The sequence below is a fragment of the Pyrus communis genome, chromosome 11 (genome assembly GCF_963583255.1).
Source record: "Pyrus communis chromosome 11, drPyrComm1.1, whole genome shotgun sequence".
NCBI lineage: Eukaryota > Viridiplantae > Streptophyta > Magnoliopsida > Rosales > Rosaceae > Pyrus > Pyrus communis.
Genome location: NC_084813.1, coordinates 3251628 through 3323716, shown reverse-complemented (window position 1 = coordinate 3323716; position 72089 = coordinate 3251628). Strand labels below are relative to the sequence as shown.

The window sequence follows — 72089 nt, the reverse complement described above, 5'->3', positions numbered from 1 at the left end:
TCTCTTCCTTTATATTTAGAATTTTGTGTGGGAGTCTATTGGAGTGGTGTGAAAATTTCAAATTTCAAAATGTTTGAAATTTTGCAAAAGTTTAGTGACCTGCCTTTTTAAAAATTTTTAACTTAAGTATATATGAATTTGGTAGATAACAAAACAACACCGGGTTTTAAAATATTTAAAAATATTATTAGTGTCGACTACAACCGACACCGGGTTTCAAAATATTTAAAAAAACTAAAATCGATGTCACTCAGAACCGACGCATGCTTTAAAATATTTAAAAACAATAATTAATGTCGGCTAGAAGTGACACCCATACGTTATGTCGCTTAAAAGCGACACTGTTTTATTTAAAGCGACACCAGTATTTAAAAATTATTAAAATGTGTGTTGGTTATAACGACATTAAATGTTTACGTCGGTTAAAAACGACATAGACAGTTTATGACGCTTACATGCGACAGTAAATCCAACGTCATGTTCAGTAGGTGTTGCAAATGTTTTATCCGCCACTATATAATATTAAGCAGACATCACGCACTGACACTATAAGGCCCTTTTGTAGTAGTGATGTCATTAATCCATGTGGCATTGTATTACTGGTTAAGTAGTTATGGTTGTTAAAAGGATTGAGTTAGTTAGAGTAATGTTGTTAGAAAGGATAATTGTGTCATTTGCATTAAAGATTAGTTACTACAAAAGGTTGATGTAAGATTCATTCACTGCATATTGTAATATTTACTTATCGAAATACACTGAGCTCTCTCCATCTTTCTTGCTGTTCAACCTTTCTGCTTCCATTGTTTTTTCTATTCCTTCATAACTTCATAGGTTAATAGTTTGCAAATTTAGTTTAAAAATTTTGGTAGCCTTCTATCTTTAAAGCCGCATAGTTTCTATAGTTTCTATACGAACAATAAAATTAATTAGTTGTTTAACCAAGGAAGCCACTTATACAAATACAACCACATTTTATTTAATGGTCACAAATAACAAACTTATAAGGGTGTATATATGTTAGTCAACAATGGAAAAGTATAATTTGACTCTCTTAAGGTCTTTAGCAATAAAAGTGATTCAATATTGTAGTGAAAGTTTAATCTTCATGAGAGTTATTTTTTTGTTAATTGGATGTCGTGGATAAAAAATTGTATCGTATTCTTATTGAATTTGTAAATGTAAAGTTGTGGTTTTTTTGCTTATGTGAGTCGTGTGACCACTTCATTACATTTAGCAATGCCCGCCGTATGTACATTCTTGATCATTGTTAATAAAGTTTCATTTTATCTGAAAGAAACACTAAAACTAGCTATTTTATTTTATCAGATGTATAATGACAATAATAACACATCCTTTTCTGAGGATTATTTTATTTTAGTACCCGGTTCTAGAACTAGCATATCACATAAACCTTAACGATCTGAAAGAATTGACCCAAAAGTATTGATTGAGTTCACACAGAAAGATAAAGTAACTAATTAAACAGTAATAGTCGTTAAACCATCTTGCTATTCATGACCAGAGATAATGGTTGACATCCTGGTACTGATCATCTTTGGCTTGAGAAGCACGCAATTGAACCGGATGAGATGAAATACTTGCTGGCATTACTGGATACTGCATGTAGGGCACAGCGGGCTGCATTAGTCGAGCATAGTACTGCTGGCTCATGTATGACGATCTTGGAGGATTAAGATTATTATTCACCATCAACATATTCATATTCGTATTCTCCACTGTAGAATGAATTATCATTGGATCACTGAAATTGCCTTGATTCCCGGCCACTGGAAATTGAGAATTACTGCCGCTGGCACCTGCGCTGAATTGAAGACTATAGTTGCTCTCCCTCAACATCCACATTGCCGTTGGACCCGGATTTGGAGCCAAAAGATTGCTCAAGTATTCATTTGAATTATCAAATTGAAGCATTTGATCACAAGGCTGATGTGGAAACTGCTGCAGCATATGATCTACCATGTTGTTACTGAAAGAGCTGATATGGTTTTGGTCCTCCTCATAGTTACAAGGATGCTTTCGGCTTGATGATTCACCAACATCAGGTTTTCCACCCATCAATACTGTTGGTGCTTCTTTCTTCATGACAAGTATTTGATGCCCGGCAGCTTCTTTCTTTCTATTGAGTAATATTCTCTTGCCAGACTCGAGCTTCGCATCCAACGCATTAAGAAGTGCCTCCAGTTGACTTTCTGAAAAAGTGTTGATGCGTTCATCCCATGCTGGGTACTTGGTCTCATACATCTCCTTACGCTTTCTGTATATATCAGCATATACCTTGTTCTTTCTGTCCATCAATAGATCAGACAAATCGAAGGTTTTCTTGGCCGGTTTGCACATTGTGCTTGCCTTGTATTTGTTGATTATCCGACTTACCTCTTCCGGATTTTTGGGCCAAGTCTGGAGCTCTGGAGACCGATCAGTCAGTTTTGGTCCGTAGATGATCATGCACACATCTACTTCGCAAAGAGTTGAAAACTCATAAGCCTTCTTCATTATTCCCTTCCTTCTCTTTTGAAATGTTGTTTTCCGAGACCTCTCGTTTGCAATTAGTTCCATGTTTAGCCTTCCGCGGCCCATATTCATCTGCTGTAAGAATAAAAAAAGAAATAACTGTGTTTAATCTTTGGGAGAATATGGGATCAGTTCAAAGAGTTGTATATGATCATAAACAGTAATTTTTGTTTTGGTTGTTTACTTTTGTGCTGTGCAATAAGAATAACTAGATTCTCCACCTTCAAAACTAAACCCTAAAAGAGAAGAACAAATGATTTCACGTGTATGAACATATATATATATGACATGTGCAAAACGAAACCGAAAAAATAATAAATAAATAAACTTAAAGGTAAATACAGCATCTAGGAGACACTTCAAATGATTTTACCAGTACTGCCATGAATATCAAAAGCTTTTGAGGGGATTTAAGTTAAATGCGCAACCATAAAGCCATAGGCAGTGAAACAGCTAGGGAAACTGCTATGAATGCGTACAATTACGTAAAGAGAAGAGCATAGATAATTAGAAAAGTAATCAACAACGTACCTTCTCCAAGAAAATGTTCCGTTTAGAAAATGGCTGGCTTCTTAAAACCCTCCTTTTGAGTTGGCTTGACCTAATAATAATATAGCACAGGAAATCGCTTGCCGTTTACTCAAGAATCTAATCATTAATTATAAACTCAATCATAATTTCTGATTTTTTTGGTCAAGGTAAATAAAATATAAATATTACAAGCCATAAATAGATCTTGATCCCATCAAATCAATTAGCTCTTATTCAAATTTCATTTGTCTTCCTTAATTCTTTCGTGGTTCAATTCTAATTTTACGTATTGTTAAAAAAAAAAATCGAATTTTACGTACAATGATTATTTAGCCAGCACCATTAGACTTTTGTCTTTGAGTCCGTGGAGATTTTCTTACGTGTTTATTGGATGCGTGTTTTATTATAATAATTTTATTTTTTTTGAGGCAATTTATAATAATTTTATGGAAAATACTTAAAAAAGCTTCAATCAACATATTTTGACATTTGGTTTGTAGAAGTGATTATTTTTCAGTAATGATTAATCATATATTGATGACATAATAATCTCTACTAATTAATGAAACCCTCCTTGTCAGCCAAAATAGGGTGAAAGATAAATTAGTCTTCTATCACACAAAAAAAATGATGGGCAATAATGTAATTTCACAGGTCTAAATTTTACTGTTTTTTATTGAAGCTTCACCTACATGTGATACTAAAATACCTCCAATATTAAAATAAAAAAATAAAAAAAAAACCTTCCACTCCCCCACGTTCTCTCTCCCTTTCTCCTTCTTATTTTCTAAAAAAATATATTCATTCATAAAAAATATGTAGGCAAATGCTAGTAATTATAATGATAACGTAATAAACATTCATTAGTTCTCAAAATATGTTTATTGTAGTTAATCAATCTAGTTTTATTAGTAAACCGTGCTGAGTGAGAAGTCTACATTGGCAGTTTTCGTTGTTTCACTTTTGACGAAATTGTAAGCTACTTTTTGGACAGTACGACTATATTTTATTTTCTAAATTTTGTTTTGCTCGAGTATAACGATATTTTTATATTAAGAGTTAAGAAATAAGTTGGTATCAAACTTGTTATCCACGATACTTTTCATTCAAGGTCCACCTTTTGAAGTCCTGTGAGGGACAAATATTATTACTGTCAAATTAATCTAGCGGTTGAAGCTTCTAATAATTTATTTGAATAAATTCACTTCACCCGATTAAGAACAATAACCCGATGAGTTCTATTTCACGGCAAAACTCTAGCCAAACTCCTCATCTTTTTAATGTAAAATCCACCCTGCTAACATATTTTAGATATATAGATCATCTTCGGCAGAAGAAAACAAAATTATAATTTTAGTGGTTTCTTCCTTCGAGGGATCGAGATGATTAAGCCATGAAGCCCTAAAACTAGGGTTTAAAAACCCATATTCTGAAACTCTGATTTGAATAGTTCAATCACTCCAAGATGGCTCCAATGAATCCAATCTGATTTTGGACGGATATTGATCAAATAAATAAAGCCGTGGTTTCATTTCTCAGTAGTCCACGATTTGTGCTCAACATTCAACACCCATTTACTTTATCTAGCTATTTCCGTCATGAAGCTTTAAGATATGGTTATGGCTGCTCATCAACACCCCGCCACCCTCACCTCCACCAAATCTTCTGTCTCGTCTGACCAATGAAATAAGATGGGAGTCATCGGATTACTTTGTTTGTTTTATGTGGGCGAATTGTTTGTTTGTTTTCAATCGGATGTAACGCATTAAAATGAGTTATTAAGAGTTTCAACCGTTGGATTAATTTGGCGGTTGCAATAAGTTTGTCCCTCACATGACCTAAAAAAGCGGACCTTAGGCAAGCATCAATGCCCCTTTCATGATATTCGAACCCAATACTTCTTATTTACAAGGGTAGAGAAATACAACTAGATCGTAATAATAAGTGGTTTTTGTTATAAAGTTTAATGTCTCTAGTTTAGTCCATATGTGTTTGCTCACTCCTCTAAATCCTGAAGATGCATCATCTTGCGGTCCAGATACACATGGAAAAATTTATCTTGGTATGGCGCTACCCTCTTTTAGAACCGTGCCATGTGTCTAAAGTTTTTTTTTTTTTTGGACAAACGATAGTGTTATGGGGAGGGAATCATTGAGAATCAAACTCACACCATGGTGCATAGGCACGATTGCTATCCATCATTGCAGTAAAGTGTCATCTGCCATGTGTCTAAAAGTTTAACCATAGTTAGTTTATGCATTTAAATAATCTTTTTTGAAAAAAAAAATAGTTAAATTAATAAAATAAGTAACTTACCATTTACTCTTTATTTGATATGCCCTCATTGAGTAATTGATTGTAATCTTTAATACTTCATTCTCCTCCTACGTAAACTTTATAATCTCCCTTGGCTGTTTTTTATATGGCGGTGTTGTAACCATTCCTTGGCTGTGCGGATCAACCTCCTTAAACTCCGAATGCAAGTGGACAGTAATTGTGTTATGTGTGGAGCAGCAGAGGAGACGGAGCATCACTTGTTTTTCCAATGTGCGTTTAGTCATGTGCTATGGTACTGTTGCTCTTTGTAGCGGGACATGGCATCTATGGCCGGTAGGGATTTCCGTGAGTATTGGCAGGGACTATGTGGTTGTTTACGCGACAATGAAAGATGAGGAGTTGATGCAGGAGTGTGTGTTTGTTACGTGGAGAATATGGAAGAGCCGGAATGAAATGGTCTTTAAAGGAGTGCTGGTTAATCCCGTGGAGATGGTGAATTTAGTGCAGCGACACCTCCTGGAGTTTCGTGTTGGGCAATGCAGGAAGAGGAGAGATGGTGGCTGCGTGAGGAGGGGATTGAAGCAAGCTTCGCGGGTCAACGGCTTCGATGGAAGAGGCCACCTTTTGGTGTGATGACGATTAATTGTGACGGGGCTTGGTGTGGGAAGACTTGCAAAGGCGGTTATGGGTGGGTTTTAAGGGATTTTGCTGGTTTGTTGCAAGCGGCTGGTGGGGAAGGAGGTGGGGTTTTCAACTCGGTAGCAATGGCTGAAGCTGCTGCGATCCGAGCAGCTTTGAAGGTTTGTATCGAGTTGGGTTGTGCGGAAGTGGAGCTTGAATCGGATTCTCAGGTGCTTATTTGAATGCTTATGGGAGAATATGTGATTGATGCTACTTTGGAATGCTTTATTCATGATATTGGTCTTTTGGTATCTCAATTAGGAAGGGTGAGGTTTGGGTTTGTTAAGCGGAGTGGAAATGCCATTGATCATGTTGTCGCCTCATATGTGTTATAGCTAATCAAATGTCAAGTGTATATTATATAACAATTTGCACAGTTTTATTTCAAATGGAAAAAACTCAACGACAAATACAATATATTAAAACATAAACACTTAATGAGATTATATATAAAATCACAAATCACTGACTTGTTTCTTGAAGATAGAGGCTTGCAGAAGTAATCTCCTAAGACATAAATTCGTCTCTACACCAGTGCAGCAGTTCAATGGACGTCTATCTTGCAGGATACAACTATCTAATCCAAGTTCTTGCACTCGAACTCGGATTCTTGGCGAATTGGTTGTGGTGTTTCTCTGTGAACTGTGAAGGATTTGATGGAAGATTGTTCTTCTTGTTTCTGATCCGACAGCCATATATAATGGCATAAATGAGCAGTTGAAACCGTTCATATTTATCTTTAAGAACGGTTACAACAGTTCATGTGATCGGTTTTATCATTTCAGAAAGAAAAAAAACTGAATGAAAAAATAAAAAACGTAAAAATGATACTTGGGTTTTTTGTCCATCCAAACCCCAAGGCCCAAGGCCCATCTTTGACATTTAATATATGCACCCAAACCCTCCAAGTCTAAGGCCCAAGATCCATGGCTTTGACTCAATTCATTTCAAACTATAAGTGAGTGAACTCACTTATAAATAAGAAGTTATAAAGTGGTTTGGGCGATGTGGGACTTGGAGTCCCACATAAAACTCAAGTTCCAACAATATGTAACCTCGCATGGAGGTATTTTCCATTGGGATGCGATTAGTCCAGAGTTTTTATTTAATATTCTTGCTCAAGATGTAAACGTTTCAATTAGAATCTAATAAAGTTTACCTTTGACCAACAAAAAAAAAAAAAAAAAAAAAAAAAAAACTCTTTAATCTCCCTCATTAATCAGACCTCCTGCGCAATAGGTCCACAGAACAACAAAAACAGGAAGTGCACTTTAGCAACTAAAGAATTGAATTGCACAATTTGATTAAACCTCCTGCAGAATCTGATTTAATATGGTATCCCTAATTGTACAAAAAAAAATTGTCCATGAGGAGAGATTAAAAGGTTTACTGTCAACTACTAATATATTTATATTTACTAAAGATCTTAAGTTCGACTTACATTAGTTGCGAAAGCGTATTATATTTTTGTTTAGTCTAATACCTAATTAGTAGATAGCCCATTGTATTGGGTGGCATAGTCAAATCTTCCCCTTCCTTAAAGTTAAATATTGTTGTATATTAAAAAAAACAAAAGTTACTATGGTGTGGGAGATGCTCCTTCGAATCTGCCATCAACTTTTTATTTTTTTATTTATTTTTTCTATGGTGCAGAGGTGCGCTGCAGTTGCTAGGGTGGGTGTAGTTCATTTTTTTTGTTTGCCAAAGAGCAGCAGAATGGGGTGTTAATCGCTGTAATCCATTACTTAGTGAAAGGATATTAAAGTATAATTAATGGTAAAGTTTATTATTTTACTAATTAAATTTTGTTGTAGTCTATTTTATCTGACAAAAGATAGAGAGCTGGCGGCAAGGGAAGAGAGAGAGGAGAGATGTGTTTGTAAAAAAGGAGAAGAAATCCTTCATCCCCTACATAGTGCCTTTATTTATAGTAGTAAAAAAAGTATACGAAATCCTTCATCCCCCTACGTAGCGCCTTTATTTATAGTAGTAAAAAAAGGATACGAAATCCATCATCCCCAAGAAATACAAGTCCATATAAAAAAGAATAATTAGAATCAAATTCAATCTAGGATTTACACAATCATACTTAAACTAGCTAGGAAAGTTCATAGCACTCCCCCTTGAGTGTGTAAATACTCAAGGTAGATTCAACATCATGCAGAAGTTAAGGAAGTCAACTTGTCTACACTGATTCAAAGGAACAACGCTTATTCTCAATAAGGTAAGAACTTGCATAAAGTAGTAAGTCTCATTAAAAAACCCCTAAGGGTATGGCAAAAACCCGAATAGGGACAAAATCCAAAGTCTAAGGAAAAATGCGTGAAAAATGCAAAGTCAAAAGAAATGTCTACGGGGCGTCATCAGAGATATGACCAGCCCAAGGTGGGTGCCTAGTTAAAACCTACTTAGGTAGCAAAAATCCAATGGAAAAAATGCTCCAAATCATAAGGAAAAAGAGTACATTAAGATCAAGCAAGTATTCCTCACGATACTCCCTCTGAATTTGACACAATTCCAAAGAGAACTAACAATGTTATAACTCAAAAAGTTTACGCATACCAATTCCTTGAACAAGCTTTCGAAACGTCGTCTTCGGCAGTGATTTGGTGAAGAGGTCGGCCAGATTGTCTAGTGAACAAATTTGCGTGACTTCAATCTTCTGATACTCTTGTTGTTGATGTGAGAAAAAGAACTTCGGCGCAATGTGCTTGGTGTTGTCTCCTTTGATGTAACCTTTCTTGAGTTGTTCGATACATGTTGTGTTGTCTTCATCGATCATCGTCGGGACATCAATGGCGGGGTAAAGATCACATGAGCTTCGAATATGGCCCACAACTGCTCTCAACCAAAAGCATTCCCGAGTTGCTTCATGTAAGGCGAGAATTTCAGCATGGTTAGACGAGGTGGCAACTAAGGTTTATTTAGTTGACCTCCAAGAGATTGTGGTGCCTCCAATAGTAAAGATATAACCCGTTTGAGAACGCGCCTTGTGTGGATCATATAAGTATCCTGCGTCGGCATAACCAACAAAACAAGAATCGACTTGAGAAGCAGGGGGTGCGGTATCACTCGAGGATCCGTAAGGATAGAAGAAGCCCAAATCAGTAGTACCATTAAGGTAACGGAAGATGTCTTTAACACCAGTCCAGTGTCTGCGTGTTGGTGCATTACTCTATCTTGCCAAAGGATTAACAGTGAAGGAGATGTGGGGTTTAGTGCATTGAGCTAAGTACAATAAAGCGCCTATTGCACTTAGATAAGGAACTTTAAGCTCCAAAATCTTTTCATCATCCTCCTTCGGACGAAAAGGATCTCATTTTGCATTTAGTGATTGAATGACCATAGTAGTACTCGAAGGCTTCACTTTATCCTCATTAAAGTGGCGCAACACCTTCCGGGTGTAATTTGTTTGATGTACTAAGATTCCATTTTAACGGTGCTCTATCTCGAGACCGAGACAGTATCGAGTTTTACCTAGATCTTTCATCTTAAATTCTGACTTTAGGTGTGCAGCAGTTCTCGCGAGCTCTTCAAGAGTTTCGATGAGGTTCATGTCATCGACGTATACTGCAACTATTGCAAAACCGGAATGTGACTTCTTAATGAACACACAAAGGCATAGTTCATTGTTCACATATCTCTAACTAGTCAAATACTTACTCATGTGGTTATACCATATTCTTCTGGAGTGCTTCAAACCCTAGAGTGAACACCTCAGTCGAATTGATAGCGTGTTCTGGGGTTTGGAAATATTTGATCCAGTCAATGTAAGTCCTTTGGGAACTTTCATATAAATTTCCATATCAAGATCGCCATAGAGATACACAGTTACTACGTCTATCAGCTGCATACTCAGTTTTTCAGAAACTACCAACCTGATAAGGTAGCAAAAAGTAATCACATCTATAACGGGTGAATAAGTTTTGCCATAGTCAATCCCAGGATTTTGTGAGAAACCTTGCGCAACAAGACGAGCTTTGTAAGGCACAATTTCGTTCTTCTCATTACGATTCCGAATGAAAACCCACTTGTAGCCAATGGGCTTCACATGTGGAGAAGTAGAAGCTACGGGTCCAAACACCTTACGTTTTGTAAGCAAATCGAGTTCGACTTGGATTTCTTGTTTCCAGTTTGACCAATCGGTTCGACATCGACATTCATCAATGGAACGAGGTTCAATGTCATCCCTCAACATGATCTCAGTAGCTACTGTATATGCAAATGCATCATCGACGATCTTCTTATTTCTACGCCACACATCATCTAAGCTAGCATAATAAACCGAAATCTCACGATTCTCGGGAGGAGGATTCATCTTTTCTAGGATGTTTCCATAATCTAGAATTTCCTCATGAGTTGGATAGAATGAGTAAGCAACAATCGGATTCACGGTAGGCTCTTCAGAAGCCTGTGTCGTGGGTTTCCTTTTCCGGGGTGTGAATCATTTGAACCAAGATGTCTGTCACACTTTTGTGTAGGGGCAGATGAATCCTCCTTAGCAAGGTATTTAGTTTGCAGAGTGTCACGAATATATCTTCGGATAAAGATCATAGTAGTGGCTTTCTTAGCTTCGCACAAGGTTATCCGTCTCATCATCAATGACGGGACGTAAATTCTATGCAGTGAGGTGGAGCTTTACATCTTGGACCCACTTGAGGTAGTTCCTTCCAGAGACCTCCAAAATGGTGAAGTCAAGTTTGTTCAAATTCGACATGTTCTTATCACAAAGTAGATGGACAAGATGTGATTAGTGTAATGGAGAAAAATCAATCCATTCATATAGGAGTAGAACATTTAGGTTCTAATAGACATGAATTGGTTAAATTTACATGAAAAAGCTTCGAGTTTTCATAGTTGATGTTTTTAAGTGAAAAACTTCAGGTTTTCAAACAAGGCATGTTTTTAGAAACTTTAGGTTTCAAAATAATTAGGAATTTCATGTTCATATGTTCTCACAAGCAAACGCAAATATATACACAAAAAAATATGCAACAAGGAAATATGCAAATAGAACTGCAGGTCTATAATTATAATTGAATTAATTATTTGGACTTCAAGCCAATTAAAAGTATGGGCGAAAAAATATAAAACTCATTGGGCCAAAAAATATTTAGGCAATTGAACTTGGGGCCCAAAATGAGGCATAAGCCCACGAGTGGGCTTAATAAAAGCGTGTTGTGCATCTCAGGCCCAAAACTGGGCAGGTTTGGTTGATTAGGTCGAGGGTGCTTAAGGCCCAATATATCAAAGGCCCAAGATGGGCGTGGATTAGGTGGGACTCATGCAATGTATTGGTTCTCCAGTTGCAAGCTGGGATCTTATGCGGCATCGTGCACGGGAAGACACCGAAGCCATGTGGTTTGGTGTCATGAGCGGGCTAAAGGGGAATTGCGATAGGCTGCAGCATGCAAGCCTAAAACCAATGCTGGGTTTTAGGTTAGGTTGAGACGAACCAAAGCCCAAAAGGCTATGTCGTTGAACCAATAAAACAGCCCATTTGTGTGTTAGGTGTGCTTTGCTAGGGAAGAACACGATACCTGTTACTTCTAGCGGCGGTCTGGGATTATGGTTCACCGTAGAACCTCTTCCCAGGTGACGAAAAGTGAAATCTCGACGTCGTTGAACCTAGAAACCCTCAGGCTCGAGTTAGGGTTTCCAAACTTCGACAAGATTACGAAAATCTCAGCCACGATTTTGACGGGACGACTTCAGGTTGTTGGAAAAAGCAGCCGTTGTGGCTGGACATGGTTGCAGGCCATTCATTCGTCGAGAAATTAGTGGTAACGCCAGTGGTGGCGTCAAGTTCTGGTGTTGGAAACAAGTGGGGCTCCATGGTCTCGGCTGGCTTGCCAGTGTGGGTTCGAAGAATCCAAATGGCCTTTTTTTCTTTATTCAATTCAATTAATTCAATGCATATTGAATTCAAATATTTTAATGCATCTACATATATTTGATGCAATTCATGGAAAATATCAAATTCACATAATTCAACAATTATGAATATAATAATGCATACACAATTTATGTAGAATCTAAAATTCGAAAAACGTAAAGTTGGGTCATGCATTATGGTGAATGTTCATGCTGTCAGGGCTGCAAAAATATCAAGATAAAAACCGTTGTTTTGGAAGAAACTGATTGCGTGAGTGATGATATGGATGAACTGGTTTGATGCATAAAATCTCCTCCTCAAATTCCGAAGCACAGCGGTAGGAACGTGCTGATAACGTGTTGTAGCCTATTTTATCTGACAAAGGAGAGAAGGCCAGCGGCAAGGGAAGAGATAGAGGAGAGATAGGTATGTAGAATTGTAAGGGAACTGTGCGTTAAGGATATGTTATCCCCCCCCCCCGTACGTAGTGCCTTTATTTATAGCAATAAAATGGGAGAAGAAATCATTCATCCCCAAGGAATACAAGTCCATATAGAAAAGAATAACTATAATCAAATCTAATCTAAGATTTACACAATCACTCTTAGACTAGGAAAGTTCATAACAAATTCATATATTTTTTTATGAGAATTAGGTAAATGGATACTAATTAACTATGATTAGTCTTTTTTATTTTATAAAAAAGTATGACATTTCATATTTCATTCATTGAATAATGGGCAAAGCAACAAGTAGACTTCAATCATTTTTGTTGAAAACTGAGTTCATTGGGAATCGCAAGATTACAAAGATCAATATCATAAAATCTTGTGTTACACGTAGATCAATGGTGGGATTAAATGGAGTCATTGGTTACCCATGATCCCAACAACTTCAAAATCACTATGAATGTTTGATTGTGCATTTGTATTTGACCCCTATAAACAGCTATAACAAACTAAATCGTAACTTCCTCTGTCTTCTAATTTTGTTTTCTTTTATCATTTCTTATTTTTCTTTTGTCTCTTCTTGTGTGCAACTTGATTGTGTAAAGTTCGCAATGAAATACCTCAGTTGACAAGCCTTGACAATTTTAACAATATTACTCGACAATTTCTTATAGCTGCCCTTGACAAGCCTTCACTGATCATAGTAGTTGTTGACATACGTTGGCATAAGCTTTTGGCAATTGTCGGCAGGAATCAGCAAGTGCCCACTAGGTGCTTGATGAAATGGTCCATTGAAGGATTTTTTAGTCGAAGTTAGGACCCAGTTATTTGAAAACCCTAGCTCCACCATTGATGGAGATCACGTGAGAACAAAAACTCTAAATTGTATTGGGAGTATGAGATAGGGATTACGATGCCCATAGGTCTAATTGTATCACTTAATCACTACCATGACTCCATGATACCAAGTAAAGTAGATCCAATAAATCAAAATAAGTCCACCTCTTTCACTATTTCAAATATAGATCAGAATTAAAAATTAAAAAGAAACACATCTCTTAACAACAGAAATCAACACCAACAAACTCCTAGTGAGAATTTGGGAATTATTGAACATAATCAAAATTAAAAGGACAATATAGTGTCACTCCAAATCTTGTCAATTTTCTGAAGAGAATCATAGTACCTTACTGACTAGACCCATAGTGTCGTATTAGCTAAATCTTAACCTGCGCAACCGTGTGGCTCCAAACTCATATTGAAGGGGCAAATTGGAGTCAAAACATCTGTTGGCTTTGTTCATGGGCTAAATGATGATAACTATCTTGTGACTGCAACGTTTCACCATGACAATTTGACACAAAATACAAAAGTAAGTGGAAGAGATGAAAAAGAAGAGACCTAAAAGGATTTTTTAGAAGGTTTGACTGTGGATCGAAAGCCAAAGACTAAGGCCAAAGACAAAAGATGATTTCCTTTTCTTTTTGCCTTTGGACGGCCTCAGCCTTTGGCCTTAGAGTTGGCGGGCAAACCTTCTATGATTAGTATTTTAGACACGTCATAATTATAGATAGAGAGTAACGCTCAGTGTGAGCAAAAATGGACTTTTCTTTTGAAATTTGTTTCACACACTTTGAAAAATTCCTAGAACGTGCATTTAAGAGATGACGTATACAGGTACCGGAACTTGGACAGACAAAACAGATTTTATTTTATTAAAAGGGAGTTGGAAATATATGTACTTGACCAATTTTTTATTTTATTTCTATTAGAGTGATATTCGGCACTAATTATACTCATGTGGTAGAAAAAGCGCAACATATAATGAGTTGAAAAAGAATACCTTAATTACCACAACAATTCACCTCTTATTGGTAATACATTAACTTTCCTAGCTAAAAGCTTTAGTAAATTTATCTTTCCACAAAACTCAAATTGATACATGATTGCAAACTTATCCACATAAATGATGGTTCTTGTATTTTCTAAAGTACGAATAAATTGAAAGCTAAAACTTGAACCAAAAAGACAAAATCTAAGGGTCTATTTGATATTTACCATTTCGGCTTTTGTCTTTGGTTTTCACTGTCTGTCTTAGTGATAAAGGAAATTTCACCCTCTTCATTATTTTCTTCTCCTCTCCTATCTCCCTTCTTTATCTCTCATTTCTCCTGTATAGTTTTCTCGTATTTCAAACGTAAAAGATAAAAACTAAAATCTAAAAACGAGAAGGTTCCAAATAGAGTGGACATAAATAAAAGGGATAGTTTAGTTGCGGTCCTTGGTTCCTAACTGTTATAAACTCAAACCTTATACATTTTAAGTTTTTAATTAAAGTCCCTCCCCTACCACATAAATGAAATAATAATAAAAAAGATGCAATAATACCAATAAAAACTCAACCTTTTTTTTTGCTTTCATTTACACTACCAATTCAATTATTCAAAATTGCTTATGGGTGTCATAAAACAATAATACTTGCTTATGGGTGCATTCTAGGTATAAAAAAATGGGATTTTATTTTATTTTTATAAAATATGGGTACATTTATATAGGCTACACTTTACAATTAAAAAACTGGTACATTGGGTACATATTACATACAAAAAATTGATACATTTTATACAAAAAAAGGGGCACGTTTTATATAACAAAAAGTGGGTACATTTTATGTAAAAAACAATGGTACATTCTAGACTAAAAAAATAAATAGATTTTACATTAAAAAATAGGTACATTTTACATAAAAATGTTACTTACAAAAAAAAGAAGATACATTTTGCAATAATAAAGTGGTACATTTGTAATGAAAAATGGGTACATTATAAATAAATTATGAGTACAAATAAAAGGTTAAAAAAATTATGAATACAAATAAAAGTTTAAAAAATAAGGGACAAAAAGAAATTAATATATGGGTGCAAATTAAAATTTAAAAGAAAATTGGTACAATTTATAAAAAGGGTTGCAAATTAAAAATGGGTACAAACTACAAATAGAAATATATGATAAAAAGTTTAGCCATAAATATAAACATACTAAATGTAACGTTTCTAACACTAAATAAATGACGTTAATTAAAATCCAAAGACCTTGATAAAAAATTAAAAATAAATAAGATTTTATTCAATGGAATATAAAAAATAAGGATTAGAGCTTAATTTCTCCTAAATAAAATAAGAATATCTTTGCGAGAGTGAGAACAGGTTGGTTGTTTGGTTACACATGAAGCTAAATGGACACATTGAATATTTGATTGAGATGGTGCCAATTACCAAAAGGAGGGGCCATATAAGAGAGTTTGTTAAAGTTGTGATATACAAGCAAACCATCCAGATACAATTATTATGAAACCTTACTTAGAATATAGAACTTCTTCTAACAACGCCCGTCTTAATCCAACCAACCTAATTAAGCTATTAATCTCTCTTCTCTCTCTCTCTCTCTCTCTCTCTCTCTCTCTCTCTCTCTCTCTCATTAAGCTGTTAGCTTCTATCTTCACCTCACACACAACATACTTCAACACCAAGCCAAACATTACCTTGCATTGCACCGCCTCCACCAACAGCAACAGCAACAGCAAACCCCTCTCTCTCTCTCTCTCTCTCTCCCTCTCTCTCTCTCTCTCTCTCTCTCTCTCTCTAACTGCACAGCAACAAATAACATATAAATTCAGTTATGGCCTCTAACTGTTTTGATGCTTCCCCTCCACTCTCAACTCTCCTCATTCTCTTTCCCTTAATCCACATCTAATATAATATATTATATGCATGGAGCCCAACACCAACACCGCCTTCCCCAACTCACCCGATTCTTCCCGAGGTTTCTGCTCCGATTTCTCCTCAAATTTCCAGCCTATATACACACTTCCGAGCTCCCTCTCTCTGACTCCGTCCACCCGCTCCTCCTTCTCCGATACCGACTCCGACGAGCACCACCACAGTACGACGTCCCTCAACCAGGCTCAGCTGGTCCTCGAGTACGAGGAGCTCCGCGACCACTATGATCTATGCAATTCTCACCTCCGCAACCTCACTAACGAGCTCAACTCGATCCGCCGCGAGAACGCTCAACTCCGGTCGGTGAACACCGACCTCGTCAAGCTCCTTTCTTCGCAGGCCGCCTTCCAGAGCTTCCTCCCCTCGTCTTCGTCATCGTCCGCGTATCAGAGTCCGACGGCGACGTCGTTTCTCGATGACTTTCGGCGACTAGGATTTGGATCTCTCGGTCTCGGTCCTCAGGACGGCGTCGTTTCCGAGGAATCCTCCGATATCAGTCCGACGAGCGTCATGGAGCGAAACAGATTCATCGACGCGGACCGGATCTCGCTCCCCAAGAGCATTTCCGTTCGCTCCTCGAATCGACCACGTGTCCCGAGCGTTTCTAGACCGATGACTGTGAGTTAAATTAAATTTACAAACTTTTAATCACTTAAACCGAATTAAATGAATTTTGATTAAATAATTAATTGTAATTAAGATTATAAAGTGGGTGATGGTAGTGTGTGGGAAAGTGCAGCAAAGCCAGATGAAGGTGTTCAATCAGGGCATGCTGAAGACGGAGCTTTGCAACAAGTGGGAGGAGACGGGGACGTGTCCGTACCGGGATAATTGCCAGTTTGCTCACGGCGTTAGGGAGCTCCGTCCCGTGATGAGGCACCCGCGCTACAAGACTCAGCTCTGCCGGATGGTGTTAGCTGGTGGCGCGTGTCCTTACGGTCACCGGTGCCACTTCCGTCACTCGCTTACTGAGCAGGAGAAGCTGCAGTTGGCCGTCTCAGACTCGTTTTGAAACAAAAAAAAAATAATAATACAATTACATTTTTCTTTAATGTAAATATATTGTTTGTACAGAAAAAAAAAAAAAAAAAAACCCGCAATCATAAAAATTGAGACAGTAATAATGAAGGAATTAAGTAAATTACTTTAGTGGCATGCATGCTCCATGCATTGCAGGGAGGGAAATGTGGATTTTGATATGTTACTTTAGGATCCCAAACTTAAATGTAGAAATTCGGGTTCCATTGTTTTACTCGTATTGATTTTTTTTAATTAATTAATTAATATACATTTGAAATGTCCATGGTTGTACGCAACGTTCAATTCAAGTAAAGCTTCATTACTATTCATTCAGCCAACTTTATACATATGGCTCTCACAAGTCACCAAATATGCAGATGTACAACATTGAATTGAAGGTGAACGAAAGACTGAAGAGAAAGCTAGCAAGCAATGGAAGAAAAAAAGAAAGAAAATTACTACGATTAAGGAAAGTAAAGATTAACAGTATTTTCACGAATTCGAAATTGAAAATCCCAAATATCCGAAATTCAGAACAAGTTTGCGATAGACACCAAGAAGTCAAGAAGTTGATCATTCCGAATAGCCCTGTATATGTCACAATGCTGAAGCGTACGCCTCTTGCTTTCTTCGGTGTGCAACCATGAACGAAGTGTGAGCTCCATGATGAAAAGCTCACATGCTTTGGAGAACAAGATGGGAGTCTCCGAGCTAATCAACTGAAATTAGGATATTCAATCTAATTAGTATTTTAGAAAGTTTAGTAAATTACAAAGGAGTTTGCTTATATACTAATCAAAACCTTAAATTTGTTCAAACCTTAACTTTTCCATCTGATTTCATTATTCGTTTTACCCTTGCAATAGGAAATTCGTGATGGGTTTTCCTCACTGTGGATTATACATTATAAGAAGCCAACAGGTGGCCGTTAGAAACTTAAATCAATAAAAATGAAAGATGTTGGCGAAAGTCAGGCATGCGAGCGTAGAAGATACTAGTCGTGATCATTATTGCAAGACAATGGTTCATTTACCACGAACAATCTACCACGGATGGCTTGTCAATTGTGTATCATGATGTCCGTGGTGGAAATGGATTTTTTTTACCATTAGCTCTTCATAACCGTAGTAATGACATGTGGTAAATGACATGTTTTCTTCTAGTTATAGACAACAACAAAATAAGAACCTGGTGTATTTTGAATCTCGAACAACTGTTGATTCCAAAATAGATCTATATTTTCCTTCTGCAGTTGAGTAAAACTAGAGCGTTTCGCCTCATCATCTTCCTCCTGCATAATCAAACGATTTCAAGAAAATTAAATAATTAAAAGAATAAAGAAAAACACATGATCATGTCTAGCATAAGAAACTAGTAGAAGGAAATTAGCTAGGTTCACCTCTTTGGTAGAAAGATGAGGGTCGCAATCGGGTAGCATGAAAGAATCCAATGGAATGAAATCATCGAACGGGGAAGAAGTGCTCGAAGAAGATGAGAAATTGATAGAATGGTTCAAATCCATAAGTACGCTAAAGTATTTCAAGGGCTTCTAGCTAGTTAATTTCTAGCAACTTAATTTTAGATGAGGTGCATATTGAGTCGTTTAAATAGAGAGATGTGGGTGGAAAAGTAGAGTTTTTTTTTAGGAAAACTAATGAAAAAAATTTGATTTTTAATGATAAGGACAAAATAAAAGGTAAAGTGAATAATACAAGGATTGACTTTTTAGTGTAAAATGTGGTTTTTTGTTAAAGTGAACAGTAACGTGGGCTTTTCGTTAAAATTCCTTTTTTTTTTTTTTTTTTTTTTTTTTTTGCTTTCAATCATCTTCTTAATTGTCTTTAAGTTAGAAGAATCCAAGAGCAATAAGTTTGAAGTCATGACCATTGAATATGAGGTAATCTGAAACTGGATATTACTAATTAATGATCAGGATATGATGTGTAATTAAGAGAGAATCTAGTGCTATATATGAGTGTTTTTTTGTTTTAAATTTTGGAGGCCTTTACATACGTGAATATGAAAGATGTAAAAGAAGTGTGCTCCTACTCAATGACTACAGTTGAAAGCATATGTTTTTCACACAACCATATATATTTGAGTTTCACATGCTACAATGTAAAAATCCCACATAAATCTGCGACAATACGGATTTTATGCTCCGATGGATGTAATGATGGATTCTGTTTTGGGCAAGCCAATTTTTTTCATACACAAAATGCATCAATTTGTTGTATGTGTACGTAATAAAGCATAATGTAATGTTATAGGTTCATGATCCAGGATGATCCACGACAGTAAATATTAATAAATATTGAGAGATAAGTGAACTACATAGAATAACAAACTTATTATACACAAGTTCCTCTGAATTTGTATTCTCAACAATGTTAACGCCTTGTATTGTTTATATTTTTGTAAGTTGGATAAAAAAGAGCTTTTTGGCAAATTAATCCATGCACAATGAGATGCATTGGATATTTTTGGTTTAATATTGTTATTGGTATAAAAAGTCCAAGGCAATGATATGGATTGGTTGGAGACATTCTTCATAACCTCCAAGCTTAATGAAAAAGTGCAAGTTGCTGTTGTTTGAAGGAAAAAATAAAAAAAAATAAAAAAACTCACGGTTGTCGTGTAAATTAGGATTTATATATTCACCCTACTACAGCAATAGGATTTAATTTGTTTTCATTTTCCTATTCGGTTTTCTTTATTTCTATATGCATGTTTTAGGAGGATTTCCCTTTCTAATTATATTCCAACAAGGAATAGGACTTCATCGATGACTATATATATATATATATATATATATATAAAGCCTTGGTTCCCTCTTCCCTGCTGTACATATTAAGTCACAGATCGTGTTCTTGGTGTGTTTCAAGCTTTAGATGCCGCTTTCCCTGAGTTTTCCGCTGCTAAGCTAGAGATAAGGTTGAAGGATGTATGTGGCTGTGTGTGGAAGAAAGTGGTCCATCTTCGAAGACCAATCGCCGGCCCTCAGAAAGAGGCTTCGCTGTTCTTCTTCTGCCTACTCATCCATAAAACTCTTCTATGCTCCATCCCTTCTCGATCAGCTTCAGTCTCTTTGAATAAAGTTGAGGCTCCACCATAAAACCAATTGACAATATAAGGAGCAGTCCAACTTACTTATAAGCTTATGTAAGGTCCCTCCTCCCTATTGAGAATGAATCCCACATTGATGAGAGAAGGGACCTTGAATGTGCTTCTAAGAAGTTGGGCTACTCCCCTATATTGCCAATTCGTTTTATGGTGGAACCTCAACTTTCTTCATAATATTAGAGCAGGTTGTCCCACGTGTTAAGCCCAAGGCCACATGTGCTCCACGTCATCCAAGTTGTGTTGTCCACGTGTCAGATTTGAAATCCCAATGGCCACATGTGCTCCATGTCACCCAAGTTATGTTGTCCATGTCTTCGACTTGAAAATTTGCCACACATGAGGGGGCATGTGAGAATGAATCCCATATTACATTAACGGGAGTGAAGATAGCACATCACCCCAAGTTGTGTTGTCCACGTGGTAGACTTGAAAATGAAACTGCCACATGTGCTCCACGTCACCCAAGTTGTATTGTTCACGTCTAAGACTTGAAAATTTGCCACACGTGAGAGGGTATGTTGAGAGTGAATCCAACATTGATGAGAGAAGGGACCTAAAGTGGAACCTTAACTTTCTTCACTCCCATTAATGTAGCTTTGAAACAATGCTGCAACACTCTCGCAAATCCCTCGCACGCTCACGAATCCATCTCTTAGCCATCATCTGGTCATCGTTTCATTCATTGTTTGGTGATCGTCTCAGCCACTACTGAGAATCCATCAGTTGGAATAAGCAACCTGCGTATAGATGATGTGGAATGGGTTGAATTGTTTGTAAGGGAAATGAGGAGTGCCATTAGTGTGGATGATGCTAAAGCTCGTGTTGCGAAAGTTCTAGAACTTTTAGAAAATCTATCACTTATTGACCAAATTATAGTGGTACAGGATGAACTTCATATTGAATTGGTGGCCAAATTGTAGTGGGCACTTGTTGACCGAATAGCCCATTAAGTGGGCCTTTTATTTAGCCCTTTTTTGAAGAGCCACAGGGTGGCTAGGGTTCTTTACGAGGCAACTGATGCTTCCTTTGTTTGTAGCTAGGCCTGACAATTCTTGACACGACCCGATAACCTAACACGACACGATACGAAATTAACAGGTGCTCGAGTAGACACGACAACAAATCAGGTAACCCGATAAGTACCTGTTAAGATAACGAGTTGGTTCGGGTATACACGTGGGTAACCCAATACACGATAAGCAAAATATTAAGGTAATAATTTTATAACCCTAAAAAAATACTATAATAACTATATATATATATTAATTTAACAATTTTACACCCCTAAAAACTATAATAATTATATATATATATATATAATTAAATTGAAAAAATTGGTAACCATTGGATTGGCTGAGAATTAATCTTAGCCGTCCATTGTGCATTAGGTTGGAGGCTAATGTATTTTTATATGGTATAGTACTATTGTTTTATTTCTTTTCATAATTATTTTGGTAAACTTCTCATTATTTGAATGCTTTTTAATGTTTGGTTTTTCTATACTTAGTTTATGCGGAAGAGAGTTTTGACGTGAAAAACTTTATTGAAAACATCATCAGCATAACTCTTGAAGGCAATAAATCAAACCAAAGTTCCAGTACAATTTCCTCATGATGATCGATGAAAATTGAGGATTTTGTAAAAGGAATAACATGCAAGCTTTAAGTTCCATTGACAAGGTTTAAACTTTTGAGAAAGGCTTTTACACACCTCGACCCGGAATGTCCACAAGGACTTCGAATCGAGCTGTGTTGGCCGACACCTAGAAGGTGATGAAGCCATAAAGTGTGATTGTGTATAAAATGTGAATAAATTAAAACCTAAAAGTGCTTAAGTGCACGAGTGCGCGATGAGCGGGTTTGGACCCATTTCATGCTTGATACAGAGCATAGGTATAGTACAGTAAGGTAAGATAATGATTATACCATCATAAAAAGACATGTATATTGAAAAGTGCCACAAATCTTTGTCGATACAGAACTTTGCTACTAAAACCTGGAGGGGTGCAAAAATAGAAAATGTGCGTGAGCGAAACAAAATTTTTCAAATGAATTTCAATTACCAAAGGCAGTAACCCCTCGCCGTAACACCTGTATAATTTCCCAGAAAATAACAGGCATGACTATAACTCAAAACCATAACCAAAATAACAGTCTCATAGCTATGCCGTGTCAAATATCTCAACAAGAATAAGTAACCCAGGTGAAATAAATCAATATGAAATGGTATGTCAGCCGTATCCACATATTATGGCCTATACAACTAAACCAATAGCTCATGAACATGCTAGCCAATAGCTCATCAACATGTTAGCTGGAGTCACCTCACGTGGCATGTACGACTGAATCAATAGCTCATCAACATGCTAGCTAATATCTCATCAACATGCTAGCCAATAGCTCATCAACATGCTAGTCAATAGTTCATCAACATGCTAGCAAATATCTCAATAACATGTTAGCCAATAGCTCAATAACATGCTAGCTAATAGCTCATCAATATGCTAGCCAATAGCTCATCAACATGTTAGTCAATAGCTCATCAACATGCTAGCCAATAGTTCATCAACATGCTAGCCAATAGCTCAATAACATGCTAGCCAATAGCTTAATAAGTATACCTGCACACGAGTCAGAACCACCTAAAGTGGTTTGTAAGACATGACTGAGTGTAAATAAATACGCTCAAGTGCTACGATCATGTGAAGACTGCGAATAATCATGGGTCACCTACGAATCGGAACCACCTATTGTGGTTTATACGATAAGACTGTGCACCTACCTTAGATCCAAGGTGAGCGTAAGGTGCAGAGGTGAACATCACGTGAAAGACTATGCCCTGGCCACGAGCGGGAGCACTAACACCAGGGTGCAGGTTTATGAACCAGGATCCTCGCCGGATCCATTCCCTAAGGATCCTAGGGATCACGCAATCGTGTCCGTTTATCGTATATCATGCGGCCAGTTTTCGTTAGGTACTATTTATATTTGAATTTTAAATTTTAAATTTTAAATGATTTATGACCACACGATATACGGTGAATGGACACGATTGTGTGATCCCTAGGGAATGGATCCGGCGAGGATCCTAGTTCCAGGTTTATGAGTCTAACTGCATCTAATATAACATGTACGACTCATGGGCAACCTGTATGACAAGGTCGGAGTTGCCTATTATTGCAACCTGTACGGCAATGTCGGAGTTGCCTAAAACATATGTGTAGTCATGCCATAACTCCATCATTTAAACTAGTACCATAAACTCACCTGAACTTACCTGTGTGTCCTGCATTCACCTTTGCACTTCAAGGCATTCACAATAATTATGTGCAGATAATATACATATGGATATGCCATAATGCAATCTAATAGTCAAGCATAACATAGTGTTTCCAAATATATATACAACATGGCGTGAAATGCATAATCTATAACGCCCTACTTCCAAACTATTTATTTTAGTGAATAATTATCGGTGCTAAGCCCAACTAGACACTAGTTTAATTAACTATCATTACTTATGTTTCCTTACTTTAATTTCTTGATTCTTCACACATTGATTTATGACCAACATTTAACCACCAAATCATAAGGTTAAATCTCACATTTTCCACTAATGTCCCTCACATTGCTCACATCTTGGATTTCCGATCCGAAACTTCTAAAGATCCACATTAAGCTTCTAGAATATAATACTAAAGTTTCATTATGATTCAACGGTTGGTTTTCCGCCAATTGCCAATTCAAGTGGTGGTTAACGTTTTATTTTACGAACTTACAAATCCAATTTCGGAATATCAGTACGTCAGATTTCTAATCCATAAGTTTCTAATATCATTAAATATTACATACCATAATTTATTAAAATTTGGTGACGATCCAACGGTCGGATCGTCAATTCATGCAAGGACCTCTTAATGGCCAACTAGGTGGTCAACTATGAAACTATATTAAACATCATAATTTCACTAAACCGATGTCAAATGTGGACTTGGGGCTTCAAAATTAGCCTAGGAAGTTCAAGTGGAGTCTCGGCCCACGCATCGCCACACACGCCGCCGTGCGTGGTGGCTGGCCGTCACAGTTCGCCAGAAAATTCCACTATTTCTAAAAATTCTCAAATTTCACAGAAATGAAGATCTTAAAGAGGAACAACTTTCATACCTGCCACAAAGTGCAAAAGTGGACGGAAGATGGTCAATTTTGCCCATGAAGCCGGTGAGTGCCTAAAGCTCCCCATTTCTTTGAAATTTGCAAAGAGGAAGGGATTGTGAGACATTTCAATGTTAGGGGAACTTCACAACAAAATGGAGTTGCAGAAATATTGAATCAAACCTTGCTTGAGAAGGTTAGATGTATGTTGTCTTAGTTGAGTTTGAGTAAGTCATTTTGAGTAAAGGCAGTTACTTATGCATGTCACATTATCAACCGTTTACCCTTAATTGTTGTTCAAGGTAAGACACCAATGAAAGTATGGACTGGAAAACCTTCTTCTGATTCATATTTGTTTTTTTTTTTTTTTTTTTTTTTTTGTTTAACTGCTTATTTTCATGTAACTGAAAATAAACTTGATTCTAGAGCCAAAAAGGCTATCTTTGTTGGTTTTAGTAGTGGTGTCAAAAGTTACAGGTTGTGGTGCCTGGAGATGAAGAAACTTGTAAGCAGTAGAGATGTGACATTTAGTGAAGAAAGTATGTTCAGAGAATGTGAAAGATGTCCAAAAGGTGGAGCTTGAGAAAGTTGCCTCTAGTACTTCAAATCTTATTTTCGCTGATGTCGAAGCCACTACAAGTGAAGAAGTGGGAGACCATGAGGATGTTGAAGAAGTTGAAGATGAAGACACTTTTCAAGATGAAGAGCAAGTTTCACCTCAAGAGTCTTTTGCCAAGAAAAGAGGAAAGAGACATATTACCAAGCCAACTCGGTATAGTTATTATGTTCCTTTTGCTCTTCCAATTATCACTTATGAGACTCCATCCAATTTTGAGGAAGCCATTGAGAGTGAAGAAAAGGATAAGTGTGCAATGTCATGGGTGACGAGATGAATTCACTCTTGAAGAATAAGAATTGGGAGTTAGCTAAATTGCCTAAAGGTAAGAAAGCTATTGATTGCAAATGGGAGTATGCCAAGAAGGAAGGTGTTGATGAGAAAAGCAATGTCAAATTTAAAGCAAGACTAGTTGCTAAAGGGTATGCACAAAAGTGGGCATTGACTACAATGAAATCTTTTCTCTAGTTGTGAAGCATTCCTTACTTCGTATTATGTTAGCTCTTGTTGCACAATATGATCTTGAGCTTGTGCAACTTGATGTGAAGACGGCTTTCCTACATGGTAATTTGAATGAAAAAATCTATATGTGTCAACCGGATGGGTAGAAAGTGAAAGGGAATTAGAATTTGTTTTTGCAAGTTGAAGAAATCACTTTATAGCTTGAAGCAATCTCCATGACAATGGCATTTGAGGTTTGATAAATTTATAAGAGGCCAAAATTATTCTGGAAGCCATTATGATCATTATGTGTACTTCAAGAAGTTGCTAGATGGGTCTTTCATTTTTTTTTTTTATATATGTTGATGATATGTTAATTGCCTCAAAGAATGTCAAAGAGATTGAGAAATTGAAGAAGTAAAAGAAGAATGAGTTCGAGATGAAGGATCTTGGTGAAGCGAAAAAGATCCTTGGCATGGATACCACTCAAGATAGACAGAAGGGTTTGGTATGCTTGAATCAAAGGCAATACATTGAGAAGTTGATTCGAAGGTTTGGAGTTCATGATTCAACCAAACCGGTTAGTACCTCTTTGGCTCCTCATTTTAAATTAAGTTCTCTACAATGTCCTAAAATTGATAAAGAGAAGTTGTAAATGAAAAATATTCCAAATGCAAATTTGATTGGTAGTTTGATGTAGGCAATGGTATGCTCTAGATCAGATATTGCTCATGCAATTGGTATGATGAGTTGTTATATGCACAATCATGGTAATGAACATTGGTATGTAGCTGAGTGGATATTGAGGTATCTCCATGGTATTCGAGATGTTGGTTTATGCTTTGAGAGGCATGACTCTGGTATTGGCAACTTTGCAGTTGGTTATGTTGATTCAGATTATGCAGGTGATTTAGATAAAAAGAAGTTTACTACGGGCTATGTGTTTACTATGGCTAAAGGACTAGTTTGTTGGAGGTCCATTTTGCACTTGTCTGTGCCTTGTCTACTACAAAGGCCGAATATATGGCAGTTGCTCAAGTTATAAAGGAGGCTATTTAGATACATGGACTTATTAGTGATTTGGGGGTTGATCAAAAGCAGGTGGAGGTGCATTGTGATAGTCAGAGGGCCATTTATTTGGCTAAGTATCAGGTTTATCATGCGAGGACCAAGCACATAGATGTGTGTTATCACTTTGTGCATGAAGTTGTTGGTGAAAGAGAGATCATTCTCTAGAAGATTCCGACAAGACAAACTCGCTAATATGTTAGCTAAGGTTATTAGTGTAGCCAAGTTTGTTCATTGCTTGACTTGGCTCAAATTTTGCCTATATAAAGGCGTTGAGCAGTAGGAGTTTAAGAGCATTTGGCTTGGCATGAGTGGTTGTCTTGCTAGTATTTGAGAGTGGTTTTTTTTGTGTGTTGATTGTTGATTATGTTAGTTTGGCTCGTCATGGCACTTTCGGAATTTGGCCGAGGTGGAGATTGTTGAATTGGTGGCCAAATTGTAGTGGGCCACTTATTGAACCAACAGCCCATTAAGTGGGCCTTTTATTTAGCCCAATTTTGAAAAGCCACGAGGTCACTAGGGTTCTTTATAAGGCAGCCGATGCCGCCTTTGTTTGAAGCACAGCAGAGAGAAAAAAGAGGTTACTACCGCAGGCCCATTTGTGAGAAGGAGGAAGAGTTGTTGCTCCTCATTTGTTAGTAATCACTCAATCAAACTTGTAATTATTGTATTAGCTTTGTTTTGTATAGAGAAGAAATTATTCACTATATTTTTTTCTCTATTTGTTTAATGTGTGTGAGAGCTATTGGGTGTATTGAGGTTTTGGGTTGTGAGATTGCCAAAAACTTTGTAAACACTCCCATTTGGTTGATAGTGGATTATTGGGTGAGCTCCTACTGCTCCGAGAATGTACTTCAGTTACACTGATTGTTAAGGAACCTCGTTAAAATCTTGATGTCTATTTATGTTTATGTTCTTACATTTCATTTAATATATTTCTTGTGAGTTAGCTTGAGTTGGTTCCATTTGGTTTGGTGCTATCCAAGCACAACTCTTGTAATTAGTAACGTACCAAAACTTCTGGCTCGCTTTTAGGAGTGTGTATATACTCACTAAAATTTAGTCGGTGCTCTAATTTTATATCAAAGAGGAAGCAGCTGTACAAATCTAGGTGTGCCATTGCATTTGACGATGCCACTGTCTCATATGAAGTACATTATCTTGCTCAATTTTCTTTCCACATTTATAATATTGTTTCTTAAATTTCAAGTACAACTATGTCAGGTAATGATAAGAAGCAAGCATTACGGTGAAGCTGGAGTTAAGAGCGCTGTAGGGGGAATTCAAGTGCCTATATGGTGGTGGAGGACATCACTAATTCTTTTGCTAGTTTCCTCTCATAAATAAATAGATGAGATAGTTGGCAGTCAGTTGATATATCCAGTTGTTGGACATTTCTCGTCACCCCTTCCATCCTCTCATATTTAAACAGTTATAATTATGCTACGTCTACATCTTGTATTGAATTTCTTATATAGAGAAAAAGAGAAAAATAAGAGCGTGGGAAGAGGAGATGGAAGATGACGATAATAGAAGGGAAGAGAATCTTACTCCGGTGCAATGTGGTTCCCGTCTTTCACCTTATTGAATCTCAAATTTTAAGCATCACACTAAACAACAACAGACACGCGCGCGTACACACATATTCTGGTCACCAGTACTTTAATTGCAGCTGAAGTATCATAAGGTACTTGTAGTATCCGAGTTTCATTCCTCTTTTGCTTCTAATCGATTTGGGATAATGGCTCGTTCTAAGATAACTCCATACAAGTGTTTTTGAACACTGACCATTTAAGACTTGGGGGGTGATACTACTTAACCCATTTGGGAATGCTAACTTCACATGCGAGCCATTTGCAAGAGCAATGACCATTTTAAGGATGATGCTATCCACTTCTATTTTTACCTCTCACAACCCTCTCAATTTTCGCATATTCACATGATGCATACATTTTCTCTAATACATCCATTTTCTCTAAACTTCTTGAAAAGTTATATTTCGCTCAGCAAACCATATCTCCTCATTGGATTTTACATTATTTATATATTACCATCCGCGCCTTCATAAACACACCACAAACTAGGTGATTTACATTCTGTATGTTATTTCTTAGATAAGGGTTACATATTAAAATTTCAGAGGATACTAGTCGGAATCACTATTCGCTCCACCTATTAGACTCTTGCACGAAATTTCGAGACTCTAATTGGAGTCACTCTCTAGAGCAAATATGTATATGGATAGAGTGCTTCCTTAAAATTGCTCAAAGTTTATTTCTCAGTAAAAATGGGTAGCATGGGAGAAAGCGGAGTGTTGAAAATCGTCGTATTATTTTACTCGTTATTTGCTTTAACATCAGTTTATGAAGATAAAATTAATTTGGGTTAAGACTTGAATCATAGTTTCATTTCATTTTCACTATAAAATCAAAGCGGCCAATTAAATTTATTTTTCCATCCGTTTTTCGTGCAGAGCATAAACTACTGGTGTTATATATGTGTCATTCGGCAGCATTGTGTATGAGAAATTTTTTCTTTTGTTAGTAGAAAATTTGCATATGAATTTGATTATTTAATAGAAAAATTACATAATGTTGCAATTCTATTAAATTAAGAATGAGATTATGTAAATCCTATCATATCTGGGTTATCCTTTTGGGAGTGTACTTTGTATCTTAGACTAGACATTATCCTATTAAAATTGTAATCCTATTGGAGTAAGGAATTCACCTTCCCTACTACTATAAATAAAGACACAATGAGTGAGATAACACACATCTCACAATTACGCATCTCGTTGTTCTCTCTATTGCCGCAGCACCCCCTCTCTGTCCTTTATAATGATTCAGTAAATTAGGCTTACAACAAGTTATCAGCACGCTCGTGATGCTGCGTTAAAAAAAGTTTGATTTTCAATCAAAGGAGTATTATGTTTTAATCATTCTTTTTATGATTAATTTATTATTTTATTGAATTGATCTACAGGCTATTGATTCAATTTAATTTTTCTTTGTTGAATGTGATGCAACTCATTGGAGATGCAATTCCAAGAAGGATCTTCTACAAATTCAAAGACTTTAGTTGTTTTCTGCCAATCAAGTACGCTTAAAATAAATTAAGATATTTGAAACGATCATGAAGCATAAAAACATTTCCCATGATGTATGAACCCCTTACATTTACATTTACTTTCCAATATATATGTTTCATATATTTGAAAAAAAAAAATATATTTTTATATAAATATATATATATGTTTCATGCATTAGGCAATTTTTGTTATATGAAATTTGTGAGTCAAAGAATAGAAAGAAATTAGAAACAATAAGGATTTTTCAAACCCTAGAGTCGAAAAAAATTAAAATTAAAACTTGGGATTTTTTTGCGGCATGAGCTGCGACTCACAGTCGCGCCGCCGCTGGTGCCACTGAGCCTAGTTGGCTGGCCTGCAGTAACGCCACCACCTTGGATGACGTCGTCTAGACGCTTTTGACCACATGCAGCATCCCCATGGGATTGCTGCGCGCCACGGACAAATAGGCCCTAGGCTTAGTTTAGGGTTTTCACGGGCCTGCAGCCCACAACCCACTCCAGCAGGCCTGCTACTTATGCTGAACCTATCCCCTGTGCCTCGGGCCCAAAACTAGCAAGCTCGATACTTGCTGGGCTTGTCTATTCATCTTGGCCTACTTGCAACAAGCCCGAAGCTTGCTGGGCTTCACCACATGCCTCAGCCTGTTTCCATTAGCCCCTGTGTTATTAGGCTCGCCTTGGCCCGACCCAAAATCAAAGCCAGCCGCCGTACACCCACCCAGGCCAGTGAAGTGCTGGACCTGCTCCCTGCTTCTGTTTCGGCCTAATTCCAACAACTCTTGCTGCTGGGCTCACCCCAGACCCACGGCTCAGAGGCTTGCAGCCTCCCCGTGACCCAAAAGGCCTGTAGCCGTGCACTACAACCAACCCAATCAAGCTGGTCTGCATTATTTTTTCAACCCAATGCCAATTTTTGGCATTCCTGCTTTATAACCAGACCCATTTAATATTTGAGATATTTTAATTAACGCTAATTAAGTTATAATACACTTGTCACTTGGCCCATCACCAACCGAATCTAATATGCCCGTCTGTCATTATTTGCTTCCACGATCAATTTCGTATGGTCCCGATCTATTGAATTAATTAAAAGTGACTAGCAGTCTATTAATCTAACAAGAAATCTCAAATTATTGGCCTGCATATCACTTTTATACATTAACGATTCGATAATATATTGTTCTTCTTTGAACCGATGACATCCTTTTGTAGTCCCAAAACGCTTAACTTGAGTTCCCAAAGCAACCCAAATCCACTGCACTTAAATCAATATCTTGTATACTGTGTTCTTGCAGGAACCTCCTTTTTATGGACCAGAAGTACATAACTAAACTCGAACATGTAGTTTCGAATTTAGTGCCTTTGAAACCCGAAATTTTCATAAAACAATACACCGTGGAATCCCGAAGTTTTTCATGTATGCCATGCCTTAGAACCTGAATGTTCTAACATTGATGCTTATGGATAATTTATTTCCCATAGCACAAATCACAATCTTATTCCCCCCATTCAATGGATTGTCAAACTGTTACAAGTTCAATTTCACTAATTTAGACGTTTCTAATAGAAACCACTTTATGTGAGCACAAGACATGAACCCCACTTGACTATCTAGAAGCTGAAAAATCATTGAAACCAACAATGGACCTTATCTAAAGACATCTTCATTTCAAACAAGCAAAAAAGGTCCAGTTTAATTGAAGTATACAAAACTATAATACAGTTAAAATCAGGTCTCCCTAGACCCCCACAGTTCCAAGTGATGCACTTCATCTGTCAATCTCTTGTGACTCCCTTCTGCTTCAGCGACCTCCTCTCGGATACGCTTCCTCAGACTTTAGACTCCCCACTTTAGGCCTAGGTAAACTCATCACAGCTTCCGCCGCCATAATGGATGCGACAGCATCCTCATCAGCAGAGCCACATTCCTTAACACTCTTACTTCCTTTCATACCTACTACATCCTCATGCTCTCTGTTAACACTCATTCCAGTCTTCCTCCAATTTTCGTCTCGAGTTTTAAACATATTTTAATATTTTTTTGAACATACGATTGCATAAAAGTTATATGAAACTTTGTTTATCCAAGTTTAACTATGTAGTTGTTTGCCCAAGTTTAATTTGACGTCTCCTCCTTTTGGCTAAAGCCAACTAAAACCATTTCTTTGCGTGTGGCCTTTTGTCAGCTAAAGTTGGTAAGAAAAAAAAAAAAAAAAAAAATTCTTGCCTTAACTTACCACTAAGTTGGGTACAGTGGGGCCTATTGGTTGCCCTTCAATTTTTGGACCAGTGAAGCAATGTTTTTGAGTTTTAGGCTAATTGTGCCCTTGTCTTCCACTTTTGGAAGTTCAAAAATTGCGGGTGCATGGGAGGCTGCGTTGGGGTGTTTGTGGATGATGTGTTCATGTTTGACGGTATTTTGGAAGAAATGTAATGAACTTAGAAAAGGTTTAATTTTTTAATTTTAACGGCACTTAGATAGAAATTGGGGTAAACTTATTTGCGAAATGGTGTTTAAATAGAAGTCTTGGTTGTAATAAGGATATAGTTATGTGATTATATTTCTAATGAAAAAATTAGCTTAATTAATTAAAATTTGTGTGAATACATGAATTTTTCTTTCTTAGTTAATTAAAATCGTGTGATGTTATATGCTGGCTATACGGATATCATGCTCATCATCTTATCAATTTAATGTAAAACTAAAAGACAAAATTCGAATGGTTATTTTTAATCAATAAAAAAAAAATTGACAATAGTAAAATTTGAATTTATGATCCTCCAAAAAACTCGAAAGTGACTGGGTCACCCATGTTTTCTATAGCTAAATATGTTGTGGTTGTGGAACTCCAAGTTTATTTAGTACTGTTGAATTTTGGCGTCTTATGTGGTAATATGTTTAATAATTGGACCTCGATCTACCAGGCCTTAACGACCTAGAGTTTTATTTAGCTTGTCTGTCAATCTGGTGGTGTTCTTTTCCTATGTATATATACATGTGAAGATTTCTTGTGGAACCAAACTGCCAAAATGTCTCAGGTGCATGAAAGTGAAACTCCTGAAGATAAGGTGGTCGAAATTTTGTCCAGGTTGCCATCCAAGTCTCTGATGCGATTCAAATGCATACGCAAGTCTTGGTGCACTCTCATCAATGGTCCAAGTTTTGTGGCCAAACACCTCAACAATTCCGTGGACAACAAACGCTCGTCCAACACTTGTATCCTTCTCAACCGTTCTCAGATGCCCGTTTTCCCAGACAACAGTTGGAAATATGAAGTTTTTTGGTCCATGATTAGTCTTTCCATTGATAGTGATGAGCACAACCTTCATTATGATGTTGAGGACCTAAATATACCGTTTCCAATGGAAGACCATCATCCTGTAGTGATTCACGGTCATTGCAATGGGATTGTCTGTGTAATAACAGGGAAAAATGTTGTTTTATGCAATCCTGCAATTGGGGAATTCAGGCAACTTCCCGATTGCCTCCTTCTACCCCTTCCCAACATAAAATTCCAATTGGAGACGAGCTTTGGAGGATTGGGATTCGGCTATGATTGCAAAGCTAAAGAATACAAGGTTGTGCGAATTACAGAGAATTGTGAGTATTCAGATGCTGAACGAACATATTACCATCGTATTGATCTTCCTCATACGGCTCAGATATACACCACGGCTGCTAACTCTTGGAAAGAGATCAAGATTGATATATCAAGTAAAAGCTATCTTGATTCTTGTCCAGTGTACTTGAAGGGATTTTGTTATTGGATTGCAAATGATGGCGAGGAATTCATACTTTCATTTGATTTAAGTGATGAGATATTTCATAGAATACAAATGCCTCTTGGGAGAGAATCCAGTTTGCAGTTTTGTAATCTTTTTCTGTATAATGAATCCCTCGCTTGTTTTTGCTCTCTTTACGGTCCAAGTGGCAATTCTAGATTATTTGAAATATTTGAAATATGGGTAATGGACGACTATCACGGAGTTAAGAGTTCATGGACAAAACTTCTAGCCATTGGACCCTTTAAGCACAACGAGAATCCATTGACATTTTGGAAAAGTGACGAGTTTCTTATGGTTACCTCAGATAGAAGAGCCACCTCTTATAATTCAAGTACCGGAAATCTCAAGTATCTTCTTATTCCTCCTATTATGAATGAGGTTATAGAATTACAAGCTCTTATTTATGTGGAAAGTATTGTTCCAGTCAACTGAGTTGAGGGCAAAGTTCCATTTTCTCCTATTTAATTTTTCTTTGGGGCCTTTTGTATTATGTTTGCTTATCATGGGCTGCCAATTCCCTTATGTTTTTGTGTTTTTTTTTTTATTCGGAAGTTCCACTCTTAGAAATTACATAATAACTTTGTGGATAAATTACATAAAATTACTTTAATTGTACATCAAATCACAATCTTATACCTTATATTTTAAAAATTACAATGTCATACCTCATCTTACGAATTTGTTGCAATGTCAGACCTTCGTCAATTTTTCTGTTAAGTGCTAACATGGCTTGATAAGGAAGTTGCTGGTGATTTAAGCTTGTATTTACTTTTGGTTGGCAAATTTGGAATGATCGTAATAACATGGTACATGTTTAAGAATATTCTGCCTATTCCAACAAGTCAAGTTTCTATATCTTTGGGTGAGCAATATCTTAAAGCCAATTGTATAAGTTCTACAAGGAATACAAATGATATTTCCACAATTATTAAATGACATCCACCGGATTAGAATTATAATAAGCTTAACTTTGACGGTTCGGTGTTGGGGGACAAGGCGACCGTGGGTTTTGTGTTAAAGAACCATAATGGGCAGCCCGTTGGAGGTGGAGCTTCAAATCTTGATGGTACCACTATTTCTAAAGTAGAGGCCAGGGCTCTTAGAGAGGGGATTCTTTTTGCTCAGAAGAAAGGCTTTGCAAAGATTATGGTTGAAGGTGACTCTAGGTTTGTTTTGCAGTCAATGTTGGATTGTGGTGCGGCGTTGTGGAATCGGGTTCCAATTATTGAACATATAAATTGGACGGCGACCAAATTTGCTAGCATTGATTGGAAACATATTTTTAGAGAGGCTAATTTGTTGCTGATGCCTTCGCTCACCATGTCCTTCTTACTACTGACTGTCATATATTTGGGATCACGGTATTCATTCTTTTGCTCTACATGCTCTTCATTTTGATACTATAGGGAACGGTTGTACTCGAGGGTTTTCGCTTTAATATAATTTTCTTCTTGTTTAAAAAAAAATAAAAATAAAAATTATTTGCTTTATTTTATATTTTTTAGAAGCTTTGCTCGACGAATATCAACATTCTGCCACCTACCTTATTTTATTTTATTTATATTTTAAATTATAAAATAAAAGTATTTTCTTTTTATTTTTTTTTAAATTTGCGCAACGAATATTAATATTTCATCGCCTAAACCTAATTTTTTTTATTTAAATTGTATAATAAAATTTATATTTATAAACTTTCCACAACGAGATCCCAATATTTTATTGTGCAAAATCTTAAATTTGGGCGGGTGCCGAAAAATGGGATGCGGATTTAAAAATAAAAAAAAAAAAAAAAAAAAAACTTTGTGTTGCCAATCATTCGTCGCACAAAACCCTAAAATTTTGGGTGGCCACCAAAAATGGGATGTAGGAGAATTCTTTTAAGACTTTGCACAACCAAGCCTTCGGTGCGCAATTCGTATCATTCATAGGAAAAAGTTATATGGTCTAAAACCAATTAACTCCTCCACAATTTTCTCTTACCTCTCCTCTCTCTTTCCCTTTCCCCAAATCTAGCCCTTTCTCATACTACTATCTCTTCTCACTAACACTTAATCTATTCGCTCTCCCTCTCTATCTCTCCCTCTCTCTTCTCTCCCTCTCTATCTCTCACTCTCACTCACTTTATCCCTCTCTGTCTCACTCTCTCCTCTCTCTCTCTCTCATTATCTCTTCTCACTCTCTCCATCTCTATCTCTCAATCACTCTTAATCTTGACAAAAAGTTTTTTTTTTCCCCTAATTTCTTCCTCAATTTTACAATTTTTTTTCATTATTATGTGTTTTTAGAGTTGATTTTGGATTTGGGGTCAGGTATGGGGTAAGCAGTGGAGTTTGGATCAGATTTGAGGTAAGCCGATTTTATGGGAGGTTATGCCGCTTTTTGGTATTATTTTCTGTTGTTTTTTTTTTTTTGTTATTTGACAATGTTTGTTTTTTTGCAAGGAATTGTCAGGACTTTGGAGGCGGAAGTTGAGAAGGCGAGGATTAGGATGCCATCAGACCATATCCCCGACAACTACCACCACAATAGATTTGTAATAGGATTTTATTATTGTATTTTGTTAATCTCTATATACATTTTTAATATAATATATATTTTGTAATTTTATTTAATAATGTCAATTTAAACTAAAGTAATTAAAATATATAAAGCCAGACAATTAAATTAAATTATAAAAGTAAAAATTGAAAAATATTGTGCTATCAAATATTTTGTGGTGCAGACAAGTAATATAATTAAATAAAAATATAAGAAATAAAAAATAAAAAATAAACCTTGTATGACAAAATATTTCGTTGCACAAACAATTAACTTTGCAAAGCAAAAAATTAACAAATTAAATTAAAATTAAAATATTAAAAATAAAAAATAAAAAATAAAAATACCTTAGGAAGTTGTAAAGGCAATCCTTAAGTACTTAAGAAGTACTAAGGATTTTATGTTGGTTATGTAGGAAACGTTGAATAGGAATTACTTGTGAATGGATACGCTGATTTCAACCACACAGGATCTGCAAAGTGTAAGTCCACACTTGGATGTGTCTTCATTTTGAATGGAGGAGCTGGCAGCTGGAGGAGTCACAAGTAGAAATGCACTGTGCTTTTCAACCAAAGATGCTTCAAATGCTAGTCGTGTGGCTCTTTTGATCAAGAAGTTCGTTACAGAGCTTTGACTAGTTTCTACCATTGCTTCACCAGTTCTTTTGTACTGTAACGACAATGGTGTAATATCTCAAGCTATGGAACCAATGTTTCATAAGTCATCCAAACACATCGAAAAGCATTTTCACAAGATTAGAGAACTTGCGAAATAGAAGAATGTTCAAGTACAATGACCTGACACTGCAGAAAACACAGCGGACCCATTCGCCAAGGCGATGACACATAAGCAACTTGGTTGACATCTAGACAGTATGGGTGTGCATCATTGTGATCATTGGATTTAGTGCAAGTCTATGATTGTTGGATTTATGCCCTAAAATATGGCAGAAACATAAGGGTTTATACCATCTCTGTCAAATTAACTCCTCTGTAACTTCGAAAGGCAACAACCCTAAATCCTTTGGAGTTACAGAATCTTCAAAGTCAGAGGAAAACTTGAACTTTGGAATTCTAAATCACCGACTTCAACACGATTTGAGGGACTACGGTGATCTAAGAAACCAGATTTAGAACAATTTCTCTTAATCAATGCTGGTAGTCTGTTACAACCTGTACTTTAAAACATTGTATTTTATTCTTGAGATGTGTAAAATGACTATTTTGTGTCTGAGTTGGTGTCTAAACTAATTTATCGAACCTCGATTCGAGAATTATATCCTGTGCTTTCTTAAGTTTTATAATCTTTATTTTCGTATGTAAGTTTTATGTCAAAATTGAATTACGGATTGAGACCTTGAGGGTCCATTTTGTAATTAAAAACAATTAGAGGGGCAACTTCATAATTTCACTTAACATGGGTTAAGTGGGATTACCCAACTCTCAGTCCCTCTCTTTCCCTTTAGATACTCTCATTCTCTCTCTAAGTCGCGAGCTCTCTCTCTTTATCTATTCGTTCTCTCTTGCTCCGTGAGACAACACCATCACCTTCACCATTCTCCATCACCAAATTGTGCCGCAAAACCTTCATTTCCTACATCACCATGGCCTAAGGAGTCTAGTGATATTGGTGTATAAATGTATTTGCTATGTTGGTTTTATTATATGCAAGTTGTAAGATGTAATGTGAGCCTTTGGATCATATTCCATATGGCATCTAGATTAGATTGTGATGAGTCATAGCTCATGACAGGTGTAAGCATCTTATATGATGACTTAAGAATGGATGGTTGTGATTGGGTTGTAATGATGTGAGAGAGTGAGTGTGTTACTCACTCCTTTAACGGTAATATATGCTCTCCAAGTTCCTTGCTTGGAGAGAGTGGAATCCAATGAGCATTGTAGCTTCCATGACTCTCTAATCTTTTTCTCTCTATACATTTCTGCATTCATCATTGCATTGAAGAAACTCAATCCAGAAATCAAACACTAATATGGCCTCAGAGCCAGGTTCGATCTCAATCTGGGCATGAAACTGTGATGTGGTTGACAGCGACGGAACTCGGAGGAAAATCGGGTGTTGCTATTACCGAAGAAAGCTCTAAAAATTTATGGGTTACTCGATAACAAGTCTAATATGGCTGGATCGAGTGGTGCTGATCTTCGGGCACCGGTTTTCAATGGAGAAAACTTTGATTTTTGGCAGATAAAGATGAAGACCATATTTAGATCTCACACTCTGTGGGATATGGTTGAGAAGGGATATAGTCCTTCGGCGAAGAGAGGAGAAGAGCTTACTGCAACTGAGCTTAAGCTCCTGAAGGAGAACATAGTTAAAGATGCTAAGGTTCTCGGCATCATTCAAGGAGCTGTGTCAGATGAAATTTTCCCTAGGATCGTCATGCTAGAGACGGCAAAGGAGGCCTGGGATGTACTGAAGCAAGGGTTTATTGGAGACAAACAGGTAAGATCTGTGAAACTTCAAAGTTTAAGGCGTGATTTTGAATATACTCGGATGAGTAAGCATGAAACATTCTCTGTGTATCTTGTGCGATTACTTGATCTTATTACACAAATGAAAAGCTATGGTGAAGATATTGGAAATCAAAAAATTATGCAGAAGTTATTAATTAGTCTCCTTAAATCCTATGATAGTATTGTAGCTGTGATTGAAAATACTAGGGATTTAGAGACAGTTGATGTGCAGGATGTAGTTGCGATTCTAAAAGGGTATGAACAAAGAATTGAGAGGCATTCTGAAAACAGTAGTGAGAAAGCTTTTGCTAGCTTAAGTATAGCTCACAAGAAGAACAATTATAATGCTAATCAAAACTTCAAACCCACAAAGAATTGGAAGACAAAGGGTAAGAAGTGGGATAACAGACCTGTGCACCAGCAAGGGAAATTTGTTAGACCTTCTAATGCAGCCAAGAACCCTTGCAAATATTATGACAAATTACATTTTGGAGAGTGTTGGTTCAAGGAGAAACCAAAGTGTCATAACTGTGATAAACCAGGGCATTTTGCCAAGGATTGTAGGTCCAAGAAGCTACTCAACAGGCAAATTATGATGGTCAAGTGGAGAACAATCCAACTATGTTCTATGTTTGTATGGCAGCTGCTGTGAAGAAAGGTGAAGACATTTGGTATGTTCACAGTGGCTGTAGTAACCACATGACAGAGACAGAAGATTTATTGGTGAATATAGATAGAAGTGTCACTACCAAAGTTGAGATGGGCACAGGACAATTGGTTGATGTGGTTGGAAAGGGTGAGTTATTGGTTGAAACTAAGCAAGGCAAAAGGTACATAAGGGAGATAATGTTGGTACTTGGTTTGAAAGATAATTTGTTGAGTGTGGGATAAATGATGGAGCATGGGTACTACCTTGTATTTGGGGGAATTGAAGTCAAAATCTATGATGCTTTCACATGCTCTAACCTTGTTGTCAAGATCCCTATGAAAGGAAATTGAAGCTTTCCCTTGAAGTTGCAACCAGGAATCCAAATTGCCATGAGAGCCAGTGTTAGGCAAGCTGTTGAGATATGGCATAGAAGACTCGAGCATTTAAACATGAATACTCTAATGCAGCTACAAGCACATGCAATGGTAACTGGACTACTTTAGCTAAAAGAGAATACCACAGTATGTGAGGGATGTGCAATTGGCAAGCATTCTAGAGATGCTTTCCCTAAAGAAACAAAGTGGAGAGCTGCCTTACCATTGGAATTGATTCACAATGACATATGTGGACCAATGCAAACACTTACCAAATCTGTAAACAAATACTTTATCACCTTCATAGATGATTGTACCAGAATGGGATGGGTCTATTTTCTGAGAAGTAAATCTAAGGCATTTAGTGTGTTCAAGAAGTTCAAAGCAACTGTTGAACTACAAAGTGGGTACAAACTGAAAAAATTAAGAAGTGACAGGGGAGGAGAGTACACTTCACTTGAATTTTCTTAGTTTTGTGAAGATCTTGGTTTGGAAAGACAGCTCACAGTGGCCTATTCTCCTTGATAGAATGGTGTTGCAGAGAGGAGAAATAGGACCATTGTAGAAATGGCTAAATGCATGTTGTTAGAGAAGGGAATTCCATTTGAGTTTTGGGCAGAAGCAGTTAACACTGCAGTCTATATTCTCAATGGATGTCATGCCAAAGCCTTGAATAAGAAAACTCCATTTGAAGCTTATAGTGGAAGGAAGCCTGGAGTGAAACACTTAAGAGTGTTTGGATCTCCATGCTATGTACAAGTTCCATCACAGATGAGACAGAAACTAGATGCAACAAGTGTCAAATGCATTTTTCTTGGTTATGGAACCTGTGACAAGGGTTACAGGTTGTTCAATCCTAAAACTAATAAGATTGTTATCTCCAGAGATGTAATCTTTGATAAGAACTCTTGTTGGGACTAGAAATCGTGTGCTAAGAAGAATTTGCCCATTTTAGTCTCAAATGAAGTATATGGAGATGAAGGGAGTGATGTTGAAATTGCAGACAATGATGAAGAATTGGAATGCACAGAACAATTACAGGAGCAACAAGATCGAGTTATTGTTTCTCGTCTAAGTCAAGTGGAACAAGTGAGTCACATTGGACCACAAGAGTATGATCACACACCTCTCAGGTTCAGGAGCTTGAATGAAGTGTATGAGAGATGCAATTTCTGTGTAATAGAACCTGAGTGTTTTGAAGAGGTATTAGGGGATGAGGCTTGGAGAAGAGCTATGTCCACTGAGATTGAAATGATAGAGAAGAATGACATATGTGAGTTAGTCAATAGGCTATTTGATAAACCAGTAATTGGTATCAAATGGGTCTATAAGACAAAGCTTAATCTAGATGGCTCAATGCAGAAGAACAAGGCAAGATTAGTGGCAAAGGGCTACTCTCAGAAGCCTGGGGTTGATTTCAATGAGACCTTTACACCAGTGGCAAGGCTTGATACCATTAAAACTTTAATTGCATTGGCAGCTCAAAAGGAATGGAAATTGTTCCAATTGGATGTCAAATCTGCATTTGTAAATGGTACACTGCATGAGGAAGTATATGTTGATCAACCACAGGGATTTGAAGTCAAAAGGCAAGAAGACAAAGTTTACAAATTGAAAAAGGCTTTATATGGTCTGAAACAAGCTCCCAGAGCTTGCTGTGATGAGATAGCTAGGTACATACTTCAACAAGTCTGGGTTCAAGAAAAGTCAAAGTGAAGCTACTTTGTATACTAAATTCAGTGATGCAAGTGTGTTTATTGTGTCTCTATATGTAGATAACATTATCTACACAGGGAGTTTTGATGAAATGATTCAAGAGTTTAAGATGGATATGATGAAACAGTATGAGATGTCAGACTTGGGAATGCTGCACCATTTCCTTGGTTTAGGCATAATTCAAACAGACAAGGGCATATTTATCCATCAGACGAAATATGCCAAGTCCTTACTTGAGAAGTTTGGTTTAAAAGACTGTAAAGCTGTGAAGACCCCACTTTCAATCAATGAGAAGCTATCTAAGGTTGATGGAAGTGAGGATGCTGATGAAGGCTTATATAGAAAAATAGTTGGTAGTTTGTTATACCTAATAGCTACTAGACCAAATTTGATGTATGTATCATGTTTATTTGCAAGATTTATGCATAAGCCTACAGCAAAACACATGGGGACAGCTAAAAGGGTCTTGAGATATGTACAAGGGACTTTGGATTTTGGGATTGAGTATGTGAAGGGTAAAGCTGTTGTGTTGATAGGCTACTATGATAGTGACTGGGCAGAAAGCTTAGATGATATGAAGAGTAATTCGGGCTATGCATTCAGCTTTGGGTCAGGGATATTTTCTTGGGCTTCGGTTAAGCAATGCAGTGTGGCTTTATCCACTGCAGAAGCTAAATATGTAAGTGCTGCAGAAGCTACAACACAAGCAATGTGGCTGAGGTTTGTGTTATTTGATTTTGGAGAGGAACAAGTGAAGGCTACACCTTTGCTATGTGACAAAACTTCTACCATAGCCATGTCTAAGAACCCAGTATTCCATCAGAAAACAAGGCATATCAACATGAGATATCACTTCATAAAGGATGTTATTCAAGATGGCACCATTGAATTGAATTACTGCAGAACAGAGGAGTAATTGGCGGACATTTTTACCAAGGCTCTTCCTAAGGATTGGTTTGAGTATTTAAGAGCTGCATTTGGAGTGAAATCAGAAAAACATTTAGAAGGGAGTATTGGTGTATATATGTATTTGCTATGTTGGTTTTATTATATGCAAGTTGTAAGATGTAATGTGAGCCTTTGGATCATACTCCATATGGTATCTAGATTAGATTGTGATGAGTCATAGATCATGACAGGTGTAAGCATCTTATATGATGACTTAAGAATGAATGGTTGTGATTGGGTTGTAATGATGTGAGAGGGTGAGTGTGTTACTCACTTCTCTAATGGTAATATATGCTCTCTGAGTTCCCTACTTGGAGAGAATGGAATCCAATGAGCATTGTAGCTTCCATGGCTCTCTAATCTTTTTCTCTCTATACATTTCTGCATTCATCATTCCTTTGAAGAAACTCAATCCAGAAATCAAACACTAATAAGTGATACCGCATGTGTGATCAATGATGGGGAAGGGTTTGAACTCGTGAGTTTTGAGAGCCTTGAGCTTTCCAAGGTGAATCTCAGGTAAGATTTCGACCTAAATGTGTGTTAGTTGAGTTTTAATCTGTTTCGGGATGAAGTTTATGCCATTTTCCTGTTCGAACGAAGGGTTTAACCCCTCTTATCCCCCTGTGCAACTTGTACAGATTTTGGTGTTCTTTTCCTGGCAAACTCTGATGAGTTTTTGACTGGTGATGCACGGACCGACCAGGAAATAAACCTAGGTACTTAAATATCTTCTTGCATGTGAGTTTTGGGCTTGAAGTCATTAATATTTGACTTGCATGCTCTCTGTTCATCATTTCCAGAATCCGGAGAACCTAGCCAAATCTCAATCGTTGAATCCGAGGTGGATTCGACCTCTCCTCCTCCTAAATCGAGTTTCCGTAAGCTTCTAGACCATTTTTGGGACATTAATTGGTAATTTTCACGTTGAAATACGTTGAAATCGTGCTCGGGATGCCCTTATCGTGTTCTGGGTTCCCATTGTAGATTTTGGCAAAGCACTAGTGACCGGTGATGGTAACTTGTGACAATTACCGTTAAATTTGACTGCAGGGATTGAGATTCTGTTAGTTTTAATAGAATCTTCTAACAGCAAAGGTATATTTCATTAATTGTTTTAAACCCTAACTGCACCGCATGTGGCACTGTCGCCGACGAGTGGGACACCTACTTGCCCCAGTGCGTGGTGACGCATGGCCGAAGTATGGCAGCGCGTGGCGGCGCGTGATAGACCTAAGACCTAACCCTAGGTTTTTTGGTGTTCTAAATCACGTGGTGCCCTCTGTTTGTGCAAATTCGGAGCCTAAATGGTTGAATTGGATAATGTTCCATTTCTATGATGATTTAAGCTTATCTTAGCTTACATTGATATTCACATGTCAAAAGGATACATGCAATGAGCCTATTTGCAAGGGACGCTCTACTTACCTGTGAGTAGACCCTTTCGAAAAACCAAATGTTTTTACCTTATATATATGTACATGCTTTTATGCTTAATATGTGGATGCATATTATTATGTTAGTCTCAGACAAGACTAAAGATGATATTGATAATATCTTTAGATCATTCGTGATCTATTTTCACCACATAGTCATCATGTGATGTGTCGTATAACTATCTTCAGCCGTTTTGTTTGCAAGTTATATTTGTCTTAGTGGATGCTAGGGTTGATGATTATTACTGGTATTGAGATCAACTAGTTGAGCTAGTATATTTCCTGCTTGCTATACTTATGTTGGATGCTAGCATGATTGATTGACGGAAGGTATGATATCTGGACTTGACTTGATGGTTTTTCTTTGATATTGATGAATGAGACTTTACTATTATGGTAGTATTATATTATATAGTTTTTTGCTATATATGTTTTCAAAACAGGGGTTATTATTAGGGATGGGTTTAAAAAACCAAAAACTGAAAAAAAAAACCGAGCCAAACACCAAACCTAAGCTGAAAAAACCAAACTGAAAAAAAATCAAACCGAACTAAGTGAACCAAACTGAAATAGGTTGGTTCGGTTTCGGTTTTGGTGGTCCAGAAACTAGACCGGACCGAGCCGAACTGATTTATATTTAATTATTTAATATATATTATTTATATAAAGCATATACAAATGCTCAAAATCTAGAGGCCAGATGTTTCGAACCAACTTGACAACAAGTTTTGTGTTGCAATAATCAAATTAGTAAAACATATATACTGATTATGGATATTTAATTCTTTCTAAGATTTCTAAACATATATACTAATCAAATTCTTACATATCATAAATATCTTACTATGGCATCATCATTGAGTTGGCTTGTGATGTCATCTCCGGATGGGGTCATATAGTCAATTTAGTGTCGGTCAGCACATTACAACTTCATAACTTGTGTTATTGGGGTTGGAGTGTGTCATAGTCCATCTATTGCATCTGGAAGTAACAAATACATTGAGAAAATCCGCGTCCGGTCTGACCCCAATTTATAAGTAAGCTTTAAATCTTTTAACACATGAACGGCTCTTGCAAATTGCTTCGCATTGCTTGTCATGAAAGGTGCCCTAACCGGTGGTAGTCTCCTATCTTCATTGTGAAGGTAAAAGTAATACTTTTTTGTTTGTGATGTATCAAAACTGTGACCTTGATCCCAAACTCCTTTTAAGTTTAATGCATTTGCAAAGATGACTCTGGTGAAATGGTCAATTGAATTTGGCGGAAGAGCCTCGTTAATAACTCCATTAGTCTCTTTTTGGCCCACAAATTAGACCTAACAATTTCTTACACAACTGGTTAACAAGACACGTAAACGACACGAAAATAATGGGTTTCAGGTCAACACGATAACTAATTGGATCGTTATTGGGTCTCACAATAAGAACCCATTAATAATTGGTCCTTAACAGGTTTACACAAAAAGTGACATACGGGTAATCTGTTTCGACACGTTAAGAAAAAAAGTTATTTTGATGATTTAATTTTTCAAACTACTAAAAAACTTTCTATAAATACAATAGTAATAGTGTATACGTATATATTGTATATTAAATATTAAATATGTATTATTGTATTATTATTCTATATAAATTAAAAAAAATTAAGTTTTATTTATTTATATTTAGTATACAATAGGCAAAAGTGACACACCCCGTCCCGAAGGAGGGCATGCTGGCCGTCACGTGAGAGTGACGTAACCATTTACACAGTACGGAAGCTTTAAAGATACAATTTCTGAGATAAAAACACCCAGAGGTGAGTCCTAATTTTTGGTCTATTCTGTCAGAACACCGTTGAATTTCCTCGTAGTCACCACACCCTTGCAGTTCTTGAACCTGGAGGGGCGCAAAACAAAGTTGAGTGGGTCAGCAAAACAAATTTATTCAGAACCTTCTTTCTCTTTGAATATACTAACCCCTCGCCGTAAAACAAGTATAATTTCCCAGAAAATAAACATATATACGTATGTATAAATATGCCAAACATGCTCAAGGGTATATCATTCATGCTCAAGAATATGCCATGTCAGAAACTCATAATGAAATGTAAGTGCTCAAGCATAATTCACATCAATAACATATAATCTGGCAGCCGGGAGTCACCTAACGTGACCTGTACGGCTGCATATAGAGCTCCAATCTCAACTCAATATCTGAATCTGCACACGAGTCGGAACCACCACCTAACGTGGTCTGTACGACAGGCTGGGTGTAATATATATATATATGCTCTAGTGCTACGATCACGTGAAGCTGTGCGATAAATCGCGGGTCACCTACAAGTCGGAACCACCTAATGTGGTCTGTACGACAGGCTTGCACCTAACTTGGATCCAAGGCGAGCATGCGGTGCTGGTGAACATACACGTGAAGGCTGTGCCCTGGCCTCGGGCGGGAGCACTAACACCGGGGGTGCAGATTATGAGCTCTCTAAACATCTCAAACTACTACTGCATAACAACATGAATACCACTTACCTGGCACTTACCTGTGTGTCCACAACACCAAATACACATATATAATTGTATGCCACTACTAATGCATGTGATGATAGTATTTCAATCGTATTCCAAACGTATTTCATACGTATATCAAATGTATATTAAATGTAGCTTACCTGGGCCTCCTCAGCACCATGCAACAGTATGCATAATTATGGTAATGCACATATTAAAATATGATGCATATATGACAGGATATTTAATTCGTATTTCTTTTAAAATACGTCAAGCATACGTATATATATATATACTGAAAAATAACTGCCCACTCACTGATCACATCGACGTCTCATAGGTCCCTGAACCTCCCCTAGCTTGGTTACATTCTTCCTCTGTATAATTTTCACCTATACAAAAAGTAACCAAATTGACGTTATTTAACGCACATACACCAAACATTCATCCATAACTTTCTCATACGTTGCTCAATTTGGGTGTATGAATATACCACGGTGATCTACACGACGTCACGAACTCGTGACAATTTTCAGAACTCAATTTGGAGCTCTCACGCGCCCCCACGCTCCCTGTTCACGCGCTGCCCACGCGCGCGTCTTCTTCCTCGCGTCGCCGGACTGGTTTCGCCGGCGGTGGGTGTTTTGCCGGAATTTCTGGGTAAACTTCAAAGTGTCATAACTTCTTCATTTCTTAACCATTTTCGACGTACTATATATCAAAATGAAGGTATTGACGAGACGAACACATCCATACCTTCCTCGACCCCTAACTCGCCGTGGATTCGCCAGAAAAAGCCCCGAAAGCTCCGGCCAAACTTTGAACTTGTCATTCTCCTTGTTCTTACGTCCATTTTTCACGTAATCTATACCAAAATGAAGCCCTAATCATAATCTACCACTTTGGACTAGTTTTATGGCCTAAAAACAACGGAATCAAACTTTTCCAAAAATACGAAAATTCGGCCAAACTTACAGTTCGTGATCCCGACGTCCAAATCCTTCAAACGAAGCACTCCGAGCTTCCTTAGGACCTCACCAAGCTTCCTACAAGCTTCAAAATCCCAAAAACATCAAGTTTTGCGTGTGCATGAACAGTGTACACGCACAGTGAAATTGAAATCCATATTTTCCGAAGTGAAACTCACCTGAAATTGGTACCATCGTGTTCGTGTGGTCCTCAGGAGTACGATGGTGGTCTTAGATCCTTCGTTGGTATAGTTTTAGGGTGGTTTGTGGGTGGTCCGTGTGAGTTCGAAGGAGAGAGAGAGAACGGAGAGTGAATGAGAGATTTGTGAGGGAGGAGAGAGAGAGAGACAAGGTACGGGAATGAGGGAGAGATTTGAGGGAGGTGGGATCCTACCCAATCCCCAAATCATCAAGTTACAACATATTTTACGCCCCTTAATCCCGTTTAAGGGCATTTTCATAACTTCACGTCCTCGGAATTAAAATTCCAGGACGGGTTGTGACAAAAAGTGAGATTAAAAAAATTATAAAACACATTAAAATAAAAGTATCAAGTAGTTTAAAAATACCAAACATATTAAAATAATTATAATAATTAAGTTATAAGTGTGAAAAATGTGAAAGAAAAAAAAAAGATGCAAAGGCTCGTGCTCGCATCCTCTACACTATGAGTATGGGTACAACATCATTTGAATTTTAAAACCATACAAACCCTCATGAATAGTATTTTTAAGGGAGTTCAAAATAAACAAAATTCATAATCCTTAATGTACAAGTCTAAAAAATGTGAAAGGTTACATAAACAAGCAAGGTTCCTGAATCTTGAAACGCAACTCCCTTTGTTTTGCATATCCTTGAACATTTTTGGTATTTTATAGTAATGTACTAATATTTTTTTCATTATGCTCTAATTTTGGAGTACATAATACTTGAAAGACAAATTTTTTATTTTTTATTTTTTTTTATTTTTTTATTTTTTATGTTTTAGAGTAATATTTAGTGACAACGTGGTATGCATATACTAATTTAGTATTATATTTTTTATTTTTATGTCAAATTTTTTTTTTCATTTTCATTATTTATTTATTTAAATTTTTTTTTTAATGGGTAATGAGTCATAGTACTTGATAATATTAATAAGTCGATTTAGGATTAGATCATATTACTCGTTTTCTTTAACGGATATTACACAACAAGACTTGTTAAGATATCGGGTATAACATGAAAATGACACGAACACGAAAAATACAATACGAATGCCAAGACTACCAGAAATTGACTTTGGGATTCGCTTCTTCAGCCCTATTCTTGCAATCGAGTTTGTTGTGACCTTTCTTGTAAACAGTGTCCACCACTTGTTTGAAAGAAGGCTTGAGGGGGGACAGGCTTTTCGACTCAAAGGCCAATGGCAAAGGACAAGCATGGACCTCCGCCAGGAGATCCATCGACCAAAACCAGAGGGACGAGAGCAATTAGTTCTCGGTTGGATTGTTTGATCCAGATGCTATCAAACTCAGCACAACCTATATAAATGGCCAACAGCGAATACACCATGTTCTCCTCCTTGCCTTGAGTGGTAAGCAGAAGGTTTGTAATTCGCTGTGTGACGTCGGTTAGTTTGCTGACGGATTGTTTGAGATTCATTCTCTGAGAGAGTAAATTATTTTTATTTTATTTATTTTATTTATTTATTATTATTATTTCTTTCTATATTATTCTTATGGTTGTGAAGGGCGGAGGATATTGTCGAAGAGAAGGAAGACAAAGAATTAATTAGAGGTCGTAGGATTCCTTTGGAGATGGGAAATTTTGCCAAAACCCTAAATGACTCACTCTTGCATTTGTTGTGTAACCCTTTAGCAGCCCTTTTATAGCAAGAAATAGTGGGTGCCTAGTAGCAATTCCCAACCAGCATATATATATATATTGGAATAAGTTTGATGAGGAACAGTAGAAGAATTTGGCAAAATTTTCTTGTTTTCTAAGTAATGTTTTAGCAAAATTGCGGAATAATACACGTACGTATTTTCACATACTATATCAGCTCCATATTTTACTAACTATGGTTAGGGGCTAAAAGGCTATAAATATTCTTTTTGCCTAAATTTCTTTTAGCATCCTGAAATTTATATAGGAAACCTTTAGGGGAAGAGATCCCTATTTTTGTTTTTTATTTATAAAAATGGGGATTAGTTGCGGGGTCCACACCACATTGAATTTTAACGATCCGAACCGTCTATTTTTCAAGTTGTACCTCATAGATCATCCTTGCAAAATATTAGCCAAATCGAAAATATTTAAGACATCTAATTGGGTTCAAAGAAATGAACGAATACTTTGTTATATAAGAAACAATGAAATTTGATCTTGATAATTAAATAGGCAAATGGTTTTGGATTGAATTGAATTTTTGTAAGGATGATCTATGAATCGAGACTTACAAAATAGACAGTTCAGATCGTTAAAATTCGATTTGAAGTGGACCCACACCTAATCCCCATTTTTATAAAAAAAAAAAACCAAAAAAATAGGAACCCCTTTGCATAAAGGGCCTGTAACTTGATTATGTTAAATGAGGAAAAACTCATTAAGTTTTTAAGAAGGGAATTCAGAAGAAAAAAGAAAAATATAATGGATTTTTTTTTTTTTTTTGAAACGAACATTTTGGAATTGTTATTGTTAATTAATTAATCGTAGAAGAATAGTTATCATACACTTTGAAATAGAATAATATTACAAAATTTGGAAAGCCCGAAAACTAAAGGTAGCCAATGATAAGCAAAAATAGTACAAAGGATGGAAAGCAAAATTAGAAGGTGCAAACTCAAGCCTTATATCATATTGTTTGGGCCCAAAATAGTTTTTAGGGTCAACACATACATACAAATTAAATAGGAGAAAATGAAACTGTAACATTAACTCACTTAATTGGAACAATACTTTTCACATAAATAAGAGCTTTGAAATCTATGACCTCATCGATAATAGGAGGAATATGAAGATACTTGAGATTTCCGGCACTAGAATTATAGGAGGTGGCTCTTTTGTCGGAGGCAAGCATAAGAAGTTCGTCACCTTTCCACAGTGTCAATGGATAACGAATGCCTTTAAGGGGTCCAACAGTTAGGAGTTTCTTCCATGAACTCTTTCACTCCATCAAAGTCGTCCATCACCCATATTTCAAATAATTTAGAATCCTCGCTTGGATCGTAATGAGAACAATAAGAAGTGACTAATTCATTATACAGAAAAAGACTATAAAACTTAAACCGGATTCTCTCCTGGAAGGCAATTGTATTCTGTTAAATATTTCATCTCCTAACTCAAATGAAAGTATGTATTCCTCGCCATCTGTTGCAAACCAATAACAAAATCCCTTCAAGTACACTGAACAAGAACATGGATAGGCATTACTTGATACATCAATGATCTCTTTCCAAGAGTTACCAGTCGTTGTGTAGTATACCTCAGCAGTGTAAGGAAGAGAAATACGATGATGATATGTTTGCTTGTCATCAGAATATTCACAATTTTCTATAATTCGCACAACCTTGTATTCTTTAGCTTTGCAATCATAGCCAAATCCCAATGCCCGAAAGGTCGTTTCCAATTCGAATTTTCCATCAGGAGGGGAAGGTAGAAGAAGGCATGAATCGGAAGTTGTCTGAATTCCCCAATTGCAGGATTCCATAAAACAACATTTTTCCCTGTAATTACACAGAAAATACCATCGCAATAACCGTGACTCAATACAGGATGATGGTATTCCATTGGAAACGATATATTTAGGTCCTCAACATTATATTGAAGGTTGTGCTCATCACTATCAATGGAAAGATTAATCCTGGACCATAAAACTTCATATTTCCAACTGTTGTCCGGGAAAACGGGCATTTCAGAACGGTTGAGAAGGATACAAGTGGAGGTTGAGAGTTCGTTGTCCATAGAATTGCTGAGGCGTTTGGCCACAAAACTTGAACTTTTGATGAGAGTGCACCAAGACTTGTGTATGCATTTGAATCGCATGAGAGACTTGGGCGGCAACCTCGACAGGATTTCGACCACCTTATCTTCAGGAGTTTCACTTTTCCGCATCTAGGACATCCCTGTAGTTTTGTTCCACATGAATTCTTCACTCGTATATATACACAGTAAAGAACACGAAAGTTTAAGACACAAACTAAATCAAACTCCAAGTCCCTAAAGCCTGGTAGATCGAGGTTCAATTATTAAACATATTACCACATCATATGCCCAATTAGTACTAAATAAACTTGAAGTTCCATAACCGCATCATATTTAGCTATTGAAGAAAACAAGGCCAATCCAGATTTGGCGAGTTTTTTAAAGAAAACATGGGCGATTTAGTCAGTTGCAATTTTTATGGAAACTCATACGTTCAATTTACTATTTATTTTTTATTTTTTATTCATATAAAAACCATTCAAATTTTACTTTATAAGTCTACATTAAATAGATGAGGTGAGCATGATATTCATATATGGGCGAACATGTAACATCACATGATTTCAATTAACTAACAAAGGAAAATTCATATATTCACACGAATTTTAATTAGTTAAGCTATTTTTTCATTAGAAATACAATCACATGACTGCTTCCTTATTACAACTAAGAACTTTTCTATTTAAACACCACTTTGCATTTAAGTTCACCCTAATTTCTATCCACGCTCCATCAAAAATGAATTTTTTTCACCTTTTTCTAAATAAGGACGATGCAGTTGTGAACTTAGAAAAATGTTCGGTTTTTGCAGTTCTGAAATGGTATTGGTTTGAAACCAAACTACAGTATGAAAAAACAATTTGGTTTCGGTTTTGAACATTGGAAACCCAACTGAAACTGAACCGTACCACAAGTTAAAAAAAAAAAATATTTCATTTAATATCATTGACTAGCTGATGAAGGAGGAGGACAATGGCGAAGATACGTGAGGGCGAGGAGTGGCGACCTCCCTTCCCTTTGCCGGAAAACACAACTAGAAGCGCTCTTTTAGCCCCTCCGTTCTCGTTGAAAATGAGAATTCCCGCTTCGGTAGTTTGGTTTCTGCTACTGCGCGGGAAACCGTCTTCAGCAATAGCCGTCGTTCAAGAGAAGGACAACAAGTCGTTCTTCCTGTAGAAAAGAGTGAGTGGAGGTGGGTCGCCGGAGGAGATAAGGATTGGTGGCAGGTTGCAATGAAATTTGGTTGTTTATCCATATTTGAAAAAAAAATCGGGTTGCCGTCTCCTTCTCCAACCCCTCTCCTTCGTCAACACCACTTTTGTCTCCTCGTTCAACCCAGATTTCCCATGGCTCTGCCGTGGTCCCCACTGGTATTTGGTGGGTGAAAGGTTTGAGGGTGGTGTTTGGCTAGTGAGAATTCATGGCAAACAAAGGATATTGGTTCTTTGTTTTATTTAGGGTGTGGTGATGAAGAGCCATAGCAGAGGGGAGGGAGAAGATGGTTTCGTTAGAGAAGATTGGGGTTGCAGTCGCTGGGAAGAGGGTTGGAATTGATTGAAAAATAGAAGTTGGGAGGAGGAAGATGATGAGTGTTTGGTAACGAAGGCAGTAAGTGTTTTGGGAGATTTTAGATATGACAAGTGGATTATACTTTTATTGGGCCACTTCATGAGTTCAGTATAATGGGTACTCACTAGAGAGTACCCAATTATTGTCCCTTTTTTTTATCTTCTGATCCCACCTCTTTTTTGTGGTTTGTTAACTCATTTTTCTCCTTCTTTTAATTTTTTATTCTTGTATGTATTTTTATTTTCTTTTTTAAGACTCCTACCATATTTATCTTAAACTCTCATAATATCTATAAATATTGTATTACTTTTTAAAAACAATGTAAATATTGTTTAAGGCTTATTTTACAATAATTTAAATCCATCTAGGCTCCTACTTAGATCTCGCCTAGGCTTGCTAGGTCTCAGTCCGCTATTTGACTAGTGCCTAACATTTTTTTAGGATCTAATCCCAACCAATTTAAGCTTCTTACATTGACTTTGATATTATTGCTTACAACTGCTTTGGTAGAGAGACTATTTTCTGCTATGAATATTGATCCAAAACTTTGCATTCTCTAATGTGAAAGCAACCGCTTCGATTGAATCTTGTACTCTTTTAAATTTCACCCCTTCCCTCAGCAAATCCTGGCTTGGCCACTGGAGGAGGATATATATGCACCTGAACGATAAGGCCCCTACTCTTACTATCAAAAGACTCTCAAAGGTATAGAGTACGTTCACATGAAGAGGATCGAGAACCCGGTGCATAGGCAGATTACTTTCAGCAAGCGCTGGGTGGGGATCTTGAAGAAGGCTAAGAAGTTATATGTGCTGACTGATGCTGTGATTGGAGTTTTCATTTTCTCCTTCCATGGAAAGCTCTTTGAACCAGCCACCAAAGGGTCTCTAGCTCTCTACCTATTTCTGTATAATAATAATGTATCTTGTTAATTTAGTAGATAGTTTCAAATACCATATATTAAGTTGTGTAATTTTTTTAGTACATTAATAGAAAGAAAATTTAGACGGTGAGAGTACAATAGCCAAAACCATTTAGCTTGCGCTCTGACCCGACCAAGGAAGATTCAATTCCAGGCTTATTGATAATCCACAATCAACTTCCTTATCAGAGATCCAAGTGTTAATTAACTCTTTTTTTACATTGAACCTTGACGGTACGAGGAAAATTTTATTGATATTCAAAGAAAAAAAAGGCTTTTAAAGGTTATTTTAGTACCATTGGACAACATGATATGGGTGGTGTTGTATCCCTTATTCAAGTTGGATAGACTTGAAAAGGCCTTTAGAGGTGCATTTTTAGGTATGAAATTAGTAAAATAATGATGTTCACACAATATGGTGTTTGTAGTTGCATTGTATTATTGACAACTAACTTTCCCACTAAACATACCTAGAAATAAATTAATTGAATCGGTCACATGAAAAAAAATATACTTTCATTTATTTAATTAATAATTTGAGAAAATAATATCCATAAGATAATCTTCCAAAAAATTAAGACAAAAACACCAAACAATTAATCCAAATTACATGGAAAATTGTGCAAAAATATAAACTAAAAAAGTAGGGAGTTTTAACAAAAAACCCGCGGTATTGTTCACTTTAACGAAAAACCACATTTTTACATTAAAAAGTCAAACTTGGTACTATTTACTTTACCCTTATTTTGTTCATATCGTTAAAACTTAAAGTTTTCAATCTCTTTTCATTAGTTTTTCTAAAAAATTAAGGAGGAGGGAGGAGGGAGGGGGGGGGGGGGCGGTGGGGTGGGGTGGTTGGGGTTTGGGCCACTAGGTGAACTGGATCACACTTCGGCCACGCCCTAGCAGTTCTAATGTTCCATATGTGCAGATGCCTCTTAAAAATCTGAAATCTCCAAAGTGGTTTCTTCTTTTTTACAAAGTATAAATAGAAATTGGTGCACATGTCTCTTGAAAATTTGAAATCTCCAAAGTGGTTTCTTCTTTTTTACAAAGTATAAATAGAAATTGGGGTAAATTTAGATGAAAAGGGGTTATGTGATTGTATTTCTAATGAAAAAATGGCTTAATTTATTAACTTGTGTATGATTATGTGAATTTTCCTTTCTTAGTTAACTTAATGTAGAATTAAAACGTAAAATTTCAGTGGTTATTTGTGTATCATTAAAAAAACAAAAAATAAATAAATACAGTAAAATTTAAACGTATGGTCCACCATAAAACTCGAAACTTACTAGATCGCTTCTTTTTTCTTTGATAGCTAGCTATATATGTTGTGGTCATGGAATTCCAAGTTAATTTAGTACTATTGGATATTAGCATCTTAGTAGTAATATGTTTAGTAATTGAACCTTGACCTACCAGGCCTTAAAGACTCGGAGTTTGAATTAGTTTCTCAAACTTGTGGTGTTTTTTCCTCTGTATATATATGTGTGAAGAATTCATGTGGAACAAAACTGCCAAAATGTCCCAGGTGCATGAAAGTGAAACTCTTGAAGATAAGGTGGTCGAAATCTTGTCCAGGTTGTCGCCCAAATCTCTGATGCGATTCAAATGCATACGCAAGTCTTGGTGCACTCTCATCAATAGTCCAAGTTTTGTTGCCCAACAGCTCAGCAATTCTGTGGACAACAAATTCTCATCCTCCACTTGTATCCTTCTCAACCGTTCTCAGACTCATGTCTTCCCAGACAATAGTTGGAAACAAGAAGTTTTCTGGTCCATGATTAATCTTTCTATTGATAGTGATGAGCACAACCTTCATTATGATGTTGAGGACCTAAATATACCATTTCCGTTGGAAGATCATGATTACGTATTGATTCTCGGTTATTGCAATGGGATTGTTTGTGTAACAGCAGGTAAAATTATTCTTTTATGCAATCCTACAACGAGGGAATTCATGCGACTTCCCAGTTCATGCCTTCTTCTACCTTCCCGTCCCAAGGGAAAATTCGAATTGGAAACGGTCTTTCGAGCATTAGGATTTGGCTATGATTGCAAAGCTAAAGAATACAAGGTTGTGCAAATTATAGAAAATTCTGAGTATTCAGATGATGAGCGAACATATTATCATCGTATTCCTCTTCCTCACACGGCTGAGGTATACACCACGGTTGCTAACTCTTGGAGAGAGATCAAGATTGATATATCAACTAAAACTTATTCTTGTTCTTGTCAAGTGTACTTGAAGGGACTTTGTTATTGGTATGCAACGGATGGTGAGGAATACATTCTTTCATTTGATTTAGGTGATGAGATATTTCATAGAATACAATTGCCTTCTAGAAGAGAATCCGGTTTTAAGTTTTATTATATCTTTCTTTGTAATGAATCCCTTGCTTCGTTTTGCTCTCGTTACGATCAAAGTGAGAAGTCTGAATCATGTGAAATATGGGTAATGCACGACTATGACGGAGTAAAGAGTTCATGGACAAAACTACTAATCATTGGACCCTTACAAGCCATTGGGAAGCCATTGACATTTTGGAAAAGTGACGAGCTTCTTATGCTTGCCTCCGATGGAAGAGCCACCTCTTATAATTCTAGTACTGGAAATCTCAAATATCTTCATATTCCTCCGGTTCTCAATAGAGTTGTAGATTTCCAAGCTCTTATTTATGTGAAAAGTATTGTTTCACTCAAGTGAGTTGAGTGCAAAATTCCATTTCTTCATATTTAATTTGTATTCATGATATAAAGCTTGCGTTTGCATCGTTTAATTTAATTGCTTTGTGGCCTTTGTACTATTTATGCTGATCATGGGCTGCCTTTAGTTTTTGTGCTTTTCACATTTTGTAATGTTATTCTATTTGGAAGTGTATGATAACTATTTTCTTTAGAGTTAATTAATAATAACAATTCAGATTTTTTGACTCATTTAGCATAATAAAGTTAAACCTTCCAGCGTAGAAGTGCAAACTTTTACAAGTAAAATTCGGGATTCTAAAAAAATTTACGCAGAATATTTATAGCCTTTTAGCCCCTAAGATCAACTCCAATGGTGGGCTAAAAGTCAAATTATCTCCCAAAATTTCCTCCCAAACCCAATCCAACCCAAGGGGAAATTTTGGGCTAAATGCTAAATCCTAAACCAAGGCCAAATTCCCCCCAAAATTTAGCCCAGAAATCGGAGTGGACTTCACCCAATATTTATCGGAATTTAAATTTTTTTAGATTAAAATGTTTATAAAATTAATTTACGATAGTCTACATATTTTTTTTTTTAAAAACTTAATTTAACAAAAAAAATAGCCTAAGTTCATTCTTTAATAATCCCTAGCTAAAATTTTAGATTAGAACGGTTGGAGCAGAAAATCTGTTTCTAGGCTAAAAGCTAAATTTTCTGGGCTAAAATATTTGGCTTTTAGCCCAACCATTGAAGATGGTCTAATGGTAGTTTGTAAAATACGGAATAGGTATAATATGTGAAAGATATGTACATGTATTATTCAACAACTTTGCTAAGACTTTGAAAAATTCAGCTACTTTTTTAACTTTAATATTTATGTATTTATTTAAATTAATTAAATAATTATATTAAGTTAAGAATACGTGTTGATTACGTGAATTATATTGTATTATTAAAAAATGTGTGACAATAACTGGTATTAAACATGAAAAATATGCATTTACATGTTTAAAACTTGTATTGTACGTTTGACTTTAAAAAAAAAAACGTGTATAATATGTGAAAAAAAATTGAAGATTTTTTTTCAAAATATGTAAATTCGTGTATAATATGTGAATTTACTAACTATGCCCGTAACCCCTCATCAATAAAACAACAAAAATTATAAGAAGCTAGATTTGATGAAAAGTATCATTTTGAGCAGCAAGAAGCGACACGCATTTTATGATTTCATAATTTTAAAATCATCAAGGAAAATAATGAGTGTATCCACCATCTAATATTACTGCACTAAGATGTGAGAATACGAAGAAATGACCCACATGAAATGTTTAGCAATGGACTAATTCTCCTATATCTAATTGATTTTTAGATTAAAACTCAACCCTAAAGCCTTAATAAGAAATTGTTGTTGCAAATAGCAATAGTTATAACTGCCGTTTTAGCCAAAAATGATCTATGAGATTGACATAACTCCTTATTTTGGTCACTAACAATGAAAACTGATAAAACTAGTCCCTGAGTTTATCCACCATAAATTATTTTGGTTCATTTGCGAAAGATCTATTGATATCCTCGTTAAATTGTCACGTGAACAACTACGTGACCGCCATTTTAAGGGTATTTTTGTCAAATGAACCACTTGACTTGAGGATATTGACGAATTTTTCATGGAATGACTAAAATGATTTACAGCGGTCAAACTCAAGGCCACTTCTATCATTTTTTATAATCAGGGATTAAAGTGAGGAGTTATGTCACTCCAAGATCATTTGGCCAAAAAGCCTTGTGAATTTCAAAAGTTTTGTGGCGTATTTTATACGAGAGAGAGAGAGAGAGAGAGAGAGAGAGAGAGAGAGAGAGAGTGGAGAAATTGTAGAATGCTTTGGGATTTTGTGATTCTCTCTATGGCAGTGCCTTTATTTATAGTAAAGCAAGAAGAGAGGATGACCTTGTCCTCCAAGTAAGTACAATCCTATAAGGAAAGAATCGCTAGAATAATGGATAATCTAGAATCCAAACCTAACTAGGATTTACACAGTCACGTACTAAATAATATTCATAACACTTCTCCGTGAATGTGTAAATACTCAAGTAGATGTAACATAAGGTTCGACAAAGTTGGGGAAGCCGCCTCGTCAATATTGATCTGAGAACACGTTAGTCTCAAACAGCGAACTTCCTTATTGAAATAAGTCTCACAAAATCCTGTTATGGTAAAACCCAATATGGGCCAAAAAACCATATATAGTCTAAGGAAAATGGTGAGTTGGATGCAAAGCCAATTTAAACGCCTATGTGACTTATATAAGGGTAACACCAGCCCAGAATAGGTGCCTTGTAAAAGCCTAGTCAAGTAGCATAAGCCTAAAGGGAAAATGCTCCTAATCGTAAAGATAGGAATATCCTTACATAAACGCATGTTTATTATCAAAATTACAAAGGAGATCAAATTAGTACAATAGTTTGGTGTACACAAATGCATGTTTATTATCAAAGCCACAAAAACATCTCATCATCTCAAATGAATTGGACTCCGGTGCAAATTCTGCACTATATGTCCAGCGAGGAAGAAGGTTGGTGATGGGTACTCTAGTGTGATTTCAACACTTAAGCCACATGAGGGCCATATAGGTGAATGTTTGAACAAAGAACCATCACCATCACCATCAGTGAGGAACAGATGAGGAAGAAAGCGGCGATGTAGGACCTTCCAGCGAATCTTCGCAGTTCGTGTAGATCCTATCCTTCATCGGAGACTGGATGAAGAGTGCTACAAGGGATGAACGTTATAGAATAAGTTACAAGAAGTGGGCATATTATAGAACGAGTTGCAAGAAGCAAGAAGGCATTTGATAGGATTAAAAGCACACCACAAAGTAGCACACAAATGTCCTATTAATTTTCCTTATTAACAATAATATTTGTCAATTGTAGCATATGAAAATAAGGGTCTTTCCCGCGGAAGATTGTTTTATCTAACTACTTAAAATGTCACAAAAACTGGGCTGCTGTCCCTACTGACCAGCCACTGAAAAATAATTATTAGACCGACTTACACTTATCTAAAGTCTACGAAATTTTATATGCATATACTAAACACACAGAGCTATACTCACACAAATTTTTGGGATTTTTGGAGTTGATTTGATATTTAAATTAAATCGAACAAAAACAAGACAGAGACAGATTTTTAAGTAGTTCACAAATTAAGAAAAACAAGTTAGTGGAATTGCTATCCACCACCAAATAATCATGCAAACATGTTATGTTTCATTCAAATTCCTTTCATTTTCGGATGAAGATGCTCAAGTTGGCTCAATGTTAGAACCCAACCTATTACTCTTTCTTATGTAGTATGTTAAGAGAATGGCGTTTTCAACTTAACTTAGTCCCTAACATGCAATCTAGAAGGGTGTGTTCATAGATTTAACAAGTAGAAATCATTAAGAACGAAAAGAGTTTGAGTCATCACAAGGCATCGTAAGTACTGGCGTTGTCTTACTTATCCTAGAAATTGGTTCACATGTTAATCGCAATTAACAAGTATTACTCTAGAACATATGTAGGTCCTCATTCGACAAGGGCAGGCACACACATATTCATAGCGTTAGAATCCTAGATATGCTTACTAAGTATGCATCCGTAGAAAACACATAAAAAATTCATCAATGAGACAAGTAGTGAACCAATTTTCATTCATTCATAAAAGTAATTCAAATGAAATGTCATAACAAACTTGCAATCATATTCGGGGCTTCAAACAGCCCCTAACTACTAAAAATTTAGTTACACAATCCTTAAGTTAAAACAAAAGATAGACATGAGTTTGAGAAAATAGAACCGAAAGAAATCGACTAAGGCTCTCCTCTTTCCTTTCTTCCCCAACACTACTTTTAAACCAATTCTTGCTGCATCATTTTCTTCTCCTTAACTCACCCACTAATAGCCATTTAGTGATGACAATAAGTGAGAGGAAATGGTAATAAAACAATTGTAACTCCTTGGGTAGCCTTTATGCCAATAACTCCCTCTTAATCCTCATCTTTAATTCCATTTCCTCTGATATTTGAATAGGTGTCAGCTGGTTTGTTCTTGATTGCATCAGTTTTGGCTACTAGTTTTATTAGATTTATTGCTTTCAATGCTTTCTTGTCAGTTACAAACTGCTCAGCCTCTTGGGAACCTTTCAGTGTTAAAACGGCCATAACTTCTTCTAGAAAAATGATATTAAAAATCCGCGAAATGCTCCAGCAAATAGACATCCGTAGCTTTCCAAGCATGTAAGGCTCATTCTCTAATTCATTATGAGCTGTCCTCAACTTGCTTCCAAAGTCAGCTGACCTGCACAGACAGTTTTGACGAATTTGTTACTTAAAATCTCACTTGTGCTATTTTTCTTTTCTTTGCTTGACAAATCCTACAAAACACAAAAACAAAGTAAATAACTCAAAAATATAAGGAACTAACTAAGAAAAGACAAGTGAATTTGATATAAAATATATATAAATATGAGCTTATCAGCATTCCTGAGAACGTGGTGAAAATTACTTTACACAACATGACTTTCTGGGATTAGAATTTTCTTCAACGAAAAACCAAGAGGAAAACTAGGATTGGAGAGGTAGTTTAAGGTGAAAACAGGTTTTATGGCACATAAGATAGAAGAATGAAGGGAACAGTGACCTAAGGGGGCTACTTAAATCATTGAAAATGAAGAGTTGCCAGCCTAGAGATCGATCTAGGCAGAATCAAGGCTAATCAATGAGAAGTATGCATGCAAAACAGAGGCATGCATCATCATGATGGTTAAATTCAGATGGATGCATGACGAAAACCAAGAACAACTCAATTACCCTTTTTAATGAATAGGACTAGCTCGCAACGTTACATATTTCAGCTTACTCTGAAATGCATGGTCTTTGGATAACAATCCATCCTCAAGGGGAATAGGTTGCATCTCAGGCAGATAGTTAGGGGCAATTGTGGGACCATGATTTTCCAGGGCCGGAGTAAGGCTGATCCAAATACAGTTGCCTTAGAAGTCCAGTCATGGACTAACCAGTTCTAGGAAGAGTTGTATCATATAGAGTAGCGGTGACACCATAACTTTACCTCGAGGCAATAGGCTGAGTCCTAGGAACTCCACTAGATAACCATGTTTGTTCTATAAGACATGCGATCTGATCTGGATATGGACATAATCATATCCTATAAGTCTTAGAGTTCTTACAATCTCAGAATTAGCGTGCACCACAAGTAATCACAACTCCTAAGAGGGTGCAATATCTACTTCTAGATATCCTCTAGGATTCTCCTGCCTTAGAACAATGATTTTATCCTAAAAAGGTCCTCCTCCCCACGGTATAAATAAACCCATCTAGGGTTCATCTCTGGTAACGCAATCTAAATAGTTTAATTCTCTTGCCCACTGCTTGAGTCTAAAATCATTCACTAACTTGACTTTGGCAACATGATCAATAGGTCGAAGAAGAAACTTCTCTGCTACTTCAATTCGAGGCCCTTCTCCTATATGTTGGAGAAACAATGTCAGGTAAAAGTATATCATTTTTAAAGGGAAATGTTAGTGGCACTCCAAAAATCTCATTCTACACTCTTCACTAGTGTATTTTTCTTTCCAAATATAGAAAGTTTGGAGTGTAGAATGAGATTTTTGGAGTGCCAATAACAATTCCCTTTTTAAATTGTAATACATATTAATTTCTATTAGGATTAATAACAAATTTTTTAACTTTTTCTTTAGGAGGGTTCTAAGTTCCGGAAGACCGACATGTTCAAGGAAGTTTATGTTCGACCCGACAATTAGACAACTAAGCAATTGCATATAAGTTTATGTAATTGTTATTATTCTTACATTTATAAATATTAAAATATTAATATGTATTTTCTTATTACATTCTACTATGGTGGAGAAGCATCACAGCTTTCCTTGGACACCCTTATTGAGGACATGATTCTGGCCGAGGATGCGAGTCTTAAGATCATGGCTGAGACTCTGGATCAGACACTCAGTTGTAGGCCTAGTAGGGATTATCAGAGGATGAAGAATGCTCGACACCATGATACTGCTGCCTCATCTTCTTCCGGGCAGACCTTGGGACAGGTTGCCACGTTGACGACACAAGTTAATGACCTGAAGCAGTAGCTTGTGGTCCAAGGCCATCAGATATCCCAAATCTTATATGCCCTCCAATTGTCCGGCTTTCAGTTTCCCATGCCATCCTCAGCTTCCCAGCTAGCTCAGTTATCAAGTTCCCAGCCATTCCATACAGCACATACCCAGCCATTCGACTCAACAAACCCCGACCACTGGCTTTTAATGTTTTTTATTCTTTTATTTTTTGTATTAGGATATTTTTTTGGCTTGTACGTACATATACATATAATATAAATAATAATTAATCTAATTATTCTTTTTGTCTTTTAAATAAATTAAAATATGTAATTTAACAAAAAAATTAATTAATCTGTAATTTAATAAAGATTATTTAAAATTTTTTGCACAATGAACAACGTTCGTCACCTAAGATTTAAAGCTTGGAACTCTTTCGTCGCAAGAAAGTTGGAATGACGACATATTTATAAATAAAAAATAAAAAATACTTGAAAACCGAATATGATAGGACAAATTTGTTGCATCCCTTTATCCGACGAAGCCCCGTCCCCGCACAATGTGTTACCTAAAGAAGCCTTGTCATCGCCTAAAGTTAAACACAACGATGCTCTGTCATAACCTTAAACTTGACTTGACGACATTCCTTCTTCCCTTAAACTTTAGTGTGAAGAGTACCTTTGTCGCTAGTTCACGTCGTGAAAAGGTCTTCCGCGACAAAGTTTTCTCCTTTGTTGCACAATTGTTTGCTTCTCAACCTTTGCGTGACGAGTTCTAGGCGATGAAGGTTTCGTTGCCCCAAATTTAGCACGACGGCTTTGCACGATGAACTTGTTTTCTCGCGAAAGATGTTTTCTGTAGTAGTGAATGCAAAAGTTAAATGTCAGATTAATGAACTTAAATAGGCCTCATTTGGTATAGATCGAGGATAGTATTGGATATGAATGGGTACAATTTTTAACGTTTGTTGATGGAAGAAATAAAAAATTCAACTTGTAGGTAGAAGATGGATTACTCAGTCGAAAACTTATCCATTCCAATCCCTTTCAAAACAGTCGGATTAGAAACGGAGGATTTTTTTCACGTCTAGTCCCCTCAAAGTGAAATTTCATTCTCCTCTACCCTAATATGGCTTGAATTTAAAGGGTTCTCAATTCTAATTCAATCCTAATGTCCAAATGATAACCTGAACAACCATAGAGCTCCAATGCTGCTTCTCTTCTTGATGCTTCTATGAAATTTCTGCTAAATCTCAGGTTTTGCTCTTAGTCAATCTCCCAAATCCTAGTTTAGTTATTCAGTCGGAACATGTATCTAATCTTATTTAACCCTTTAGTCTCAGAGTCTGCATGTATTTGTTAAAAAAGGCTTTTGAGACCTTCCCAATAGTTTTCCACCTGGGACTCATCACTAACATAGCGTGTAATCTTCATATAACTTAAGCAACTGTCTTCACACTTAGCAACAATTACATTTTCCATGATCAGAATTCTAAAACAAAGATTTGAGCTTGGTGATGTTGTAGTTTGCTGGTTAAGCCTCCATAGATGTTGAATTACGCATGAGAATATTTGTGCACCGTACTTATTTAATAAGGGCATTTTTGTTTTCTTTAGAAAAAGTCCATATGTCGTCTCCAGAACTTTTAGGATATTTCTGCCCCCGCCCACACAAACAATCAGCACAATATTTATGCAGCCAAGGGTATCCAGTATTAAGAGCGGGCCTAGCTAGTACTGCTGCTTGTATAGTACGGTCACTTGCATACCTCCAGATGACCATTTTCATATATATTAAATTAGTTGTGAGTTCTAAATAAACACAACTTCTCACCTAAGTTTATCCAACCACTTACGTTTTTTTTTTTTTTTTTTTTTTTTTTTTTTTTTTTTTTTTTTAATTGCGTCAAAAGACAAAAGAAGAGTTTTAATCAAAACCAACATTTTGGTTTCTATTGAATAATACAGAAGAGAAAAAATGATGTCGGTCTATAGTGAAGTTCAGAAATTGGGGGTGTAATTAAAAATTGGGGTAAACTTAGATGAAAAGTGGTTATGTGATTGTATTTTTAATGAAAATTTTTTACTTGATTAACTAAAACTCTTGTATGAATTTGTGAATTTTCTTTTCTTAGTTAATTAAAATCATGTTACATGCGGGCCCATGTAGGGGTATCATGTGAATTTTTCTTCCTTAGTTAATCTAATGTAGAATTAAAATGTAATACCCGAATGGTTATTTTTGTATCAATAAAAAATAATATATTAAAAATAGTAAATTTGAACATATGATTCTCCATAAAACTCGAAACTAAATGGATCACCCTTGTTTTCTTTGGAAAACTCAAAAAACGCCAACTGTGGATCGCCCATCTTTTCTTTGATAGCTATATACGTTGTGGTTATGGAACTCCAAGTTTATTTAGTACTGTTGGATTTTGGCATCTTATGTGGTGATATGTTTAATAATCGAACTTTGATCTACCAGGCCTTAGGGACTTGGGGTTTAATTTAGTTTGTCACTCAAACTGGTGTTCTTTCCTGTGTATATATATACGTGTGCAGAATTCCAGTGGAGCAAAACTGCCAAAATGTCCCAGGTGCATGAAAATGAAACTCCTGAAGATAAGGTGGTTGAAATCCTGTCCAGGTTGCCGCCTAAGTCTCTGATGCGATTCAAATGCATACGCAAGTCTTGGTGCACTCTCATCAAGAGTCCAAGTTTTGTGGCCAAACACCTCAGCAATTCCATGGACAATAACCTCTCGTCCTCAACTTCTATCCTTCTCAATCGTTCTCAGGCTCACATTTTCCCAGACGAGAGTTGGAAATATGAAATTTTATGGTCCATTATTAATCTTTCCATTGATAGTGATAAGCACAACCTTCATTATGATGTTGAGGACCTAAACATTCCGTTTCCAATGGAAGACCATCACCCAGTACTGATTCACGGTTGTTGCAATGGGATTGTCTGTGTAATAACAGGGAAAAATGTTGTTTTATGCAATCCTGGAAATAGGGAATTCAGGCAACTTCCCGATTCTTGCCTTCTTCTACCCCATCCCAAGGGAAAATTCGAATTGGAAACAACCTTTCAAGCAATGGGATTTGGCTATGATTGCAAAGCTAAACAATACAAGGTTGTGCGAATTATAGAAAATTGCGAGTATTCAGATGATGAGCAAACATATTATCATCGTATTGCTCTTCCTCACACGGCTGAGGTTTATACCATGGCTTCCAACTCTTGGAAAGAGATCAAGATTGATATATCAAGTAAAACTTATTCCTGGTCTTGTTCAGTGTACTTGAAGGGATTTTTTTATTTGTATGCAACGGATGGCAAGGAATACATACTTTCATTTGATTTAGGTAATGAGATATTTCATATAATACAATTCCCTACTAGTAGAGAATCCGGGTTTAGTTTTGATTATATTTTTCTTCGTAATGAATCCCTTGTTTCCTTTTGCTCTCGTTTTGATCCAAGTGAGGATTCTCAATCATGTGAAATATGGGTAATGGACGACTATGACGGAGTTAAGAGTTCATGGACAAAACTCCTAACCGTTGGACCCTTACAAGGCATTAAGCAACCATTGACATTTTGGAAAAGTGACGAGCTTCTTATGCTTGCTTCCGATGGAAAAGCCACCTCTTATAATTGTAGTACCCGAAATCTCAAGTATATTCATATTCCTCTTACTGTCAGTGAGGTTATAGATTTCGAAGCTCTTATTTATGTGGAAACTATTGTTCCAATCAAGTAAGTTGAGGACAAAGTTCCATTGTCTCCTATTTAATTTGGATGCATGGTATAACACTTAGTTTTCGTGGAAAAACTTGTAAATCGGAGAGGATCCGAGCTCGAGTATCCAAATAAGGACTAATCCTCTGACAAACATCACATCACAATTGGAGAAAAGGGAATGAACCGAGTTACAAGGACTTAATTTTGAAGAAAAAAGGCTTCTATAAAAGGCGGCAAAGGGATTAGATAAAGAGACGCTCAACGCAAATCAAAAGACTTCTTTAAAGCTTTGCCGCTTACTTTTCAAGCATTCCCTCTATAACTAAGACATTCTCTTGTATTTATAGTTTTGCTACTTTCATTTTGATTTATTGATTTTCTTTGTTTTTTTTTTTTAAAAAAAAAAAGCCCTTTGTTAGTACATTGCCCACAACTACAAGAACTTGCCCGACTACGTAAAAAACTTGCTCGATGGCTCGTATTTGTTACTTACTTTCACGCTATTGTCTTTATGTTTCGCTTAGTTATCAATGTTTCTTGAATATTTGCTGATATATCCCTTTGTTTATTCACTTTGCTTTACTGTCCTGCATTCCCCCAGTACTCAAAGGTTGTTCACTGGCTCAAAATCTCTTTTTGATCAATTTGCGATCCTTGGTTTTTTTTTTTTTTTTTTTTGGGGTGTTTAGCACAAGAAAATGATAAACTCCTTGTTTTCAAGGCACATAAAAGGACCTAAGTATGGATTTAACTCCTCCAAGATAACATTCCTTTAGAGCAGTTCCACCGGAGGTGGAATAGCCCAGCACCCTGTCAAAGTGCTCCAGCCGGCAAAACAATCTGGCACCCAACCCAAGCCAGGCAAGAACCAGCCCATTTCGGACAGACCTAGAGGCCGGCCTATTTGGCTGGCGCGTGCAGCACACTCGCGACTGGGCGCGAGTAGGAGACAAGGGTGCAAGCGGCGGGGCCCGCTTGTCAGCCAACTTGTGTTCACCCAGATTAGGGCTATGTGGCCCTCCTCAGTGTCGTTGGATTTCCAACGACTAGTTTTTGTAGACCGTTGGATTTCCAACGACTAGTTTTTGTAGACCGTTGGATTTCCAACTGTAAAAAAAATTTAAATTTGACTTTTAAAATGGACCGTCTGATCACAGATCACAGATCAACGGTCCACATTTTTTTCACCAAAAATAAAAAAAAACAAAAAAAAAAAGGCCCAATGGTCAGAATTTTGACCGTTGGCCACGTGGCAGCTCGTTGGCTGTTGGATTTGAATATTTTTCAAATCCAATGGTCTAGATTAATTAACAACATTAAAATTTATTAAAAATTATGATTTTTTTTTAAATACAAAAAAATTTTAAAAAATTAATTTTTTTTTTATAAATACCTAACCCTCATCTTCCACCTTACACCACATTTCAATATTTTCTACACTTTCTACACTTTCTACATTTGAATATTTTGTACACTTTGAGAGAAAAAAATGACTTCGTGGAAGCTCATTGAAGATGTTACGTTATGTGAATGTTGGGTTCACACTACTCATGACCCGATTACGGGTAATGAGATGGATAAGCGAGAAATGTGGAGTAAAATTACGAAAGTGTTTTGCGATGTACATGAAAAAGATGCCAGATCTAGTCAAGGTCTTCAAGGTTGTTGGAAAAAACTCAACGCATCCTTTACTTGTTGGAAAAATGCCATCTCTTATGCTTCCGGTAATCTGCGTAGTGGGACAAGTTTAGCGGATCAGGTAACAATATTTTTACTTATTTATATGCATTCCACACACGTCAATATTTTAATTTATTTAATTTTTATGTAATTTCTTATGTAATTTATATGCATTCCACGCGCATCAATATTTTAATTTATTTATTTGTGTTACACCCGTATTTTTTAATACTATCTTATCCCACATTTTTATAGACACTACAAGCACAAGCATTCTACAATGCAAAGAACTGTAACAAATCATTCAACAAATGGGAATGTTGGCAAATTGTCAAAGATTGCCCTAGATACAAAATTGTGGCAACTGGTCCAGAAGTTGTCATGCACGGTATGGGTCTACACAGTTCGCCAGAAGCAGACACGGCCGAACAAGAATCCAACACATTTGAAGACACCGAAGGGACGCCTGAAGAAGTGCCGGAGACCTAACCAACTCGTCAGTCCCTCAAGCCTCAAGGTAAAAAGGCATCAAAGAAAAAAAGGTAGTTCTTCCAAAAATGACTACATTAAATATATGGAGGAACTTGCTCGCCATGGTGAACTGAACATGGCGTGGGAAATGGCTAGAGATGAGGAAAAAGCTACTGCTATGGCAGCAATAATAGCAGCTACTGAGGCTCGTGATGCGGCGGCTGAGTGACAAAAAGAAATAGTTAATCGAGAAAACAAGATTATTAGAGAAGCACTTCATCGAGAGAATGAGATGCTTAGAGAAGAAAGGATGGCTCAAGCAGATCGTGACACTATGAACAAGTCTCTAGTAGAACTGTCTCCGAATTCAAAATATTTTTGGACATCGGAAAAAAGAGATGTCGCGGGAAGGAGGCGTGCAAGAGATGCCGAAACAAGTCGAGAGGGTTCTAGCTACAGAAATCCTAGCAACGAAGATCCTAGCACCACATATCCTAACTCCACAGACTTTGTATAATTTCGTATTTATTTGTAGTACTTTATTTAATTTGTTATGTAATTTGTTATTATTTTTAGAACTTTATTTAATTTCTTATTTATTTTTAGAACTTTATTTAATTTCTTATTTATTTTTAGAAATTTATTTAATTTCTTATTTATTTTTTGTACTTTATTTAAACACATCAAATAAGATTACATAAACTCACCAAATAAACTTTTAAAAAAAACACCAAATAAAATTACATAACCTTACCATATAAACGTTTAAAAAAAAACACACTAAATAAGATTACTTAAAAAACAATACACTTTATTCTTCAACCACAAGCCTTATTTTAATTATCTTCGCCTTCGTGCAATCCCCATTGGTGGTCAATCAAGTCATTCTGGCAGGTTACGTGCCAGTATAGCTCTTGCAATGAAGTGTACCGCTAAACGATCAATTCATTATAACGTCCATCCCGTTCCAACGGCTCGTGTTGCACGGGATATTCGGTCCGATCATGAGCCTAGTAGATTTGTGTTCTTGAGTTGTTCATCGGATCTGGCTCGTATTCATCGACGGCATCATAATCATACTTGTCTTCAACAATCATGTTGTGGAGAATAATACACGTCATCATGATGGATCGAAGAGCCTCGACATTAAACATTCTAACTGTAGCCCTGACAATCACCCAACGAGCTTGCAAGATACCAAAACAACGCTCGACATCCTTCTTACACCCCTCTTAACACTTTGGAAGTGTTTTTCTTTTTCACTCTGTGGATATGGCACTGTTTTGACAAATGTTGACCACCTTGGGTAAATTCCATTTGCAAGGTAGTATGGTCCCTCGTACTTATTACCATTAACCTAATATGTGCATCTCGGCCCATTTCCTTGTAGCAGTTCGTCAAACACTGGAGATTGGGCAAGGAAATTTAGGTCATTCTGAGTTCCTGGAACACCAAAAAAAGCATGCCAAATCCATGTATCAAATGAAGCCACTGCTTCCAAAATGATGCTTTTGGCTCATTTTCTGTCCCAATAAGCTCCTTGCCACACACTTGAACAGTTTTTCCAAGTCCAGTGCATGCAGTTGATGCTTTCAATCATGCCAGGGAAGACTTGCATCTCACCCTTCCTTAGAAGCCTTCGCATGTCCCTTGGCGTGGGTTTCCGAAGGTACTCATTGGTGTAGAGGGCTTCAATTGCAGAGCAAAACCGCATCAGGGACTCCAGAACAGTTGTTTTTCACATCCTTGCGATCTTATCCGCTTGATATGCAGATGCTCCATATGCAAGCATTCGCAAGGCAGCCATAATTTTTTGCTCAGGAAGAAGACCTAGAACATGAAAAACATCCTCTTTTTGCACAAAGTATGGATCATGGTTGCAAACAGCACTCATGATTTTATCGAACAAACTTCGTTGCATTCTAAAACAACGTCTAAAAACATGATCAGGGAAAACACTGTTGGGAATAAAATAATCTTCCAAGAGATCTTTACCTTGTCTTTCCCTTCTTCTATCGATGTTTCCCGCACGTCTGGGTTTGGCTATTTGACCCACAGCTTCCATGATACGGTGGGAATGTGAGGCCCTCCGCCTTCTATGGTGATCATCCTCATCCTCCTCCATTGCGAAGGCCTCATCTCCACCTCCACCTTCGTCAAGATTAACCAATTCTTCCTATTGTGCCAACAACCTTTTCTGCTGCTCTTGCAACTGTTTATACACTCTCCTTAAAGAAGACATTGTAAGAACTCAAGATTTGAAAATGATAAAGAAGGATTCTGAGCTAAAAAAAATGATTGAGTTTAGTGTGAGGATGGATGTAGGGATGTAAGGTTTATATGGACGAAAAAAAAGAAAAGATAAGGTTCTGGACAATGCCACTTGGCACTACGTGATTGGTTGAAAATCTTATTGAAATATTGGCTAAATTATTGTAAACAGGAAGTGACATGTGGCGTGTCGAGATTGGTTGAAAATCTTATCAGAAATATATCCACAAAATAGTACGTTCGGATAATGACACGTGGCGTGACAAGATTGCTTGAAAATCTTATCGAAATCTTGCCTATATTATTGTAAACAGGAAGTGACACGTGGCTTGTCGAGATTGGTTGAAAATCTTAGCGGAAATTTATTCACAAAATAGTATGTTCGGATAATGACACGTGGCATGACGAGATTGGTTAAAAATCCTATCCGAAATTAAAACTATTTTTTTTAATTTATTATTTTATAAAAAAATTTAGGTGCCAGCGCATTTTGTAGGGGTGGAGATCGTTTGTGCCAGCGCATTTTTAGACTGGGTGCCAGCACATTTTTTTAGGGGTGGAGGTGCTTTGGCCTATTACTGTTTATTAGGGTCTATTACTGTTCACTGAAGTGGATAAATGAGCTGGGTGCTGGCACAAAGTCTTTAGGGGTAGAGTTGCCCTTAAGAAGAAGGCCAGTTCCTTGCGGCGCAGGCAAATGGCACACTAAACAACTTAAAAAAAAATAAAAATAAAAAAAACAACAACAACAATCCGTTGATCTTGGCCAACAGTGGCATGCCTAAACAAACTCATTGTTTTTACAAGAGAGCCTAAGGGCCTATTTAAGGCTTGACTAAGGCACCTTGTGGTAACAAGAGTTCACCACTCGCTTTCAGGGGCAGGTTGTGTGAGGATTATGTGTCCCAATAGATAGTGAAGGCCTCTTGCTCTATTTATAGGCAGTGCAGAAGAAGCAACCTCAATCATCTCGCTAAGCTTGAGCAATGGTAGATTAGTCATTTGGCACTAGTAGTAACTGCAATTTCTGGTTGGTGGCCTTCGACTGTCCCTTGAGGCGGTTTGCACTGAAAATGCTATACACAACGGTACCAAATAAGGTACCAAAACTCAAGTGCCAATTCAACAAGTCATGCTACACATACCACACTTTTCATACCACATTTGTACCACCTCTCTAATAGGGGGAGGACCACCAACACATGTGTGTCCCATCTCCATTAGAGATGAGGTATGAAAATGTGATAAGAGTAGCTTTTTTATTAAACAACTAAGACTGGGCCGGGATGACTGAATTGGTTGAGGTCACTCTTTGCAGCGATCACAACGAAACGAAGTTCATAGGCTGCCCCCGCCAATTCAAACAGTCAGCACAATATTTAGGATCAATTGCATCCCTCCAGATGACCATTTTCATATATATATATATATATATATATATATATATATATATATATAACCCCATCACTTAGGTTTACTTAAAAAATAAAAAATAAAATAAAATAAATAAATAACTTTTAATTGTGTCAAAAGACAAAAGAAGAGTTATATTCAGAACCAACATGTTGGTTTATATCGAATAATACAGAAGAGACAAAAAGATGTTGGAC

At 36.6% G+C, this 72089-nt stretch overlaps 6 protein-coding genes and 1 pseudogene across 6 annotated transcripts; 4 read left to right on the top strand and 3 right to left on the bottom strand.

Moving 5' to 3' along the window:
• Positions 1-1512: 1512 nt before the first annotated feature.
• Positions 1513-2598, bottom strand: LOC137707568 (agamous-like MADS-box protein AGL19). Its single transcript, XM_068446464.1, has one exon. The coding sequence runs from the start codon at positions 2596-2598 to the stop codon at positions 1513-1515; it is 1086 nt and encodes a 361-aa protein (XP_068302565.1).
• Positions 2599-16077: 13479 nt separating this feature from the next.
• On the top strand, positions 16078-17136 carry LOC137749505 (zinc finger CCCH domain-containing protein 14-like). Its single transcript, XM_068489604.1, has 2 exons — positions 16078-16742; positions 16864-17136. Exons 1-2 carry the CDS (start codon positions 16116-16118, stop codon positions 17134-17136), a joined length of 900 nt encoding a protein of 299 aa, XP_068345705.1. The 5' UTR covers positions 16078-16115.
• A 386-nt stretch (positions 17137-17522) lies between these two features.
• LOC137749508 (nuclear transcription factor Y subunit C-2-like) lies at positions 17523-18666 on the bottom strand. The gene is made up of 4 exons (XM_068489607.1): positions 18544-18666; positions 18333-18435; positions 17964-18034; positions 17523-17863 (listed from the first exon to the last, which is right to left on the bottom strand). Exons 1-4 carry the CDS (start codon positions 18664-18666, stop codon positions 17675-17677), a joined length of 486 nt encoding a protein of 161 aa, XP_068345708.1. The 3' UTR covers positions 17523-17674.
• A 14000-nt stretch (positions 18667-32666) lies between these two features.
• LOC137708148 (F-box/kelch-repeat protein At3g23880-like) lies at positions 32667-33884 on the top strand. The gene has a single exon (XM_068447152.1). The coding sequence runs from the start codon at positions 32667-32669 to the stop codon at positions 33852-33854; it is 1188 nt and encodes a 395-aa protein (XP_068303253.1). The 3' UTR covers positions 33855-33884.
• Positions 33885-49881: 15997 nt separating this feature from the next.
• LOC137708110 (putative F-box protein At3g17490) lies at positions 49882-51126 on the bottom strand (annotated as a pseudogene).
• Positions 51127-54968: 3842 nt separating this feature from the next.
• On the top strand, positions 54969-56316 carry LOC137708108 (F-box/kelch-repeat protein At3g06240-like). Its single transcript, XM_068447102.1, has one exon. It carries the CDS (start codon positions 54969-54971, stop codon positions 56187-56189), a length of 1221 nt encoding a protein of 406 aa, XP_068303203.1. The 3' UTR covers positions 56190-56316.
• Positions 56317-64894: 8578 nt separating this feature from the next.
• Positions 64895-66447, top strand: LOC137708097 (F-box/kelch-repeat protein At3g06240-like). Its single transcript, XM_068447088.1, has one exon. It carries the CDS (start codon positions 64895-64897, stop codon positions 66074-66076), a length of 1182 nt encoding a protein of 393 aa, XP_068303189.1. The 3' UTR covers positions 66077-66447.
• The last annotated feature ends 5642 nt before the right edge of the window (positions 66448-72089 follow it).

What these genes read in the sequence shown, in the direction of transcription:
- LOC137708108 (XM_068447102.1), top strand. Translation starts at nt 54,969, where the DNA reads ATGTGTGAAGAATTCATGTGGAACAAAACTGCCAAAATGTCCCAGGTG.
- LOC137749505 (XM_068489604.1), top strand. Translation starts at nt 16,116, where the DNA reads ATGGAGCCCAACACCAACACCGCCTTCCCCAACTCACCCGATTCTTCC. An exon ending in GCGTTTCTAGACCGATGACT is followed by an intron (nt 16,743 to 16,863) that starts GTGAGTTAAATT and finishes GGGAAAGTGCAG; the next exon opens with CAAAGCCAGATGAAGGTGTT.
- LOC137749508 (XM_068489607.1), bottom strand. Translation starts at nt 18,666, where the DNA reads ATGGATTTGAACCATTCTATCAATTTCTCATCTTCTTCGAGCACTTCT. An exon ending in CTCATCTTTCTACCAAAGAG is followed by an intron (nt 18,436 to 18,543) that starts GTGAACCTAGCT and finishes TTGATTATGCAG; the next exon opens with GAGGAAGATGATGAGGCGAA. An exon ending in CGAGATTCAAAATACACCAG is followed by an intron (nt 18,035 to 18,332) that starts GTTCTTATTTTG and finishes TATAATCCACAG; the next exon opens with TGAGGAAAACCCATCACGAA.
- LOC137708097 (XM_068447088.1), top strand. Translation starts at nt 64,895, where the DNA reads ATGTCCCAGGTGCATGAAAATGAAACTCCTGAAGATAAGGTGGTTGAA.
- LOC137708148 (XM_068447152.1), top strand. Translation starts at nt 32,667, where the DNA reads ATGTCTCAGGTGCATGAAAGTGAAACTCCTGAAGATAAGGTGGTCGAA.
- LOC137707568 (XM_068446464.1), bottom strand. Translation starts at nt 2,598, where the DNA reads ATGGGCCGCGGAAGGCTAAACATGGAACTAATTGCAAACGAGAGGTCT.